The sequence below is a fragment of the Sinohyriopsis cumingii genome, chromosome 4 (genome assembly GCF_028554795.1).
Source record: "Sinohyriopsis cumingii isolate HCF-2022 chromosome 4, ASM2855479v2, whole genome shotgun sequence".
Taxonomy (NCBI): Eukaryota; Metazoa; Mollusca; class Bivalvia; order Unionida; family Unionidae; genus Sinohyriopsis; species Sinohyriopsis cumingii.
The window spans coordinates 54,458,822-54,530,910 of record NC_142964.1 but is presented as its reverse complement, the minus strand read 5'-3'; the positions used below and the strand labels follow the sequence as shown (position 1 = coordinate 54,530,910).

General features: G+C 37.2%; 2 protein-coding genes across 2 annotated transcripts; both read right to left on the bottom strand.

Annotated features, from left to right (window-relative positions):
* Positions 1-26,645: 26,645 nt before the first annotated feature.
* On the bottom strand, positions 26,646-27,200 carry LOC149801187 (uncharacterized). Its single transcript, XM_089956774.1, has one exon. It carries the CDS (start codon positions 27,198-27,200, stop codon positions 26,646-26,648), a length of 555 nt encoding a protein of 184 aa, XP_089812900.1.
* A 5,025-nt stretch (positions 27,201-32,225) lies between these two features.
* On the bottom strand, positions 32,226-71,885 carry LOC149801186 (prefoldin subunit 3-like). Its single transcript, XM_089955219.1, has 6 exons — positions 71,777-71,885; positions 56,309-56,430; positions 52,412-52,478; positions 50,723-50,821; positions 38,152-38,290; positions 32,226-32,986 (listed from the first exon to the last, which is right to left on the bottom strand). Exons 1-6 carry the CDS (start codon positions 71,846-71,848, stop codon positions 32,925-32,927), a joined length of 561 nt encoding a protein of 186 aa, XP_089811345.1. The 5' UTR covers positions 71,849-71,885; the 3' UTR covers positions 32,226-32,924.
* Positions 71,886-72,089: the final 204 nt, after the last annotated feature.

Sequence of the window (72,089 nt, the reverse complement as noted above, 5' to 3'; positions counted from 1 at the left end):
CTTTAAAATGAGATCTTTAAGTTGCTGATTCAGCAGTGGGAACGTCTATATTACCAAATAGCACTGTTTCTAGAAAACAATATTCAGCACTTGCTTTTTTTTAAAATTACAATCCCATTCTGATTAAAATCAGATCTCCGCTGTTATACATGAAGATTTGACAGCAACCGCTTAGGAGTCGTTTTCTAGTAACCTATGGTATAACCATAACCGCTAATTTTATCAGCCAATCAGATGAAGTTTTGTATCTTCACGTTTGGAGACTGAGCAGTGTGAATGAAGAGCATGGATGTGTACCGAACGATTTTATTCACTTTCAGATTTTTTTAAAGCTGCATTTCATTGGCTAATTCTAAGGTCATCAGAACATGACCCCTAAGCAGTCGTCGTCAGATCTTTACTAGGACAGCAGATATCTAATTTTAATCACATTGAATACAATCCACACCTTAGAATCCAGCACCGAACACCTAGGTGGCAAATGTGGTTAGAGAGTCAGCCTTGGATGGGGGAGGTCGCCGACCGAGTCATACTTGTGAAAAAAATGATACTAGCAGCTGCCTCGCTTGGCGCTCAACGTTAGTGTTAGGACTGGTCAGCCTATTGTCAGGATTGTGTGACTGGGTGTGATATAATGCTACTTGTCTGCAGCATGATGCCCATGTGCCAGACATCACTATGAATTGCCAAACTGCAGACCTTGTAACGAAATGACTCAAATTCTTAAAGCTAAGTTAAAAATCCGGAATCAAACAACAACAACAACAACACACACACACACACACACAGAGCAGCAGCAGCAGAGAGGGTGAACAGATCACTTTCCTGAAAGTCTATTTACGAAAAATAAAACCTAATAAAAAAAAATTGAAAAATACAAGCGTAATATCGTCAAACCGAAGCCTCTAACCAAAACCGAGAGTTTCTCTAATTGACTGGGTTAGTTTATTTTGTTACTCTATCTTTGTCGTTCGTGTTTTTCAAAATTTGTTTGTTTTGGTTATCCACCGTGACACTCATTTGTGGTCGCACCCTCTCTACTGCTGTAATGTGTAAGTAATTGAATCATTATTGATATAATCTCCCACCCAAATATTTTATCAAGACCTATACGATATATCGACCGAGGATCATGTTAATTTATCTTAATAAATCCGTGTGGAGTAGCTTGCGCTTTTGAAAAGAAGTTTTTGAACTTAATCATGTCCATATCCCCACTCCATTAAACACAACTAAAATATTGCAGTTATCTCTGATGAATTTTGGCAGAGTATATGTATCAACTCCATTAAACACAACTAAAATATTGCAGTTATATCTGATGACTTTAGGTATTTGTGTATACCGCTGAGTACCATATATAACATCGGTGTTTTTGTGTCTGCCTCGAGAAAATACCCAAGCTGGATTTGAGTGTTTGTCCAGTATTACATCATCGTATACTACGAGATTATTAATAAATCCATCCAGGTCATCTACAGATGGAGCTTCATCAATATCGGTGATAAAATTAATAATATCATTACCATCTTCGTCCAACAATTTTGCGTAATCATTAAACATTTTAAGCACCCCGTGGCATCTCTGATTATTTATGAATGGAGCCACTAAATATAATATATCCCACTTGAGCCATCTCATTATCGTCTTAGCCGATCAGGATGGACCTATTATTATCATTCTGATGAAATTCGGTAATGCTGATTTTTGTTTTACTGGTTCTTGTTTTCGTGTCGATGAGAAATCAATGATATCCATATTGTACAAATATAATAAACAATATGAATCTATATTGTGTTCGATGCAGAGCATCCACCCCCACAAGTGATTAACGACAACAAAAACAAAAAATAAAAATCGTGCACTTAAGGGTAAATGTATAAAATGTGGTACAAAAAATTATAAATTTATCTCTAATAATAAAATCGGTGGTATTATCGCTGCTTCAGTGGGAAAATTACCAGGAACTCCATGGGCTAAATACCCAGGAGAAAATCATCTTCCTGGATATAATTATTGCGGTCCTGGAACTCAACTTGACATTCGACTTGATAAACAAGATCAACCAAGACCTGGAGAGTATCCATTAAATGCGATTGCTCAAGCATGTCAAGTTCATGATGTAGCGTATAAAATAAGGATTTACAACAACGACATATTGTAGATGTGAAGTTGATTCACTCGTTAAATTCCATAAAAAATAAATCTTTCAGAGAGTCATTAGCTAATTGGTTGGTAAAATCTGCAATGAAAGGTAAACTAGTATCAATGTCTGGTAATTAATCAACCGAATATTATTATAATGGAATCGATTTACCAAAGCCCAAGAGGATATTGGAGGGGGAGGGCAGCAATTAGTAAACTTTCTGATGCAGCAAATGTTACACGTTATGTTGCTGCAAAATGGTTAGCGCACAGTCAATGTGGCAAATTTTATCTACCACCACCTAAACAAATTCAGTACTCACATTTTGATGTCGGCACTCCCAATGAAGTTCAAGGAGATATTTTATTTTTACCACACAATATTATTAAAATTGGTGGACGTCAATCACGTACATATAAATACGCGTTGACTGTCGTTGACGTTGCAAGTAGGTATAAAGAAGCTGAACCACTATTAACTAAAACAGCAGCTAAAGTTGTATCTGATTTTGAGCTAATTTATCAAAGAGGACCCTTGCGATGGCCACAGTTGTTACAGGTTGCTGCTAGCAAAGAATTTCTTAGTGTAGCATCATCTCTGATGAAAAAAACATAATGTCAAAATCAGACGAGGACATACTGCAATTCATCGTGATCAGGAAATTGTTGAACGATTTAATCGAACACTTGCTGAGTGGTTATTTGAATATGAGTATGTGGAGGAAATAATTCAGAAAGATATGAGATCTCGCGAATGGGTTGCAAGATTACCAAGTGTAATAGCTGCGTTAAATAATGAAATTACTTGTACAGTTTCTATGAAACCCATTAATGCAATTACCAAAAAAAAAAAAAAAAAAAAAAAACCACATGCCAATACAACGACATGACTTTTCAAAGCAACCAGTAATAGGTAATTTGACTGTGAGGTATTTATATGAACCCGGTTAACTTGAAGGTGGTAAAAAAAGAGCGACTGTTCCTATTTGGAGTATTACGACACATAAAATGTCCAGCGTGGTAAGATCCACGAGTAGACATGCAATCTACAGAACAGATTCAACTGCTCCTCAGCCTTGATTTCTACGTGAACAACTACAATTCCGGAAGACACAATTAACACCGCGTTCACTTTTGTAAACTAGCACCTCGACGTCGATTACACTCAAGACAATTCAGCATCACATTTTCGCGTGTATGACCAAAATTACTATTAATTCTGTTTACGGCAAATTGTCTTGGATTATTATTTGAATACTGCCACAGCATTACTGTTTTACAGCTTGCACAATGACTATTTTGCTGTTGTTTCAGCGTCATGATAAATTCAACATCGAGATTAAAGTCACGTTTATTTTTATTTTTTGTCACATTGTTTATAACTAATTTTTTTCTTACTACATTATTATCAACAACATTATCGCTATTACCAGCAGTTTCTGTATAATCTATAATAACCCTCCGCAGCTGACATTCTTCTGACTCGAGATACTACGAGATAAACTAAATTTGACCATTTGATAGGATCATCAACAATCCAAATATTAATATCACAGATAGCTAATCCTTGAGATGAATGAATTGTTATAGCATATCCTAGAGTCCATGGAGTTTTGTCGCTGACTCCGTCAGGCGTTAACGCGCTCTCAACAACACTGACAGGAACTAAAACAATATCATTTAACACAAAACTTTGTTTCTATGATGATCCTGGTATATCAACTTCAATATTCTGTCGTCGCGTATCTACTGGTCGATGACATAATGGTACAGGTAGATTTGAAAATGTTTGTTTATTAACATAAATAATAGTTGTTGAAGTGTATCAAGAACTATCTTTCTACTTGCAACTATCAAATCAGCTGGTCTCTAAAAATTCCCAAAATTGTTAACCGGAGTTTCTGAAATTATTTTACGCATTATTTCATACTGAATTTTATTTGGTTTTAGTCCGATATATTTCTTAAGCTCTCTTAATTCATTCCTGAATCAAGTGCTCTATGATCATCATTTATTTCTTCATACTAATCCACGAACTTTTTTTAAACCAATTATGCGGAGACAATCCAACAAAAGGTGGTTGTTGACCATAATTGACGCAAATTATTACAGCAGTATTTTTTGTCAACAACCAATCAAGAAATAGTTTTAGTGTTTCTAGCGGCACTGTACATATTTCATCCCAAATACTAATCCTTGGAGTATATCTTTCACCCATTTGTTCAGAAGTCCATGTATCTCCCTTCCATCGAAAGAAGCTATGATAAGTACAGGATTTCTCGTTCATTTCTCTGGCGAGTCTGTGTTATCATAGTTTCCATCACTGACATACTGATACAGTATCATTTTTACTTATTTCGTTAATAAAATCAAAAATATCGCCGTCATAAAATCCAACGGTTCGATTTCGTGGAAATATTGTTTTTAGCATTAGTCCACACATGCGCATTATGATCAATAATATTTATCGGAACTATTTTCGATTTATATTTCTATTCGTAGAAAATTCCTTCTGTTATTGTTTTTACTTTTATTGGGAATTTATCCTTTACTGATTCAGCCCATTCATCTATTATATACGTCTTAGATCCGTTAAACCATTTCCACGTATCGCGCTTGTAAAATGTTCCATTACTCGTTCGACTATACAATTTAGCCATGACGAAGTCAAGGACGAAAATCTAATTGGTTTTAGATCATGAACGCTGGGTTTATCATTCAACGGATATATTACATAACTGAGGTCACAGGATACGCTCTTTCATAATACGGTTTGCCAATACGAGTCAACATTCCGGGTTTGGAATTTTTATTTAATTTTACAGTATCTCCAACGCCGGGGTGTAATCGAACAGGGTCGCATTTGTCACTGATAATCCCGGTATCGTCTACTTCCTTAATAAACTTCACTTTGAAAAAATATATTTGATTGTCGAGATAATTAATAACCACCGCTCGTTGGTCGTTCATTGTAGCATTGATGACTTAGTTATTGCAGATAATTCTAAATGTTGACCACACATGAAATGTACCATCGTCGCGAAATTCTTCCTTCGGATCACGAATAATTTTAATTAACTTATTATTTGCTGGACTAGCTAAAGGTCGTCTTCATGGATCAGGGGTTGTTCTATTAAGATCGTATCTATATTTAGAAGGTTCAATTGCAGATAATCTTTCTAACTCCATATCATAATTAAGACAAATATATATTTAAATTCAGACATAATTAATACATAATAGCAGCAGGGAAGTTGAACAGACCAGAGTTTCCAGCCAAAATAAACCTTCCTACGAGAACTTTCTCCGTAGAAGCCTCAGAAAGCAGAAATAACGCCTTCTACGGAAGCTAATTTTCGTGCATTTCAGACCGGATGCATCTGTTGGTCGCGCCGGTGTGTTAGTAAATTATAGCGTCCAGGACAGGAAAAATAAAATTTAGGGAATATTTTTTGTGTTAATTTTTTTGTTGTCTTTGGGGCTGCTTTTTCATGAATAAATTTGATCAAGACCAATTCGATACCGACTGCGTGGATCGTGAAGATTTATCGTGATAAACCCGTGCGGTGTTGCCTGAGCGCGGCTGAAGAAATTTTTAAATTTATTTATGTCCATGTCACCGTTACACCAGGTCTGATGAATATTTCTCAGCGTGTGCGTGTCTACGCCATTGAATACCGATAAAATATTACAATTATCTCTAATCACCTTTGGAATCTGCGTATATCTCTGTGTTACATAAATCACATCGGTGTTCTTGTGTCTGCCACGCGAGAATATCCTAGCCGGGTTGGTCTGCTTGTCCAGCATAACATCATCGAATACAACGAGATTATTAACATCACCGTCTAAATTTTCCACGGATGGAGCTTCATTGATGTCTGTGATGAATTCGATTGTGCCTTCGTCGGTATTGTCACTAAATTCCTTTAGCACCTGATAACAGCGCTGATCGTCAACGGATGGTGCAACCAAATACAATTTATCCCATTTCAGCCATCGCATGATCAAATTTAGCAACAACTGCGTCTTACCAGATCCAGATGGGCCAATAATTATCATTCTTATCGAATTCGGTAATATCGCATTATGTTTCACCTGCTCGCGTCGCTTCGTGGCCGAAAAATCAATTACATTCATGTTACTAGAATACATGGATTTATATTGTGTTAAGTGCCGCACTCACACAGCAACGATAAATCCAACCGAAATCGTTACACGCAATAACAGAAACGCAATTGCAGGAGAATGCAAAGTTTGCAAGACACGCAAGTTTAGATTCGTAAAAAAAAAACTAGAAGAACCGGAGGAGACATTGCCGCCTCCATGAAAAATCTACCTGGGCTGCCCTGGGCGAAATATCCCGGAGAGAAGCATCTACCAGGGTACAATTACTGTGGACCCGGAACGAGGCTCGATATAAGACTCGACGATAATAACCAACCAAAGCAAGGTGAAGATCCGGTAAACGCCATCGATAACGCTTGTTACTACCACGATCTCGCGTATCGCAGCGGGGATTTACAACAAAGGCATCTCGCTGATATCAGGCTAATTCACGCACTAAACGCGATTCCTGACAAAAGTTTCAAAGAAAAATTGGCAACTTGGTTGATAAAAGGCGCAATGAAAGGTAAATTAGTACTCGGCGCTGGTAAATAATAATGGAGCAGATATATTATTCTCCGCGAGGATTCTGGCGAGGAAAATCAGCAATTGCCAAACTCGCTAAAGCCGCTAAAGTAAAACAATCCACCGCTGAATCGTGGTTATCGAAACAGGCAATTTGGCAAATATATCTTCCTCCGCCTAAGAAAATACCATATGCAAGTTTCACCGTCAGTGTCCCTAATGAGGTCCATCAGGCTGATCTTATGTTTCTTCCTTACGATACCGTTGACGGAGTCACATATAAATATGTCCTGACAGTCGTTGATATCGCTAGCAGGTATAAAGAAGCCGAGCCATTATCGAATAAAACAGCAACGGAGATCGCTAAGGCGTTTAGCGAAATTTATTCACGATCCCCGTTGACATGGCCAAATCTTCTTCAGGTTGATCCAGGTCGAGAATTTCTTGGCGCGGTTACTTCATTAATGAATAAAAATAATGTTAAAATCCGTCGCGGTATTGTAGGTGTTCATCACAATCAAGCTATCGTCGAAAGATTCAACAAAACGCTCGCAGAACGATTATTTGGATACCAATACGCGCGTGAATTTATTCAAGATAATCGATCTCACGATTGGGTATCAAGATTGCCTCATGTAATCAACGCGTTAAATAACGAAGTAACTCGAACAATAGCAATGAAACCTGCAATTGCAATTACAAAATCGAAAATACCTTTGAAGCGAGATTCCACGATTCAGCCTGTACTAGGTAGTGTCACAGTCAGGTATTTGTATAAGGAAGGCGAGGCTGAAGGAGGCAGAAAAAGAGCAACCGACCCAACCTGGAGCGTTACAACTCACAAAATATCCGCCGTAACAAGATCGTCAGGAAGACCAGCTATTTATATCCTAGATTCGTTAGCGCCTCAACGCGGATTTACCAAAGAAGAATTACAAATAGTGCCCGAAGATACTCAACTACCGCCAGCATCACTGATGTAATTTACTCGAATTCGTCCTAGTTGGGATAATTTTCTTACTCTCGACACGGCTAAATATACCAAATTTGACCAAGATATTCTGTCATCGACGATCCAAACTTGACCATCTACGGTCAATCCCTGCGACGAGTGTATCGTTGTTGCGTATCCTAGTTTCCATGGCGATTTTTCTGCATTTAACGCGTCATTAACAAGATTAATATCAACAAAGATAATATCATTTAGGACCAAAATCTTTTCCTCTCCGCATGGTAAAATAATATTAATATTTTGTTTTCTAGTATTGGCGGGCCTATAGCATAACGGTACCTGCAGCGTTGGAAATTTCTCACAATGCAGCTTGAATAACATTTCCTGGATAATATCACGAACAACTTTCCTACTAGCAACGATCAAATGATCGGGACGCCACAAATTTAGAAAATCGTTCATCGGAGTCTCGTCGATTATTCTCCTCATGACGTCACACTGAATCTTATTCGGTTGTAGTCGAATCAATTTCTTAAATTCGGTCAGTAAAATATCAGTCGATCTATAATCAGCGTCGATTTCCTCGTAATAATCAACAAAGTTTCTGAGCCATTCGTGAGGAGATTCACCATCAATAGGATCAGGCTGGCCGTGATCTCCGCACATTATCACAGCGGTATTTTTCCCTTCCAACCAAGCTAAGATCGATTTTAGCATATCTAGATTTACCGTGCAAATTTCATCAAATATTATAATCTTGTTGATATATTTATTTCCCATACGAGCCGAATCCCATGATCCACCGCTGTATTTGAAATAACTGTGATACGTGCAAGAATTAACTCCGCGCTGCTTTATTTCTCGCGCTAATCTATGTGTCGGAGTCAACACAATCATGTCAGAATTTGCAAATAAATTTATTGCTCGCGTTGTTTTACCGCTACCGCCAGGTCCATTTAGGTAAACGAATTTACTGCGTGAAGTTGGGTCAAATGCAGATGCGGCTTTGGAAAAATCTTCAAATTTATCTCGATGAAATTTATCACAATCTTCAACATCGGCATCTTCGCAATAATCTAGAATATCTTCGTTTTTTATCCTCCAAGTTCCCCATGAGCTACCATCGGTGATTAAATTTTCCAGCCTGTATTGGTATTTTTTATCGATATAAAATGAATCCGTCGCGACTCTTACCGCGATATCAGAAAATTTATTTATCATCGAGAGTAAATTTATACTTACATAAGCGAGCATCGACGACCGTAAATGCGTATATTGCGCTGATTCTCCTTCATGGTAGCTAATCACGGTACCTAACTTTGCTCCATCAATCATAATATTCTCTCTATTACAAAATATTCCTCGTGATACCGTATCGGCGATTATAAAATCCATCTCGGCGTCGTTGATAAATAATCTAGCGTGCCGGTGTTTATGATCAACAGATCCACCTTGAGTAAATTTACCAATTATTTTTCTTCCTATATCTTTTGCGTTGTCACAGTCCGTCGGCAACCACACATTAGTTTGTTTTCTGTAGGATATAATCGCCTCGCTCACTGTCAACGATACTAACATCGACGAATCTAGCATATATCTCAACAACACCGTAGGAACCCAACGGCGCTGAGAGAAATGCCTACCAAACCAAATATAGCAAATTTTATGCAAATTTTCAGCAAACTCGAATGACGTAACACAAGCGAATCCGGTTATGGCAAAATCAGATAACGGCCCGTTAATCGCTACTCTTGTCATCTCGCTGGTAGGATGGCCGAATTTAGCAAAATAATCTGCACAATCGCCATATCCGAGGAAACTTCCAGGATAACACGCGCTCATGTCAACGGAGATCATATCTTCGAAATAATACTTGGTATTCCACAATCTGCCATGGCCGTATTCGATACAACTAAGTTGAATATCAGCGAGAAATTCGTTCCTTGTAGGTTTCCACGAGTTTTTCTCTCTAGCGGCATGAGCGGCCACAGACGGAATTGTAAAGCAATTCGTTAGCAATTGATCGGGATTCGACGAATATTTCACCGCGAGTTTTTTCATCGACTCGTGTAATATCTCATCCCGGTAAATATCACCGCATGGCAAAATAAATTGATCGTATCTTTCTTCGCTCGAGAACAACCAAATCGATATTGGATCAGATGCGCTTAACTTTTTGATAAATCTAAACATGGCATCGGAATTGTCCTTTGCGGTGTCAACGGGATAAAATTTAACCACACGATCTCGTGGAAATATCATCACCGATTGCGACCACGCATGTGAGTTGCGATCGACAATCTCGATTGGTGCTCCTCGGGATTTATACGGTGATGAATATAATATTTCTCCCGATAACGTTTTCACTGTAATAGGAAATTTAAGTTTTTTGCTCAACGCAGCTACGTCATCCACAGATGCACCATCAGCGACAGTCTTTGCCCACGCGTTCATTTTATTCAACCTCAACTGGGTCAGACCAGATCCACGCCGAGCGTTTTTCATGTGCTCGATGACGCGCTCAGCCACGCAATTTATCATCGGTGATTCTTTCATCGCAGGTAGACTTTTCACATCCGGATTATTATTTAGCCGATAAATTCCATAAACAACTGCACTAGATGGATATGCCCTAGCGTAATAGGGGCCATCGATCCCCAGTAACAATCCGTGCTTAGAGTTTTTATCGAGAACAACATTTTTCTTACCGCCACGCACTGGATCTCGTTTATCACGAATAATCCAAGTATCATCGGGCATTTGTGCGATAAATTTTATTCCAAAGATAAATCGTTCTTCTTTGTGTTCGGTTTTTATGTGCTCGATTATTTTCTTCGCTCGTTCCAGATTCATCGTAGCATCAACAGAGTTCGTTTTCCAAGTCGACCAAGTGTGAATCGCTCCATCGTCGAAAAATTCTCTCTTGGCCCGATCAACTTCAGGTATAATATATTCTGCCTCATCAAGATCATATACATCCATGATTATATTTTAGACAAATGTTTAAATTATAATAATGCATTGCAAATGGATACTAATCGGTTCAACAAATTTCTGTGATAAATCCTGCAGAGGCGATTATTGCGGCGCTCATATACACGCGATTCGGCGTGGTAGTAAAGGACCACAACGTTGCTTAGTTTGTCAAGTTGGCACGCGAGGAAAAACTCGATTGTGTTTAGCCTGCGGAGGAAAAAATTATCGAGAATTGCGTCGGTATTATGAAAAAAGATCCTCGTCGGTTATAACATGTGAAGAAGATTATATTAATCGATTCAAGGCAAATAACGATTTAGACATATAATTATTATATATGAATCCAAAATCAGCAACTCCAGAAACAACAATGACATGCGAGTTTAAATCTCATCCTACGATCATGGGATACGAGGCATCATCGGATGGTATCGTCAGGCATATTAAAACAAAGAATCGTGTTGGTAAAGTTGATAGATTTGGATATCTCAGATTTACCATCAACAAAAACAAAAAGCGAAGATGTACAAGCTATTGTAATCACAGATTTGTATTCGAGGTTTTCAACGGACCAATAGAAATCGGTCTTGTTATCGATCATATCGATGGAAATAAAGCTAATAATAAATTATTTAATCTTCGAGCGGTAACTCAGAGTGAAAATTGCAGATCCGGCAATACCGGCGGACCGCGAATAGCTAAGGCGGTTAAATCAATAAATAAAGAAACAAGCGAGGAACTTGCATTTACATCGATGAGGGCCGCTGCAAGATACTTCGGTATTAATATAGTCTCGGTGTGGCGAGTGGCAGAAAAAATTCAAAATGCAACATTCTCATATCTATTTGGCGAGTGGATTGAGTTTTACTATATTCCGATAATTTCAGATTCAGAAAGTGAAATCGAAGATTTCTAAAAATTAATTGAATATTACAAAAATTTATATAATGAACGAAGAAAACGTAAACAACATCATCGAAGCCATCGATGACCTGAAAAATTAAAAAATAAATTTATCTTCGGATTTGGACACAGGTAAAATCCGGTCCGAGTTTGAGACGATTGTTCAGGGAAAGCTCGAATACAGATACACGCTACCGTCAGAATATAAGTTTATAAAGAAAATCCAGATTGCGATGTATCAATCGCTTGCGACTGTCAGCGATGATCAAATCGAGGATTTTGTTAAATTATCGACGCTGGTAGAAAAAGTTAGATCGAGATTATCCGACGAGTATGAGTCGAGAAAAATTACCAGCTCGCGTGTCAGGCAGCTAAAAAAGCTGGTCGATGAAAGCAGAATCAAGGAATCCTCGATTTCTGATTTTAGAGTCAAAGACTCTAGAGTCAAGGAATCCTTGATTTCTGATTCTAGAATTGGAATTGGAATAGAAGATTCTAAAGATTCTAAAGAATCTGAAGATTCTGAAGATTTCAGATATTATCAGAATTGGAATCGAAGATTTTGAAGATTCTGAAGATTTTATCATAAAAAAAAAACAAAAATTTCTGATTTTATTATTTTTTTTTTATTATTTTGCTGAAATTGTGCAATATTCTTAATTTTGACAGGTATTTACCCCAGCAGATTCACGAAATTATATAAATTGCACAATTTGACGGGTATTTACCTCAGCAGATTCACGAAATTATATAAATTACTCGATTTGACGGGTATTTACCCCATAAAAAACATAAAATTACGCAAATTTCTTAATTTTTCTGATTTTTATTAATTTTTTTTATTATTTACCGAAATAATTTATTTATTGAAATTGTGCAATTTTCTTAATTTTGACGGGTAAATACCCCATCAAAAACATAAAATTATATAAATTACTCAATTTGACGGGTATTTACCCCAACGGATTTACGAAATTATATAAATTACTCAATTTGACGGGTATTTACCCCATCAAAATTAAGAAATTTACTAATTTTGAAAAATTTCCTGGTTTTTATTTATTTTTTTGGCCATTTTTCTTTGGCGGACAGATTTACGATCTCACCAACAAATTGATACTCAGTGTTTCTCCGCGTATATCAAGCAAATGTCCATTTTGATCTGTTAGTTTGAAATTTATCCTCGACAATAATCGATTGTGGCATCGCAGGTAGAACGGATTTACTGGCTCTTTTATTATCAAAAAACCCGGAGATGCGCTAGGTGAAAACGAATATAAGATAAATCCCTGCTGTGCCTGCTCTGACACAGACGAATCAACGTTGTAGCTACCTTCGACGACATCCGCGTGAAGATAAATCGCGATAACCTCCGTTATGTTAACGATACCCGGCGAGATATGCCGCCCTTGCCCGGCAGGATCATTATTATGTTTGAGAATCGATTCTGATTGTATTTTTTTAGTCCACGCGGCATGTAATTTCGGAAATAAATCATCGATGGTATCAGTGACGGATTTTCTCATTTCATCAACATCATAATCGGGAAATTTGAAATTTGGTAGCGTTTCCTCGGTTAATCCAAATACTCTCATGAATTTTTGTTTTTCTCCTGAATTTCTGATCAACTCGAATTTGCTAATAGGAAGAACATAATCGGCAATTGATATATCGTCGATTATCGCCCGAATGAACATACCGTGATAATATTCAACATCATTCGCGAGTTGATTTAAAATCTTCACGCGTCCGATAATTTCGCTACATGAACCTGATTTATTTAAGATGCATTCATGAAAGGATTCCCGCAATAAATTTAATTGTAATTTATGTTCTTGAATAAATTCGTCGAGGGTTCTTCTTACCAAGATACCGTCTATGGGGGCTATTATCCTGTTAATATTGGTAGCGTCGAAGATTTTCACACCGGGGGGAATTTTAGGAAGAGGCAACCACGAGAGAATTCTTTCGTCCCTAAAAGTAAAAGCGAACATTACCAGGTTAAATTTGTAGCTGTTCATGAGATTGATGGCACTGTTGATTAGAGGCTTGTGTTTGATATTTCCGTACCATCCTTCGTCGGTGGTAAAATCTGATTTTTTTGGCTCCGGTAGTTCTGGAGGAGCTTCCTCGTGCCAACCTGGAATAATAAAATCAGATTTTTCTGGTTTTGCCAGAGGTGCGATTTCGGGCCAACCTAGAACTGTCCTAATCGATGACTGGTAAATATCAACGATATATGGCGATTTTACTTCGATTATCGACGACAACGTTGGATCGTGCGAGGATATTTTTATTCCTGGAGTAGCATCGCCGGTTATATTTGATATTCTACTGGTAAATTCCTTATCTAGTTCCTCAATTTCGTAACTGCCTGTTGGTATGCCAACGACTATCCAATCGGGAGTTCCATCGGGGCGGTTTTTATTGGCAAAAACAAGCGAATTATTCGACGATAATCTACCGAATGATTTCGACCTAACATTGGGCCAGCTATTATAGACGCGTAATTGTGACAGCGCAATTTCCTTGACGCTAATTGGTATTGGAAAATCGATACTAAATTCTGGCCTGGTTGAGCTTGCCGATATCAGCGTTGTTATCGGCGGTGTCGTGTTTGTCACGATTTGAGTTAGTTCGGACATTATTGATATTCATTTGTTCAATCTCGGAGTAGATATTTATCATTGCTGAAAATTCTAGATCGGATATAACGCCATCGTTGAGACTCTCAGAAAGCAACGATGATAATTTCGAATACGCCTCGTTGACCTGGGATAGTATACTCGTGTATAGAGACAATTTCTCATTCGTGCATGAGGATATTTTTTTTGCGATAATATTGAGAACACCGGCAATTGTTGTTGTCGACGAGATTATTATCGTTGCTACGATTGGCGCGATTGTTGTTACCGCGGATAAGATTATTGCCGCACCGGCGACTATTGCACTTACCGCGTACACAGCAACATCGATGGCAATTAATCTACGCTGGTATTTTTTTATTTTTGTTTGATATTCGTCGAGAAGTTTTTTTTAGCGAATCCTGCCATGAACGCGCCTGATTGTAACGGTAATCCGATGCGGTCATTTATTAATTAATTTCTAACCAATTGGAATCTCAATTCTTTTCACATCATCTCGTTCGAAAGTTGGGTTGGGTTGACCAACTGTGTTTATTCCGGATAAATATTCGAAAATTACAAAATAGGGAATTGGTTCTGTGACGGATCTATCTGGTGGTCCCAGAATAAATATTTGGTCACTATCTTCACTTAGCGAAATAATAAAAAATCCAGGGTAAAATTCATGGATTTTACTGCCACGTTCCATTATTATATTAAATTTTATCTCGGAGATCACATATATTCGATATATACCAGTAATTGGCACTTTAAAAATAAAACTATCAAACACGGGTGACCAAATAAAATTCCCTGTCCTAAACACAAATGGTATATGGCAAGGAAGATTTTTTGTTACCACTTGATCTGGCACATGAAAACGCGCCAATTTTGGAAGATTTAGTGGTGATATTTTTGTGTTAATATCGTCAACTTTTGTAGTTGCGTCGAGAAGTTTTCCCCCCATTTTTTGTATGTCAGGGCCGTAATAGGATTTATCGACCTTGTTGTCAATTTTTGTAGTTGCGTCGAGAAGTTTCGTGTTTAAATCTCGAATTTCTCCGCCGTACACTGATGTATCAAATTTTTGACGCGCTAATTCACGTACCACGTTAATTTCATCGTTGATTTTAGTAATATCCTCGTTGATTTTTTTCGTTTTCTCGCTGAGATCATCGTATGATGTTTTATCGCTTTTCTGACTCATTACGATATTTATTTCGGTAATATCGGCGAGAATATTAGTAATATCCTCGTTGATTTTTCTCACTTTATCGCTAAGATCGTCATGCGATGCTTGATCGACTTTTTTCTTTGCTAGTTCGTTTGCGGCGGAGGAAGTATCGCTGGATGTTTTTATATCATCCTCAAATTTTTTGCTAAATTTAGCTAAGGCATCGTCGAGTTTTTTAAGATCGTTATTTAGTCTGTTAAGTCATTTTGTCATTCTGTCCTGAAGATCATCGTGTAATGTTTTATCGGCCTTTAGAAGCAACGTTGCTGATAGTTCGTTGTCCACATCCGCGATATTGGCCTTCAGGGGTAACTTCGCTATAATATCGGCGATATCAGCGATGGATTTTGATACCGAATCTGACAGGCTAGTAAATTGATTAATGCGATCGTTATATTCGTCTCGCTTGATTATATCTATTATTTTCACGTTGCTTGTTTGTAATCTTCCTTCGCGGCTCTGAAAAACAGCAACTTCGCCAGGATCTACTTCTGACAGCGATAGAAGATTGTTAATATCATCCCTTGTGGCGAACTTTGATAGATCGACGTCGGATACTTCCTTCTTCCTGTAGAGGAATCTCCCGTAAATATCAACCATGATATTTATCTATGGCATATTCAAATACGATTTTATGATACGGACCGGATGATTTTGAAATTGCATCAAGGACATTAATTGATTCAGGACCGCATATCGGTGGATCCATTAACGTCTGCGTCGGAAGTGTCGAATACCAAATTGGAATATTTAACTTTGACACGTAATTGACGAATTCTTTTGGTGGAGCTAATCCGTACGAGTCAAAATAAACAACTTCACGAGGATTAATCGCGTAGGCGACCCAATGTGTGCCAGGACCGGTATTTGAATCGAGATTTATTATTCCTGTCTCGGTGGAATTTGGTTTTTCTGGTAGTTGATCCCGCATAAATACGCCTCTGAAAATTTTTATTTTTTTATTCTTTACTTCGTTGAATAAATCTAAATTTGAGGCTGGTCGGCTAATTTCAGACCGGATCCGTACGGGGGTCGTCTTAGATAAAGGCCGGATCCGTACATGGGAGGTCGTCTTAGATAGAGGCCGCTTCCCTTTTTTTACCGTATCGCCCTCCCATTACTTTATGCGCTAATTTAGCACCTGCGGCTCCAACCGCACCTAACCCTAACGCTTTTGCGCCTGCTATTAACGCGGGAATAGCGGCTAGTAGAGGGAAAAATCCACCCGTTTTGACCATGTCTCTGATGGCACCTATACTAAGATTCACATGAACGCCGGAATTCGCTGATTTTGCTTTGGTGAATCGTTCACGTTGATTTTTAGTTAGCGACAGTTTGTTAGGACCGCCCTGAATTTGATCATTTTTTAGGGTTAATTTCGTACCGCATCGCTTTGCTGTTGCTGTTTGGAGTTTTTTCATCTGACCCGGGGTCAGAGTTACGCTGACGTGTTCGTATGGCATATTAATAATCGTTTAATCTAAATTTAGAAATCTTAAAATCTTCGATTTTAAAGTTACATTTTCTCGACAGGAGCGTCGATGATTCTCATTCTGCCGCTGATTCCTTCCAAGATCATTGTTCTATCACTGAGAATAACCGCGACTGCTTTATATAAATTATTTCCCGTGCGAATTCTGGCTTTGAAATGGATATCGACGACGGATTGTTTTACCAGATCGAGATGCTCCAGGGAAAAATAGTAGATCGGATAAAGTTTATTAAAATCCAGCTGCGATATTTGCAATCCGGTATCGATATTTTGATCGCGACCCATGAAACTTAGCAAGCGATGATACGCGCGAGCTGTCGAATAATTTTCAAAATTAATTGATATTTCCTCTGATGGTTCTTGTTGGCCATTTACTCTCAGTGATACGTTTGTTGCGTGTATGCTATCAAATATCATGTGGCTGTACATTTGATGATATCTTCGCGTGTGCAAAAAAGCAATAAAGACATGCCTAGGTGCAGAGGTACCTTGCTGCGATGCAATACGCCAGGTAAAATCACCATCAATATCGGTATTTGTGGAATCTGTTGTTGTTGTCAGCCATGACATGACAGATTTACCGCCTTGGTTCATGAATGATAATAATTTTTCTTCCTCGATTATTGACGGGGTTATTGCTGGCATCCACAAAGTAAATTTGAGTAATTTTACCTGGCCGCCATTATTTGCGGCATCATTGGCATGTGGCAAATTAGTAGCAGGATCAATAGTACCTTGTCGCCAGATAGCATCATCGCTATTTCCTTTTCTGACAAATGTTACGGTGTGTTTTGCTCCGTAGATGGTTTTCCTGAAATGCCTGCAAAATCCAAATATATGGGATAACGGAATAGCACAAGAGAATCTTCTGCGATTTCCTTGTAGCATAGATTTTCGCGTGGTAAATCCAATGTTGTAATTATTATTGGATTTAATGATCATATCTTCGATAGCATTACTGGGAGTAGGAGGAGCGGCACGATCATTGGGCTGTCTGACGATAAACGGTTCATTTTCGTTATGATCGGAATTATCTTTGGCAAACATCATACTAGGGCCAGCTGATCTAGTAAAATCATCCGAGTATCTAGCTAGGCCTATTATCGTTGTTGCTAAATCAACATCATTAGTAATTGACTCAATCTCTCTTCCGTCGATCATGTAAGTAGCGTTCTTGAATAATGCCATAATGCCGTTGTTAACAAATCCGACTCTAAAATCTGCTCCATAGGCTGTATTATCCGTTTTAATAACTTCCCCAACAACTTCGATATACGCCTCAGATGGAAGAAAATATCTTGTTGTGTCGTGAACTTGATAGATGTATTCGGTTCAACTGCGTCATACGAGAAATACTGGAAATCTCGCACGGATGTGTCTCTGCCTACAGGCTCGTCCATGTCGAACACTTCATTTGACACTTGTGCGAACATTTATTAATAAGAATTTTATCTAAAACGAAGACCGCTACCCGATATGAAACTTGTATTTGCAACTTCCTGTGCTAGATTTGTGTTAGCAACTTCCTGTGCTAGCTCATTTATTTTTTTATTTGCCGCGTCGTTTATAGCTTTACTGATTTCGGGGGGCATTTCGCTGGTGCTAGGTAATTTGACAGGCTGTTTTTTTTTACGCATTAAATTTGATATTTTGCTTTTGACAGCATCGAAGCCTTTAGTGGCCAAATTACCAATACCAGAAACGTCGCCGATCTTTCCTATTGCTTTTGACGCGAATTGCTTAGCTGCGGGTCCGATTTTAGGGACTACTCGCGTGACGAAACTTTTAACGATGTCACCGAGTCCATTGCCGTGAATATATTTATATACAGGCAATCGAGAGTTAACTATGCGGACCTGTCTGGGTCTGCGCTGATGTTTGTGAACAATCATGTTATTTCAATTGTGTTGTTTTAATCGATGAGTTCGTCAACGAGTTCTTTGTAAATATAGGAGTCGATGACACCACCGCGGAATAATCGCTGACAAATATCTGAAGCCTCGTTGATTATTTCATGAGAGTTATTTCCGGCTCGTTTTCCTCCGATTAATACTTCGAGGCGAGACACGTCGTTGACAACGCTGTCAGGGCAAATGGTATATCCGCTTCCTGTCTTTGGGCTTAGTGATTTTTTTCTTTCTTCTCTTTCCTTATATTCTTCAACCTCCTTTAAAAAATTAAGATATCCGTGATCAAATTCATTTATGTGCTTTCTTAAACTAGCAAAATAAACCATCGCCGGCCATATTGCCGGTGAGAACTTATTAAATTTCTTTTTCAGATACACTGATCTATTTATCGGAGAAGGATCCGCAGCAACTATCAATCTAGCATAATCGTCTTTGAGAAAATCTATACCATCTTCTTTAAAATAATAATCGGCAGTTACATGAGTTTCAGGTGTTTTGTGTAAAGATGCAATTTCTTCCTTAGTAAATTTTCGGTCTTGGGGGGGGGTATTCTTCAGTTACCATTTGAACTTTTTCGTCACTAGGTTGATCTATTGGTTCCTGAGGTTGACTTCTTATTTTTGGTCTGGCCCCTAATTCTTGTGGTTGAATATCTTCTTCCAATTCCTGTGGTTGAATATCTTCTTCCTGTGGTTGAATATCTTCCTTTGGTCTTGCTTTTCCCTTCCGTGAAGATTTAGCTTTTTCTTCCTTCTCCTGTCGTCTTCTTTCTTTCGCTTGTTGCTTTTCTTCCTTCGCTCGTTGCTTTTCTTCCTTCGCTTGTTGCGCATTATAATTATATGTATCCTTTGCGGCTGTTAAAAATCTTCTGTAAAATGGATCCGTTTCTCTCGACTGTGGTTTTCCCGTGTAAACTTTATATAACATACTATACCAATCTTTACGGTTTTTGTATCTTCCTTTTCCTTTATCAGTCAGATATTCTCCTCGACCATCAAAATAATTTTCCGCAAATTGACCAAATTGATCTATATTACTATACAGCGTCGAGAGCGGTTGTGATATTATTTCCCATCCCGCCTCGGTGAAATTTTCTCTTAAATTCTCGATATTAAACTTCCCTTTTCCTACTCTAGGTTTTCCTACTCCAGGTTTTCCTTTACTTATTTTAAAACCAATTGCAGGTTGTTGCCCGCGTTGTTGTGCTAGTATTGCTAATCGCTCCGGTAATACTCGTGATTGTTCCTCAATACCTTTCAACATGGGAAAAATTCCACTTTTCATGATATCCTTGTCTCTTTTCTCACCATATACGACTCGCTCGGTTGTTTCGGTAACTGGTTTTAACCATTTTGACGATACCTCGGCAATTCCGAATTCTGTGTCTTCGTGTGCTCGGACATTTTTCTTATATAATTGTTTTGCCGGGATAAGTTTTTTTAGTGACGCTAATTGCTCTCGCGCTAATCTGGCAGAATGAGGCTCTCCAACTGTGCTGGTTTTCTGACTCATATTATATTCAAGTATATTATTTTAATGCGACGTAAAATTGGGAAAAGCAGCCCCAAAGACAACAAAAAAATTAACACAAAAAATATTCCCTAAATTTTATTTTTCCTGTCCTGGACGCTATAATTTACTAACACACCGGCGCGACCAACAGATGCATCCGGTCTGAAATGCACGAAAATTAGCTTCCGTAGAAGGCGTTATTTCTGCTTTCTGAGGCTTCTACGGAGAAAGTTCTCGTAGGAAGGTTTATTTTGGCTGGAAACTCTGGTCTGTTCAACTTCCCTGCTGCTCATAATGATTCAAATAAGAATAACTTTAAATGGCTTATAAGAGGTTCCACAACTCATTGTAACAAAAACTGCGTAAACGAATTCTGTGGACTTCACTTACAAAGTGTACAAAGAGGGAGTTTAGGACCAAAACTGTGTTTTAAGTTTGGTGTTGGTGTTAGAGGAGAAACGCAGTTGTGTGTGTAATGTGGTGGTAAAAGATACAGAGAGTTAAAACGATATTTTGACGAAAAAAAATGACAATAATCTCAAGGCCATAAAAAAATGCTGACGTTTATCAGGCCAGATTTTCAAAATAACTATTTAGACAAGTACTATTATTATACAAACTAGAGCAAAATGAGTTTGTAAAATATCCTATCATCAAGGATTATAAAGCATCTCAAGATGGTGTAATCAGGCACTGTCGACTAAAAGAACCATTCGGTAATATCACTAATACTGGTTATCTCAGATTTTCTGCTTGGGGAAGAAACATAATCTTTGTCACAAATTTGTATACGAGTGTTATCACGTAGTAATCGAAGACGGTCTTGTGATCTATCATATTGATTCAAATCCCCCCAAAAAACTTTTCTAATTATTTACGAGCTATTACACAGAGTCAGAATAACAAATCTGGTATTACTGGGAAGTATAATAAATTTCCAAGGGTCCTTAAATCCGTAAATACAGAAACTGGAGAAGAAATAAAATTTCAATCAATGAATGCGGCTGGCAAATGTTTTGATATTTGCATACCTTCAGTACAATCTGTCGCAGATAATATTACTAAATCAGCATTTTTGAAAAAATGCAAACAAAAATATTTCAGTATCTCCCAATTGTGTTAGAAACAAACAGGTGAAGGGAGATTAATCTGTCAGGCAAAGTTCTCACCGGTAGAGTAATCAAACAGTTACCCCTCTTGCTACTGCGTAATATTATATTTTTGTGTCATTATTCAGTACTAATACAATAATTTAAAAGTCTGCATGGTAATTAACATAACAGAGTTCAAGAAAATGTTTTACTTACCTCTGGTCCCTCGTGAGTACACTTCCATACTGACTGTGAGAGAGAAATTCTGGCTGTCTTTTATAGTCACGACAACTCCCACGCAGAATATTCCCGAAATGACGGAGATTCCAAGAAATAATGGTTAATTCCAGAATAACTCAATCATCTGATTTTCTAGAACATTCTGAAATATTCGCCTTCACAGAATGTTCTAGAAAATCAAGGGAGTTTCTAAACCTACTTAAATTCCAGAATCATTGAGTTTCTAAACCAACTTGAATTCCAGAATTCAGTCAAGTGATTTTCTAGAAAATTCTGCGTAGACTATAAAAGGCAGTCATCATTTTTACTCGCAGTCAGTCTGGAAGTGTATTCGGGAGTGAACAGAGGTAAGTGAAATATTTATTTAGTAATCTAGAGGTCCTGTTTGCGCCATACTACACCAATATATATCATCTTGGTTGAGGAATACAATTTAAATATATATTTATTATATAATTAACTACTAAAATATTATTGCTATTATTTCTGCAATTAAAAAATTAAAACACCACTGCATAAAAATATCTGAAGAACTAAATTCTAAACAAATTATTTGTGATCTTGAATCATTACACCAGCGGAAAATTGAAGATAGATATACACTATCAGCAGAATATATGTTTATTAAGCTCGTTCAACAAGCTATATTCGAATTCTTGGCGGTTGAGGGAGATTGTTGGATCATAAAAATGAAAGCAGTGTAAGTAATTGTCAAAGCGAGCATTTCAACTTTGTCTAGTGTGACGCATTGTGAAATGACAGGTTTATTTATGATAATATTTAATTATTTTTATTTGTGATAATATACACCCTGATTCAGATTTCTGAAAATATTTATTCTGATTCAAATTTATTTATGATAATATTTATTCTCCTTCATATTTTATCTGACAATATTTATTCTCAGATTTATTTCTGATATTGATTTTCAATCAGATATTTTTCTGATAATATGTTTTAATTTCTGATAATATTAACTCTCATTCAGATTTATGTCTGATAATAAATTCTTTTAATTTTTATTCTGATAATATTTATTCGGATTATAATATTTCTTTAAACTCTGATAATAATATTTATTCTGATTATGAAAATAATATTTATTATGATTCTGAAAATATTTTTTTAATGCTTTTAATAATATTTATTAATGATCCTGATTTTCTTAGAAATTCTGACGAAGTTAGGTCATAATTCGTCCTTTTATCATTGATTTTAGTCGATTTGTAGAAAATCCATTAAATTACAGATTTTTAAAGGGCCAAACCTCATGCGGTTCTTTAATTGATTCTAGGATTTATTGATAATTTTGTTAATTTTATTCATTTTTTAGTAGACATTTAATCAGAATCGGATTAAAAAGAAACATTACTTCAGACTGTTTCGTGAGAATTTATCAACAAATCATCAAAATCATTTAGAAACGCGTGTGAAGTTTGACCCTTCGAGAATCAGTAATTTAATGGTTTTGCAAAGATCATATAATAATAATAAGATTAATAATAATAACTCTGATAATAAGTTATTCTGATAATTATAATTATGTAATTTCTGTTTTTATTACGATTTTTATTATATTAAGTACAATTCACCCAAACAAATTATAAAATATGACTGATTTTCACAATTACGACTAGCATATACCCTATTAAATTTGAGAATCAGTGAAGAACCAGATTATAGTATTTATTTTGATATTTTTCTTAATCTAATATTTTTTAAATTCTGATATTAATATTTATTGTAATTTTTTTGTTTTCGAGATTTTTATTTTAAGTACATATAACCCATCAAATTATAAAATCTGACTGATTTTCATGATCTTAGGTAACATTCACCTGAAATAAGGACGAGACGAGAATCAGTAAAAAATAAATTTTGTTATAATATATTTATTTGCTCCTTTTGCAAAGTCAAGGATGAAATTATTATTATTATTATTATTATTATTATTATTATGTAATATTTTATTTTTAAGTTTGTTTTTGATGAGATTATTTTCAGGATTATTTACCCCATCAATTTAATGAAATTGTTTGAAAATCTGATTTAATCGGGTAATATACCCATCAATTTGAGGAAATTATTTGACAATCTGATTTAATTTGGGTAATATACCCATCAAATTATAAAATATGACTTCCTTGACTTTGTCAAGGTTGAGTATCAAATTATACAATCTGAACGAGAATCAGTAAAAAATAAATTGTTATATTTTTTTATTTCCCCTGATTAGGAATCAGGATTGAAAATCAATCACGAACGTGAAGTTCTATCATCTTACATACAAATTCAAATTCAGAATTTCTTATTGCAAATCAAGCAAGTGTCGGGATTGGTCAGTAAGTTTGAAATGTATCTTTGATAACAGCGGATTATGATATCGCAGATAAACTGGATTAATAGGCTCTTGTACAATCAAATATCCAGAAGGTACTCGAGGTTTCAATGTATACAGAATATATCCTTGCTGAGCCGGACTAGATTTTTCAAGATCAATTTGCTAGCTGCCATCAATTGCATCACATGCAAGATTAACTGTGATTGTTGATGTTATATTTACAATTCCTGGTCAAATATGATGGCCCCCACCGTACAGATCATTGTTATGTTTGAGAATACTTGCTGGTGGGCTTGATTTTCTCCATGACTTAACAATTTGTGGAAAATATTCATTGATAAGACCACTGACTGATTTCTTTAGCACGTTAACGTTACATCCTCGTATTAAACATGTTGATGATTCTGCTTCAGTTATTTTATAATGTTCAGCAATTAATTGGCTACGGGGTTTGCTAGGAAATATATATCGTCCAAAGATTACAGACTCAATACTAACTAAATTGACATATTCAAGGTCTGATGTAACTTGATTCAGATGTATTGTTTCAACGATTTGTTGTTTTATCTCGTTATTGTAGTATTGGATGATACTAGAAAATAAATTTCGTCGAGTACTAAATATAATTTGATGTTTATTTTTAATTCTTTCAGCACATACATTAATAAATTCCTCGTTAGGAGTTTCAGAAAATTTAAATAAATCTTCTGGTAGAACAGAAGGAACTCCAACAATATTTTTGGTAGTAGGTAAAAGTTTTGGTTGGCCAGAAACTTTTTCATCAAATCCACTATTCCATGGATATTGTTTTCGATATTATGGATCCTTTAAGAATATTTTCTTGTCTGTGAAGAATTCTTCACGTTTGGTTCTGGTGGTCCTTGATGAACAGGCAGAATATTTGGCCATCCTAACACACTTCTGATCGATGATTGATAAATATGCATAGCGTAATCTTGCGAATATATTTCTGTCATAGCTGATAATGTTGGCTCGTGATCAGTAATATCAATTTTGGATTCATTTTGCTATAGATTTATTTCTGCGATGAATTTTATCATTGATTTGTTCAATTTGATAACAGTCTGTGGGAATACCAACAACTTGCCAATCAGGAGTTCCATCTTGTTTATATTTATTTGAAATACAAGCGATTTCCTGGCAATCAAACGAATGATTTTTATCTGATACTTGGTCAGCTGTGATATACTCGTAATTATGCAAGTGCTATTTCTTTTGCTGGAATTGCATTTGGAAAGTTAACACTAAATTTAGGATTAGCTGAGCTTGCTGATATCATCGTTGTTCTTGACAGAATTGTATTAGAAACGATCTGCTGTAGTAATTCGTTCGGCGTTGACATTATTATTATTATTATTATTTAAATCAGGCGTAGATTCTATCACAGTCATTACTTCTTTGTAAATTTTACTCATTTCTGTGAACACGGCATCTGATATTATTCCATCACCGAGACTTGATGATATCAACGGAGATAATTTGGAATATGCTACCATCGCTCTGTGTGTGTGTATTTTGGATTTTTAACGTAGCTTTAACAATTTTGCAGCCGTATTGTTACGATGTCTGCAGTGTGTCAGTTTATAGTAATGTTTGGGGTGGTGGATCATGCCGCAGACATGTAGCATGATGTCCCACCCAGTCACAGTATGCAGACACCAGGTCTTAATGTTGAGCGTCTAGCGAGGCAGCTGTTAGTACCATTTGTATAAATCTTTGGTGTGACTCGGTCGAGGTTCGAACCCACGACCTTCTGCATCCGAGGCGGACGCTCTAACCACAAGGCCACCGGATTGGTCAGCATCGCTGTGTGTAATTTCATTATATACTCATGCAATTTCATGTTTGTACAAGTGCATTTTTTTTTGTGATGATACTAAGAACACCTGCAATTGTTGTTGCAGCTGAAATACAAATTGTTATCAGATCGTTTACCGCGCCATTAGACAAACACACTGACCTAGTGTGATGTCTATCACTTAACAGGCTAACTTTGGGAACTATTTACAAAATCAGCAAAGATACCTTGCTACAAATTACCCATGCCTCCGAATAAGTGTCCTCATACTACAACTGCAATGTATTTAGATTGTTTTTAAAGCTTCAGAATATATTCAACATTACTAAATATTATAAAAGAAAAATCATTGCGATTAAAGTTTTTTTTTTAAACATAAGCAAGCACTGTTGTCTAATTCAAGAGTTCTAAATGCAGTCACACACTGTAGATCCAGCCGAATATTTCAGATAAGTCTTATTTTAACTTAATGGTTTTCACTTTCAGCACTTTTTACTTTTTAAATTTAAACAACTGAAGTTTGCAGTGTCGCATATGAATTTTTTGGAATTCAAGTTTCTCTCTAAAATGCATGTTCTTTCCACCAGCTCGGGTGTCACCTTTGGCGTCCACTCTGGGTCGTTGGTAACGAGTGTTCCGATGCGATACTTTCCATAGGGTACGGCCATGGTAGATCCATAATTCTGGATGGATCATCGCGATTATTCTAGCTAGCATTGTCATGCTCATCGATATCATCATCACTTTTGATACATATCGTTGTTATCTCAGACTTTACAGGATTTCATTCTGTCTACATGAACCACTTGTGATTTGCCCCATATCCATACTGTGCATGGTGTCACGGTGTGTCACATCACCGAGTTGTTTAACAACCTGAAATGGTCCCTTCCACCAAGACTGCAATTTACTTGACATTCCTGTTTTCCTTTGTGGAGCGTAAGCCCAAACCAAATCATCTGCTTTGAACTGTTCCCATTTCAATCGACTGTCGTAGAGTCTCTTCTGGCGGTTCCTTGCAAATTGATGAGCTAAAAGCATTGTTTCCGAAAGGTTTTCAACCCATGTATTTCGAGAATATGCATCTGCTGGCCGTCCAAATTGAATATCGAGTGAAACGATCACTTTCTTACCAAGCATCAAGAAGTTTGGAGTGAAATTTTTATACTCTTGGACAGCTGCCTGATACGCCATTGTTAAATATGGCAAGTGTTCATCACAGTTATCCTGATGTTCATTTACATATGCAGAAAGCATCACAGTGAGCGTTCCGTTGAACCTTTCAACCATTCCATCGCTCTGTGGATGGTAAGCAGTTGTCCTGCACATTTCTTGGAAAATTTCAGATTTGAATTGTGTTCCTTTATCCGAATGAATATGACCAGTCACTCCCTATCTGCAGATTATCTCTTCAACAAGTACACTAGCTACCGCTATGGCCTTGACAAAGAGTTGGCTATAACATTCGAGCATACTGGGATATGGCGAACATGTGGCTTGGTTGATGACAACACCATTTCAGATAGTCTCACACCATGACGCAAATGTCTGATGACTGGGGCCATCCTTATTGTTGGAGATTAATCAGCTTCGTAGGATTCGGTTCCTCCTTGTCATTTGAGATAAGTCACCACCGTAGAGTTGTCAGACAGAATGAGAACTCCCTTGCTAAGCAAATATTCTTGACACCAGTAAAGGATTTTCACAATGGCCAGAATAATTTATACATATGTTGTTCCTGGGGAGAACATGCACAGCTGGTGTCCCAAAAAGATGGTATTAGGTTGGCTCCCCAGTCTTCCATACTTGCATTGGTACGGACTACAATCTCAAGCGGGTGGACATGTAATTAGGTTGCTCCCATTTCCGCTGATGGGGCCTAACTAGAGTGTTGATGGTGGGAGGATGGTTCAGTGGGCAAACCTGAGAACTCCATTCGTGCTAAGGAAATAGTAGCAATGCAGTAGAAGCTGACCTAGGACCATGAGGACTGCTTCCGCATTGAGGAAGCCTAGTAGGCGAAGGGATTCCTGCGCAGATAGAATTTCCTCGAAAGTGAGGTCCTATGATGGGTTGTCTGAGTGCTCGATTCTGAGGAAGACGAAATATGTTGCATGCTTACTGAACTCCATACCTAGGTGAACAAATCGCTGAGATGGTACTAGGCTGGATTTTCCCTGTCGATGAGAAGTCCAGATTGGAAATAAGGATTATTATGTCTTGTTTGAGCTAACTTATTGATGTTGCTGAAGGATGTCGGCCAGGTAACGATGTTGTTGCCATATAAATGGTCCAGAAATGCACCAGACGAGTGAAAAGCCATGGGCCAACGTTGAACCCCAATTGGAGAGCCCTGAAATGGTATACGATGTTGTAGGCAAATCGCATTAACATCCTGGGAGCCTTATGAACATGAAGGTATGCACAATCTAAGTCCACAGTGATGGCAAAGTCTGTCTCGTGGATAGCATTTAAAATGCATTGCGGCGTTTCCAGTGGGAACCAAGGGGCATGGATGAATAGACTGAGGGCGCTTAGGCCGATGACCAGATGTAGAGAGTCGTTTGCTGTTGGGACCAAGAAAAGGTGCGGAACAAATGATAGAACCCTCTTGTTACTATATCCGCCTCATATGCGAAAAAAAAATGACTTCTGATTTTTTTTATTTGAGCTTTGATGGGACAGCTTTCAGAAGTTCGTGTCCTATGACTGGCCTTTGGGTAAATTTAATGCTTTTGCATACTATTCCTATATCGATGCTGTGGTTGTGGCGAAGGAGGGAAATATGTCTCCTTGATGGCTTGTTTGCAGACATCATCCACTGGGACATTCAACAGAAGATTAGAGGATAAAGGCTGTGCCCTTAGCTTGGCTGTATAGTGGTCCTTCAGGCAAGTACAGGCAGAGGGTACTGAGTTGCATCCCACCAAATGGACTGGTAGCTGCAGTTACGACATTGACTAAAGTATGTTGAGGGGCTCCACTCAGTACTTGGGCCATTCTTGAGACCAACTCCCATGCATGCACTGAGGTTTTCAGAGTGGGCGATGATAAGCCTTGTTCCATTGGATGGAAGACAGCCTGAGAGAACAAGGTCCAACAACAAAGTCATGGCAGTGATATTGCTCATTAACTACAGAGTGTCAACAAAGGCCATCAGATCCATATGTATGGAGTGTGGCTGGGGTTCCGAATCAAAGACTGGGGGGGGGGAGGTAGAGCTGCTGACAAACTGGTGAAGTAGGTGAGTCAAAATGTCTTTAACTCTTCCGGACTGTGAAAGTAACTTAAGTCAGAATCTTCCGTTCCATCATAAGATCAACAGATGCTTGAGTTCGGGTCCAGGCTGTTGATGGAGTGGGAAGAGGATGTCAAACATTAGGGGTGGAAAAACGACCTCAACAGGTGCTTGGAAGGTTGAAACTTCCCATGCCATTGGATAGTGTAGAAGATATGACAGTAATAGATTAAAAGCAACATCATGCTGCTTGTGTGTGGTGAGGCAAAGGTCCCCTGTAACAATTGACACTAAGGTAGTGAATAGTGTCAAGGTCTGTTGCTCAGTAAACTCGTTGAACACCCTGAATTAGAAACCATGACTTCAAGAGACTTGCTGAGTACAGAGTTTCTTCTCGTGTCAGTGTTGAGAGATTGTGAAGTGACATCTGTTGATGCATGAGATAATTTTCATGTCATCGTGCCAAACAAGTGTCTCGAGAAGGTATGAGTTTGACGTACTGGTAGCTGGGCTGTTATTGATTGAGCCTGTAATAATATTTGACCTTCATGATCTCTAGTATATGGCCAATGCCGGTCCCAATGGAAATAGGAGATCCATGTAAAGAATATTGTTAGGATCATCAGTTGGGATGGTTTATGGTATATTTGATCCAAGTAACCTGTCCGTATGTCTGCTGAATGAGAAGGAACTTGGCAGTTTGTTAGCTGTCCCTAGCTATTCCGCAAGAGGAGTCAAGTCATACCCCAAGTAGGCAAGGTAGAGGGAGTTCCAAATGCTGAGCCCTTTGATGGTGTTGTAGGTGCTGGAGCTCTTCCAGATCATGTCAATGTCTGACACTTCGTGGCTGAAGGTTAAGTTGAATTATCTCCCTTGTCCCCATAAAGTTTCACACAGAGTTAAACTGTGAGCCTGCATGTTATGTTTGAATACCATGTGGGACAGAGCTATACCAAATTATGGTTACCTGGAAAAAGTGATAGCAGATGATCTCAATTACAATGCTAACTGTACGGAAGGTCAAGGATAGCCTGTACAGGTAGAATCATTGAAGCCTGGTATTCCAAGGTGAAAAATATTGTGGGAAATGAAGCTCACCAGTACATACCTGAAAAGATGGAATTATGCACATATCAATTGCTTCTTAAGAGCATAAAGACATGCACACATATAAATAATGTAGCCCGAAACTAACACATAGGGTACATGTGCGACTGAATGCTCAATAAATATTAAAGTTTTTGCAGATAAACAGGACTCAAGTGTCGCCTATAGATAGAAACATGTATGCGCAGGAGGTGAATGAATAAACCATGTATAGAGTGCTGACCTGCACTTGTCCGACCAGAGTGGAAGAAATACAGAAATATACACAAGTGGCTACATTACGCACAAAAAACCTTCACATAAAAGGGAACAAGAGGCACCATTATAAAGACATATACAGTAGGTGCAGCAATATCCATCACAAGGCAATACTTGTAGGGAAAAAGGATCAGAGACTGTGCGTACAATACATTAAAGTTGGCACCTGGATGCTACAAATGCCTTGGACAGAAACTCGCCAATATGTACCTGTTCATAATAGAATTACACATATATAGGAGTTATATGAGACTTGCATGTATAAAGTAAATATTGACTGAACTGAATGGGAGGTCGCCTAAGCTCCAAGTGCAAGTGCCTAAATGTATGACAATGACAAAGTGTTAGCAACTTGTAAAGGCAGAACTTTGTTGTGATAGAAAGAGAAAAAGATGGAAATATAGATGGAGGAAACTTTCCTTAAAAGTGAAAAACTCCTCCAACTTGTAGTGGTATATCTTTCATGTAGCTTCTGTTTTCTTCAAGGTCTCTCATGACGAGAGCATGCTTCCTGGCAAGAGCAGAAGTAGTAACTGATGTATTATTAGGTTTTGCCATAAAGTCTTATACGAAAGGTTAGATCACACTGCCCAATCACCACATAGACCAGCAGACAACTTTTACCTCCCTTTAGCTAACAGCAGAATCTGGGAAGGGCTGGATTTGTGATGTAGTAGTAGTTCTCCTATGGTGTTATGATTGGGTAATGTATTTGAAGAAGAAACCAAATTCTTTCAAGGTCTCATCAATATAAAGCTTTGTACCAATTTTGGTCAATATCCAACAATTTCTAGTATGGTTTTCTTGCAGAAACAAAACTGACCACTGATGGACAGGATTACTATATGGCTCTGCCATCTTCATTGAAAGGGTCTTATTAAACTAGGTCTTCTTTAGACAGACTGACATTTATATGCAACTGTTTGCTGTGGGAGTTTTGACTATTTCATTCTACACAGATACCAAAATAGATTGTGGATGTGAGTACCAATTTCATCTGCTTCTTAGATGAGAATAATACCTATAGATGATGATTGTTTTCATTATCATTCATAGATTCATTTCTTACTGATGTGATATTCTGAATATAAAACGGCAATAGTTTGAAATTTACAGTAAAGCCTTTATCTGTAAAAGTCTCACATTTCAAGCCCTTGTGGATAGAATATCAGTGAATGTATAATAGGTGCTTTCAAAATTGGTGTGTAAATTACATTTTCCTTTCTGAATTATTTGGTCCCAATATCAAGATTGCTTATGTGCAAATACCTATGCCATTGCCCCCCCCCCACAACAACAACCATTCTGCAAGACAACCTGTACAACAACAACGTTCTGAAAGACATCATTAACAGCCGTCAAATAATTTACAATTCGAAAGAATAAAAATCGATATCAAAATGAATGGGTTGTACCCTTTAAAAAATATCTACATATCTCTCGAGGCTACCAAAATTTTATGAACCTTTTCTGATTTGGTACCGCTGTACACAGACAATGCCAATGACAGCGGAATTTTAGCTATCATCGTGTTTAGAAACAAACATATTTCTTCGAACTAAAGAATGTAACTGCATTATCAAAGGAAAATAGTATAGTCCTTGGGATCTAATAATCTGCAACTTAAAAGGACTTCAGCCCCTGAAAAAAATACAGTATCTTAAAAAGACAAGTCCTCGTGACACAATACACTACCTTAAAAGGATAAACAATTAGGTAAGTGTCAGGATGGGGACAAGAAACAATATCTGTTGAATACCAAGTACCATTTAATGAAGTTTGAGATTTTTTATTTATTTTAACATGTTGCTTCAAATTTATCTTGCAATCAAGTCACATCATGATCTGTAATTCCCTTCATCAAGATATACTGCAAGAAATATTTGTCAAATTCATTTAAACTATTTGTAGTAAGTAATCATACATACTGATAAAAAATGAACTCACTACATTCATGTTTCATTTAAAGCTGACAAATTGCAAGCTGATACACAATTTATTTTCTTGTGATAGAAACCATTTACTAAAGCAAAAAAGAGGTAATAACATCATATTATCAGCCATATCACACTTAACAATCAAATTTAAAAAGAAATAAAAGAGAACTTGAAATGGGTTCAAAACAAGGAAATAAATACTGATGTCTAAAAGCTCTCAATCACAGAGCCATGTAATCAAAAAAGACTTGCCATGAATTTTCAAAAAACAGTTTTGAATTAACACTATTATTGAATCTTTTGTCTCATTAGCAGCACGATAAAGAAATGCAAGAAAAAATTGTTTTTGGTTTTATTTTCCTAAGGTGTGTTTGTGCACATTGGAGATTTTCTCCAAAAAATTAAACTACATGGAAATGAATTACAGCCTCCTGTTTGTGAGTTTTCTAAGTTGCTAAATGATGTTCAGTTTGTTCAGATTGACAAAGAACGTCTAAAGAGTGATGATCCCAGTTATGACTTTCCTTGCAATGCTTGTCGCCGTTTTACGTCCCAATTGTATACACGTGCCATATCTGATTCTATGTTAAGGAAAACCAACACACAAGTTTACACCATCCAACACATACTTATATATATTTCATATGTTTACACAATCAATGTCATTACAGATCACTGCCATCTCACCTCTGTCTGCATGGGTTTGAGTCTCGGGCTCGGCCAATGTGGGTAGGTGAGAAAGCTTGCTGGTAGCTTCTCGTGGGTCGGTGATTCTTTCCGGGGTTTTCCCGGGTTCTTCCTCCACCATTTATTCTGGCCACCATGTATAGCCAAGCTGGTGCTGAAAAATGGCATTAAACCCTACAACAACAACACAGTGATTGAACCTCTAGTCATGATAAAATCTGAACATCATGCAAAAGTAACAAAATTATACTCTGACTCTATATCACTGTAACACACTAACCAAATTATACTTTGACTCTGTATCACTGTAACACACTAACTAAATTATACTTTGACTCTATATCACTGTAAAACACTAAATGATACTTTGACTCTATATCACTGTAAATTATGCTTTGACTATATCACTGTAAATTATACTTTGACTCTATATCACTGCAAATTATACTTTGACTCTATATCACTGCAAATTATACTCTGACTCTATATCACTGCAAATTATACTTTGACTCTATATCAAAGTAAATTTTACTTTGACTCTATATCACTGTAACACACTAACAAAAGACTACATTATAAAACTTTGGTTCCTGAATTTGTAACAAAAACATACATAAAAACCTCTCTCTCTGATAAAAGTTGCTCTCCCTTTGGGTAAATTCACTTTTTTTTAAAAACCCAGAGGCCCAAGTGGACCTGTCATCACTCTCCTGTCTAACTGTAATAGCTAAATGCAACGGCAGTCTGCTGAAAATCTGGGTGAGAAGGATGCTTTCTACAGACATTTCATCCAATTCTGTTAATTACGTATGTTATGAAAACAGTTGTTTAAGAGTTTCTCTATTAAATCCATATTGATGCCATATCAGCAAAATATGTCCATTATTAAAATGTCTCTATGCCTGGATGACTTATGTCAAAGTTAATCAGATTCTGTTATGTAGTTGTTTGATATAAAGCTGTGCATTTTCTACTTATAGTAACAGAGACCATATTGGACCATAGAGTGAAATAATATCTCTAAATGTGAAACGACTTCAAGTTAGGATGCCTTCTGTCAAATTTGCTAAGATTCTGTAAAGCAGCCTTTTAGAATAGGTTACTCGATATTTTTCTATTTTTAGTATAGCAGCCATAACTGATGGCAGATTATTTTTAGCTGTACAGAAATACTGTTAGTAATGGCAGCCATATTTGATAACAATTAGAATCATCTGACCAAATCTGAAAACCTATAATGCTAGAAGGTTTTTTGGCCATATTTTATCAAGTTCTGTTGAGCAGTTTTTAAGTTGTTCTGAGGCTTTTCTAATTATTAATGGCAGCCATATCTGATGACAGATCAGCATCATTTGTACAAACTTGGATGCCATGGATCACTGCCATCTCACCTGTCTGTGTGAGTTTGAGTCTTGGGTTTGGCCAATGTGTGTAGGTGAGAATGCTTGCAAGTAGCTTCTTATGAGTTGGTTGTTCTTTCCTGGGTTCTCCCTCTACCATTTATACTGGTCACCATGGATAGCCTATCTTGTGCTGAAAAATGGCGTTAAACCCTACAATAACAACAAACTTGGATGCCAAAATTTGTGTCAAATTTAGTCAAATTCAATTAAGCCATGTTTGCGGGGTAATTGCTGAAAGGCTTTAGAATTATTAGTAATGGCAGATGGCAGTCATATTGAATGGTACATCAGCATCATTTAAACAGATTATAAGGACCTTTGTGACTGTAGGCTTTTTATCATAATCGGGTCTTACTCTCTTGGGTGAGAAATTTGCTTAAACGTCTCTGTTTTTAGTGGCCATACTGGACGATGAATCAGCATACACTTAACAAATTTTGAAAGGCTATGATGCCAAACTACTTCCTGTAAAATCAAGAGGTTTGTAAATAGCTATGGTGAATGGATGATGCACAACCATAAGCTTATGTGACCCTTACATCAACGTGACCCCCAAAAGGCCTGGAAAGAACTGACTGAATGATAGCTGGGAAGGTAAATTTTAAAATTCCTATTAAAAAGCTGGAAACACAATCCTTATAGAATAACAAGATTTTCAATATGGCTGTCAATGGCACCATATCAGAGATCAGCCCCCCACTCCTCCCGTTTTCATTTAGGATCAACTAGACATCAAAGATGTCTTTTGCTAAAAACCTCATGTTGATATGACCATCTTTTAAGGAGAAGCAATGATAACAAAATTCCAATATTTTTGGCCATAATGAAGGTTAATTCAGCAATGATAACAAAATTCCAATATTTTTGGCCATAATGAAGGTTAATTCAGCAATGATAACAAAATTCCAATATTTTTGGCCATAATGAAGGTTAATTCAGCAATGATAACAAAATTCCAATATTTTTGGCCATAATGAAGGTTAATTCAGCAATGATAACAAAATTCCAATATTTTTGGCCATAATGAAGGTTAATTCAGCAATGATAACAAAATTCCAATATTTTTGGCCATAATGAAGGTTAATTCAGCAATGATAACAAAATTCCAATATTTTTGGCCATAATGAAGGTTAATTCAGCAATGATAACAAAATTCCAAAATTTTTGGCCATAATGAAAGTTAATTCAGCATCGTTTTTATTGATTAAAGTCTTCAGGTGAATGTCAATATCACTTTCAGAATATAAAAAACCCAGCATTAACCATATTTTTAAAATGGCTGCCATAGTGGTTATATTTGATCCGAGATCAGCATCCTTTTCATTTAGGACTAAATGGACACAGGAGAGTCTCTGTGAAAATCCATGTTGAAATGACAACCTATTCAGAAGGAGTAACAATAACAAGATTTTCAAGATGGCCAAGATGGTGACCATATCAGATGTCCAAGAAGCATCATTTTCATTTAGGACCAGTGATAACAAACCTGTGCAAATGGGCAGATCGGCAAATGATGGACAGCTGGAAAGACAATGGATAAACAAAAGGAACCTATTCCATAAACTCTTCTGATCCATCACCAGTGAAGCTAAAAATTACAATGTTTCCTGTCAGCATGTGAAAATTCGGGAAATGAAATTTTACTTATCATGTGGAAAGGAAAATAATTTTATCTCTGATTACCTTGAACATGGACTCATCTTTACCCATGGATAAGGTTCACATGAGGTTTTAGAAAGTTATTTTGCAGAAACCACCTTGTCTACAGATGAAAGGATGGACATTGATAAATGCCCTGTAGGGTCAAGGAAATACAAACTGGGAGGCATGAAGAGATCTTGTTATTTCCAAATTCATGTTATAATGAACGGTATTATATTGGGGTTTCCTGTTTCAATATGGAAGTTAGAATAAAGCATATTGTATTGCAGGTTTACCCTGAAACTGCAAGTAAATCTATGAATTATCAAAATCAGATTTCATCTTTATGGATCATAGCTGAAGGCAGATCATAATTATGTACCATAGTGGAAGGCAGATCATCTTTATGGACCATAGTGGAAGGCAGATCATCTTTATGGACCATAGTGGAAGGCAAATCATCTTTATGGATCATAGTGGAAGGCAGATCATCTTTACAGACCATAGTTGAAGGCAGATCATAATTATGGACCATAGTTGAAGGCAGATCATCTTTATGGACCACAGTGGAAGGCAGATCATCTATATGGACCATAGTGGAACAATATATTGAATGATTTTTTAGTTATGTTGGTTACAGTGTGAAAATATTAAGGTAATTGTGAAGAGCTCTGACCAAACAAAACCTATAATAGGCACTATTGGGAAAAGTGAAAACATTTACATTGTAACAGAATAATCTGAATGGTTTTAAGGATCTGCTGATGAAAAAGGGCAACAACTCCATCTAAATTGTACCAGAAAAGGCAAAACCTTAAACAGGCACATTGATTTGTGATAGGCAACTAACCTACAAAATGGCATCCAACCATGTGTTAGGGATGATGAACTATGTTGGTTACAAGCAACAACCCAAGTGAAGATATTAGTTTAACTATAACTATAAAAACACTATATAAAAAAATGTAGTTAATGTGAAAAACTAAAAAAGCATCTGGATCTGTGACACAATGCAAACAACAAACCTGCAGTAAAATATGTTGAATGGGTTCTGAGCTGAAGTAGTGGTGATGTAATATTGATGATCAAGGGGCAATAACTCCACAAAAGTGAACTTTAAAAGAAGAAACACTTAAAAGGCACAAAACTCGCAACCAGCTACAAAATGGCATCCAGTTACTAGTTGCAAGGCTATCCTTGTTGCAAAAAGTGTAAACAAATTACAGCTGGCTACCACAAAAAACACTGCAACGAGGTATTTCTGACCATACTGTGTTAAGTACCATAGCATACTGCAATTATAATATGGACCAATAATTTAATATTTTGGAACAGGGGCTTGACACCTAATTTCCATCTGTCAATAGCAGGAAAAATTACAGCAAATTAACACCATATTATATCTATTATGTTATTTGACAAAATTATTATCTTGAGATAAAACAAATTATCTCAGCTCAAAACAAAATCATAGTCCCCCATATAAAAATTTTGATAGGGTCAGTACCTTATGGTTGATGAATATGCTATGTGCATGTTAATAGTTGTACAAGTTGGAATCTAAAAACTTTAACTAAAGTGGGTTGATTAAGCTTACACTAAAACTGATACCTTGTGAAAGACATTGTGCTGTCATTAGAAAGTTTGTTGATAAGTGAAAAAGTACTAAAATACATACCACCGGGGAAAGAAAGAAAGTGGTGAACCAGTATACTAGAAACACCACACACTTCTAGAACAGATGTATTGATGAACAGACAAAAACTTTTTAGTACTACAAGACTACCACATCTTCCTATAATACCACAAAACACCAGTGCAAATAGAAATTCAAAGCAAATCTAAGGGACTTTTAATATAAGGGAAACCAGCACTCTCACCTGTCCGTTATAGACAGGTTTCACTATATCTTAAGATAAAGAAGTTTAAATGGGAGAAAGTGTTATGGACCCAAGTTGACACTTTTTATACTGAGGTAAATACCAGAGGCCTAAAGCCATAAAGGATACTAACTTCACATGTTGTTGTCTGGTCTCTGATGTAGCTAAGGTCATCATCCACTTGTTGCAAACTCTTGTTAGCAGCATCTAGATTCTTGGATAGCAAGCTATCGGCATCATTCAGATTGTATTCTAACATCACATTTGCCTGTGAAAAGAGATCAATGGAAAAGGTGTCTGTTTTAGATTACATTCAATTCATTTATATCCCACTGCTGACATGAAAGGAACAAGACTTGTTTTAAAGTTATCTAAAACAAACCGAAGAAAACCCCAAAAGTCCTGGGCCTGCATGTCAAACCCACAAAAATAGCTTTGATGACAAATGTAACTTTGACTCCAAGGTCAAAGGGCAAGAAGAAGCATGGTGAATTGTCTTCACTTCCTAATGATTCATGAAGTTTGGAAAATACAAGGAAGTGAAAAAAATTCAAGTTAACCTTATCACAAATTTTCTTTGCAACCTTTACCCCAATGTGAATGGGGGTAAGTGTGATCATTCATCCCATGCAAGAAGAAAATCTTTGGTTGTGGAAACATATGCAAATGAGAAAAGGTTTATAAAAATCCTTGAAGCAAATCTTCTACGACTGTTAAGAGAGTTTGCTGTATAATGAATAGTCCCATCTTCATAATTATTACAAGAATGTATCATGGCGCTTAGGAAATATTAGCAAATCAAGAAACTGTTACCAATATCTTAACACAAATTTCCTGTGACTGAGACCCTCTTTTCAAGATGAAAAGGGCGAATGAGCATGTTACCAATGAATGGTCTATGCCAAGTATGACGAGACTCTACTAAGAGGTCAATGAAATACATTCAAAATGGAAGACTTTAATCAAAATGTAATAAACTGTTGCCAACACTGGAAATATGACTGCAATGTGTCACTTCCCACTAGCATGTGTTCCAAAAGATCACAGAATCAAACTGACATCAAAATAGAATGTACAAATCAACCAAAATTAGACTATTATGTGCCTGGTGACTAGGGTTGGGTATTGAATTAAAAATCATATTGCAGTATATTAAAATATTATTGCAATATATTGATTTATGAAAGAATTACAGATTACTGTTAATTTATTGAAATAAAATGAATGTAAACTGCAAAAAAGTAAAATTCTTTAATTACATAATTAAAATACAGTAGAGAAAATGAATAAAATGCAGTACAGTAGTTGCAATCTAACACAGAAATAAAGAGTTACAATTTAAGTCTTTTGTCTGAACAGTTCACAGTTTGTGGTTTACTTTTTGATAAACACAGATGCATAAAACTGCCGATTGGTCTTTTCATCATCACTTTACTCATGTAGTTCAAACTGAACTGCTTTGAAAATCACATGATGGAACTTACTTCATATTGTTTTTAGAAGATAAGAGCATCATACATGATTTGGTTTTAGGGCTGAACGTTGTGCATTTATTGGATCTCCTACAGTGGAGAACACCCTCTCAGAAGGGACACTTGTTGCTGGGATGCACAATATGGACTCAGCTAATCTAGGAAATCTCTGCTTGTGATTTTTCCACCACTGAAGAGGACTTGAATTTAAGGGAATCGATGGAAATACTCTATAGTTCTTAAGCTCTTCTTCTCGTTCTTCCATTTGTGTTTTTGAAGTCTCAACACCAGTTATGTAGACATCACCAAGAAGTTCTTACATGCCAAAACAACAGGTACCTTTATCACTCTGATCAATGTCGGACTTGAGCTTCTTGCAAACTGGATGAGTATCCTTAGCAGCCGAATTGACAGACAAAGATAACTGCTCGGGTAGCTGTGGCAAAGGTGGCAATTCTGACAACTATCACCCACAGATGAGTGATTAGTGTTATGTTCAGCCTTCATTCTAATAATGATTTCTGAAGCATTCTGCACAATTCTGGTGAAGATTTCATACCTTCGTGCATCAGTGAGGAATGGTAAGGCTTTAAAATGTCGGTCCAAGGCAGTAGCAATGGTGAGAGTTTCTCCTTGGTTGGTGTATCTATCCTGAAGATCATCAGCCACAGCCATTTTCATCTGGTCTTTTACTAGACAGTCATCATCACTATGTTGGAAAATGCAGACAATAAGTTTGTGATGAAGAGGCTTGATAACATAAGTGGTTGGAACTGACTCAGCACAAAGAGTGGTCGTCACTAAATTAAGACATTTTAGACAAACAATTACCTAATCTGCCAGGCAAATGTCATCATCTGACAACGTGCTCAAATCTCTCTCTTTTATTTTAGCAAGATCTTATGATCTCAAAATGGCAATTACTGCACACTGCATTCCAAGAAAACTTGAAATCATGTAATAAATACTGTTCCATGTAGTGGGAACATCAGCTATGAGCTTATGATTTGGTAGGACCAGCAATTCAACCTGGCTTCTCAGTTTAGCTGCTGCAATTGTACTTCGGTGAAAGAATCCAACTATTCAACGAATCCTGAGGAGAATTTCCATGCGTCTGATCTTCAGATCAAGAGTATGTAAAAGGTCTCTAAACTCCAGCGAATCCACAATTTTGTATGGACACAAGTCCTTTATGATAAATCTGCACATCTTGTCAGATATCAGTAAAGCATGGGATAATTATTTTTCCCCAATGAGCCCTGGTACGGTTCACTGGGTTGGCTGCAACATTTTAGCTTCAGTAAGATTTCACATGATGAACTTCCATTAGCAGACATCGATGATCTATTGTCTGTCATCTTGTAACTACCACTTTCTGACGATGGTGGTTATTCAGATGATAGGCGACATTTGTGGTTCCACTGGAATACTTAACATGAGCCTCACACAGTCTGCACACATCAATTGCATCATCATTTCTCCCATCCCTTTTACTCTTTCTTAACGCAAAATGAGTCCATATGGCTGACATTGTTTTTTTAATTTTTCACCAGGTCGTACTCAGCCATGCTTGAAATACCTGTAGCTCAAGGTCAATGTTAATTGGTCTTCAATATCAGCAAGGTGTTTATTTATTGACAATGAGAAAATTAAGCTTCAAAGGGGATGAAGATTCACAGACATGTAACTTCCGATTGACCATGCTGCAACTTCCCAGGAAATGAAACAGAAATGTTACTGAAGCATATTACTGGAGGTAAAGGTATGGAAATTGTAAATCAGAAACTATTATAAGTAGTGAAATATTGCTAATATTAATTTTAAAAAATAAGAGTTTGGTTGCAACTTTTTATCAAAATTTATGTCAATATCATACTATATCGATATAAGAAAGTTATATCACAATTATTATATCGTTGGTTTAATACCACAATATACCGGTATTCACTCTACATGATGTTCATCGACCTCACCAAGGCCTTTGACTTGGTCAGCAGGAAGGGCCTTTTTGAACTTCTGAGTAAGATCGGTTGCCCCCCAAAACTCCTCAGCATGATAATCTCTTTCCATGCAGATATGAAGGGAACAGTCCTGTATGATGGATCCTCCTCAACCTCCTTCCCAATTAACAGTGGTGTGAAGCAGGGCTGCGTGCTGGTACCAACACTTTTTGGGATCTTCTTCTCCCTGTTCCTGTCCTACGCCTTCGACACGTCCACGGATGGCATATATCTACACACCAGGTCCGACGGGAGGCTGTTCAACCTGGCACGACTGCGCTCAAAGACCAAAGTGAGAGCTGTGCTCATCAGGGAGATGCTTTTTGCAGATGATGCAGCTCTTGTGGCCCACACCGAGGAAGCCCTCCAGAGACTGGGAGACCGTTTTGCTGTTGCCTGTACGCAGTTTGGTCTCATCATCAGCTTGGAAAAAACAAATGTCAGCGTGCAAGATACCACCATTGCCCCTTCAATCAAAATCAACAGTGTCACCCTGGAAGCAGTCAACAACTTTACCTACCTAGGGTCAACCATCAGCAACACTCTCTCGATTGATATGGAGCTGGACAGAAGGCTTGGAAAGGCAAATACCATCATGGCTCGATTAACAAAGAGGGTGTGGGAAAACAACGCGCTTACAGAGCACACCAAGGTCCGAGTCTACCAGGCCTGCGTTCTCAGCACCCTTCTATATGGAAGTGAGACCTGGAGTACCTACATGAGGCAAGAACGCCGGCTCAACTCCTTCTATATACGGTGCCTAAAACGCATCCTGAAAATCAGCTGGCAAGACCGTGTTCCACACAGCGAGATCCTGCAGCATGCAAGTACTCCCGGCATGTACTCCCTGCTAATTAAACGCCGCCTTCGATGGCTGGGTCACGTTCGACGCATGGAGTATGGAAGGCTGCCAAAGGACATCTTATATGGACAGCTGGCCACTGGCATGAGAAGAGCTGGACGCCCCTCACTCCGTTTCAAAGATGTGTGCAAGAGGGACATGAAGGCATACAACATTTCACCCGATGGCTGGGAAGAGCTGGCCGAGGACCGAGGCACCTGGAGACTGATGGTAAACAATGGCATATCAGTCGCTGATGCAAGGAGAGGCCAGTTGGCGGCAGAGAAACGTAAGAGAAAGAAGAACGCAGCAGCAACCACAGTAACGCAGACTTCCCAGTATGTCTGCACCAACTGCAGTAGGGACTGTCACTCACGTATAGGCCTGCACAGCCACAGCAGACGATGCCAACAGAGACAGACAACACCCCAAGGGCGCTATTCGCATGGTCTTTCGAGACCGAGTCGCCAATGATGATACCGGTATTCAATATTGTCATGCACCCCTACTAGTGACCTTGAAAATAAAGTCACAGTCACTAAAATATAATTAGGGCTTGTGACCCTCTCAGTGTACCTAAATGCCTGATAATTAAACTAGTTTGGGAATCAAGATCATGGCAAACTCTTCTTACATATTGTTTATAATGCGAGAAACCAAATTCAGCCTCAGACACAGTTCGTTTATGTCAGATATGTTGAAATTATTGTAAATTTGTGTTTTCAATTCTGTATAAATCTGTTTTTGCAAAATGCACTGTCATCCAAGAAAAATGAACAGACAATCACACTGTACTGTATTTACTGTATATGTTGGGACACCGTATTTGTTGGGACACCATAAATTTATTTTAAAAGTAATTTTTTGGTGCACCGTATGTTCTGGGATAAATAGTTTTTTTCTGAGTCGCAAATTGTGGGACACCTTTTAAATCATTTGAAAATTACATGTTGGAAAATGCACTCAAACATAAATTTCATTAAAGAAAACTTCAAAAAAAAAAAACGCTATGAGTGTTGTTTGTTTACACTTTTCTTCCTAGATGCAAATTTGCTAAGAACAATTTGCCATTCGTGCTCGTTAGATGACTTATTTTGGCAAAATAATGAGCACAGTATAAACTATTCACTGTAATTACGTAAAAATATATTCAGAGAAAGAGAGAGATACCGGTAGATAGTGACGGTACAGAGTTATTGATAAACATACTAATTCTGAAACCAAACATCTTTTATTTACACAGCAGTGATATCTGACATAATCCAAGTACTGCTGAACAAACTTGAATGCCACTAATATATTTAATTTAAATCCTTCAATCTGTCCACATTCTTAATTGCCCACTCAATCTCCTCACGCCCAAATCCATCAAATTCGTCCTCTTCACTGTTGCTGCCATCACATTCAGTATCTCTTATGATATTGTCCTCATATACATTCAAGTTATTGTTAATACCACAAACTTTAAATGATTTTTGGATCAGAACTGGCTTGTCCCGAAGCGATTTGAATGCTTTCACAATCCAGTCCACAACTGTTTGTTTATCTGCATTCTTAATATGAGATGTGTTGTCATCTTCCTTGGAAAGGCCCTCTCCAGCTTTACAAAAAAAAAATTGTCCAGTTTTTCCTCATGTCGGACTTGATCGGTGTATTTACACTGACATCTAGTGACTGTAGCTTGGAGGTGTATCCACCCAGAATAACTGCAGGCACCGTGTTACCCCTTCTCAAAGCCTGTTTTACAGCATATGTAATATGTGTCCGGAATGAATCCATCACTAAAAAAGATCATTCCTTTCCTGTATATTTGAGACATATCTCTTTAATCCACTGCAGCATCACCTCCTCATGAAACCCAACCCTTCTCCTATACATGTACAATCCATCCTTTCAGTGCCTGAATATCTATTAGCTCCCTCACACCACAAAAAAATTATCATTGACGGCAACACATCTCCTGCAGCGGAAACTGCAAGCACTAAGTCTAGATACTTTTTATCTGCACCAGTCGTGCGAATTCTCACACTTTTAACACCTTTATTTTCGACAGTTTGTCCGGGAATAAGATCAAAGTACATAGGAATTTCATCCATGTTAATTATCATCTTGTCTTTGAAATCGTCTTCTTCTCTTCTTGCCTTTAAGAATTTGTGGAATAATTATATTTTCTCCTTCAAATCTTCTGGGACACGCTGGGCCATCGTTGTCCGTGAATGAAGCACGAGGTTGTGTCACTTTAAAACTGTTGCCCAGTTCCTACTGGCTTGAAACTCAATTTCTGGATGTTCACTTGATACAAATTCCTTGGCATAAGTGCATATAGTGTCCACACTAACATGGATCTGCAGATCGCGTTGGATGAGAACCCACTTTGCAATTTTTCCATCTAACTCATTGCCATATGGTACTAGTCTCCCACTCCTTGCTAAATGTCCCCATTCATTCAGCTGCTGAGAAAAATCTATTTTTGTCTAATTTGCAATGGTTGATTTGGGGATTTTTAAATGTCCTGCTGTTACTCGAATTCCATGCAATTTTGAGTAATTTACAACTTCCTCTTTTTGCTTTAATGTAAAATGCTTGTAATGCCCTCGCTTGACATTATCATTTTCGTAGGCATCATCTCCTTCCTGACTGGGGTCTCCAATTTCATGTCTTTTTTGCAGCTGGTTCATTTCCTTTACATCACACCTCTCCTCAATAGTACACTTTTTTGGTCGACCTACAGGCCTCTTAGGTGAAGCTTTAGGCAACGGATTTTCTTTCCATGCACGAGGCAAGGCCTCTTCACTACTTGAATATAACACTACAAACTTATCCATAATAGCAGAGATCTATAATGTGGTTTATTTTTATTCCCCTTTATATATGCTATGTACATGATAACAATGACTGCGAGGAATCAATTTTTGTGTTAATGTCCGAGAAGTTATAGTTTCAAAGTGTTCCATTGTTTCTATTTATTTTCAAAATCTTAGTGAAAACCAATAGAAAGAAATCAAAGATGGCTTCCCATATCAGCTGACTTGGTATACATATGTATAGTTATTAAAAAATCTTCACACTAAAAGGAATCCAAAGTCTGCTTCCGGGGTTGGCTTGTTTTGTAATAAATTAACCTTGTATTTGATATCCTAGTGGTAAGTTCAAACAATGAGTTTATTACAAGGTGTGTTTATTCAACACCTGGGCTTTCATTTATATGCCATCTGTAGTCATAACTGATACAAATGGGTTTTGAGTTCTTCAATGTAAATAGGATACACAGTATTAACTTGCTTTAATAATACTTTTTGTAACCCATGGAATCAAAAAGATTGTTATTTGTACTCACATTGAATGTATTTCTAATAATGATTTTGGTTTGTGAGATAATTGTCACATTGTTACCCTGGATATAACACACTCTTTGTTATTTTGTACCTCACACCATGTCATGCATGAATGGCAGGTGCTTCCGAGCAATCGGGTTGATAATTCTCATTCTCTCATTCGTATGTGATTTTGCAGGATCCAGTTTTCATTCTCATGACATTTAAACCATAGAGGACAGCCAAGCATGATTCGCTTCTCAATATTCACATCAATGACAATATGTTGTTTTGTCTGACGAAAGCGATAACACTATGCATGCGTGCGCTACTTATATGGAGTTCGTGGATATATTTTTCCTTTAATAAATGCTAATGTCGACCAAAAAAGGGAATAGATGATAACAGTACAAGGTTAGTTTCTTCCATTTTATTATCAAATGAACATTTTATTTATCTATTTTACTGTAACATGCAGTGTGGCCGGTTGCGGGGGGGGGCGCCTTGGCATTGTATTTACAGAGTAGCTGCCCCATATCTCGCAAGGTCTCACAAGAATTTCATCGAGCTCAGCAAGATACTGTCCAGACATTTAACCATAATCCTTGCTGCACTAGAAAGTGATCTCAGATGAAAACGGCATGCACTCAGAATCACTAACCAAAGAAGTGAAAGAAGCAGATTAACTGTGGATCTAACTTTAAATGGAGAAAATGACTGGAATACAGCACATCCATTGGGATTGGGATTGCAAAGACTGCAAAAGCGAATAATCCTTTCGTGACAGGGTTTAAGAATTTTAAACAATCTCATGTTTGCCACAAGATATTTGGAGAACACATCATCACCCAAAGCATTCTTTCAAAACAACGAAATCTTGCTTGCAGAGACAAATGCATTATTTGGATTACAAAGTGGGGGGGGGTCATTGCAGATTGTGTTGGTTTGTCACTGTGCTGCAGTAAGAGAAAGATTTAAATGTTTAACTTACTAAAAAGAAGATGAATAAGTAGCCTTTTCATTTTTTGGATAAATTTGTTCTAGAATGAAGTACAATAAAACTGATGACAGTACACATTTTATGGCAGGCAGTAAATTAACTGCCATTTGGTTCAAAATATTTATTTGGGTTTTGGTATTGGCTTATATATATGTAATGTGTTGGTCTATAATATTGCTACAAAAAGATTATAAAGAGACTAAAGAAGACTGTAAACAGTATGAATTTAAACTTAAAGGAAAATGAACTAATAAAACTAGTCTTTGTATGGACAGTGCATTTGTTTGTTAATTGTGAGTGTTGGTTTATTTGCATTTTTAGAGAGAGAGAGAGAGAGTTGTGCAAGTTGCAATTTCCCCCAGATTTTTCATCTGACCCCCAGTTCTGATACCACTTGGGGATACACTGTCAAGATATGTTAATTTACTTAATTTAAGGGTAAAATGGCAGTCTTAGGGGGGAGAAGGTCTTGCTCAATGTGTAACATCTGTGATTAAAATGCTAACAGGAATTTAATTAATAAGTTGCTCTTTTCAATCCAAGAAAAAGAGAACGGACCAAAGCTACAATTAAATATTTCACATAAAATATTATCCTGGTTCCAAATTTTCAAGAAATGCTAAACCCAATTCTGCAAGAACAGGACTAACAATAAAAACATTGCACACATTTAATAATAAATACATGCTGGGAACAGTTTTCCAACTTAATATACAATCAGCTATGATAGTTACCACCTTAAACCATAAAAAAAACTTGAAGAAATCAACAAATTAATGATAAATTTATACTGTGAATTCTTTAAATAGGAAATTATGCTGACTGTTTGAGAAGAAAATAAATGAACAAAAATAATAATAAATTAATGGTACTCATTGCATGGTATTTGCTCAAGAACCAACTCTGAAAGGCAAACCTGCTTTAGAGACCACCTGTGTAAAAAGGCCTGAATACACTGCGAAATTTTATCAAGGAGTTGCTGGGACTTCTCACCAAGTCTGATAATTGAAAATCTGGTCTTGAAACAAATCTTGATGACAGTATGATGATCCAATGGATATTTCTTTATATACAAGAATCTAATTATAACCAGATGCATAGAGAACTAGGCTAATTGATATAGGTTTCAGTGAGATGGCAGATAAAACTATCACTAATTGATGTAGGTTTCAGTGAGATGGCAGATAAAACTTCACTAATTGATGTAGGTTTCAGTGAGATGGCAGATAAAACTATCACTAATTGATGTAGGTTTCAGTGAGATGGCAGATAAAACTATCACTAATTGATGTAGGTTTCATTGAGATGGCAGATAAAACTTCACTAATTGATGTAGGTTTCAGTGAGATGGCAGATAAAACTATCACTAACTGATGTAGGTTTCAGTGAGATGGCAGGTAAAACTATCACTAACTGATGTAGGTTTCCTTGAGATGGCAGATAAAACTATCACTAATTGATGTAGGTTTCACTGAGATGGCAAATAAAACTTCACTAATTGATGTAGGTTTCAGTGAGATGGCAGATAAAACTATCACTAATTGATGTAGGTTTCATTGAGATGGCAGATAAAACTTCACTAATTGACATAGGTTTCAGTGAGATGGCAGATAAAACTATCACTAATTGATGTAGGTTTCATTGAGATGGCAGATAAAACTTCACTAATTGATGTAGGTTTCAGTGAGATGGCAGACAAAACTATCACTAATTGATGTAGGTTTCAGTGAGATGGCAGATAAAACTATCACTAATTGATGTAGGCTTCATTGAGATGGCAGATAAAACTATCACTAATTGATGTAGGTTTCAGTGAGATGGCAGATAAAACTATCACTAATTGATGTAGGTTTCATTGAGATGGCAGATAAAACTATCACTAACTGATGTAGGTTTCAGTGAGATGGCAGTTAAAGCTATCACTAATTGATGTAGGTTTCATTGAGATGGCAGATAAAACTATCACTAATTGATGTAGGTTTCAGTGAGATGGCAGTTAAAACTATCACTAATTGATGTAGGTTTCATTGAGATGGCAGATAAAACTATCAATAATTGATGTAGGTTTCAGTGAGATGGCAGATAAAACTATCACTAATTGATGTAGGTTTCATTGAGATGGCAGATAAAACTTCACTAATTGATGTAGGTTTCAGTGAGATGGCAGATAAAACTTCACTAATTGATGTAGGTTTCAGTGAGATGGCAGATAAAACTATCACTAATTGATGTAGGTTTCAGTGAGATGGCAGATAAAACTATCACTAATTGATGTAGGTTTCATTGAGATGGCAGATAAAACTTCACTAATTGATGTAGGTTTCAGTGAGATGGCAGATAAAACTATCACTAACTGATGTAGGTTTCAGTGAGATGGCAGGTAAAACTATCACTAACTGATGTAGGTTTCCTTGAGATGGCAGATAAAACTATCACTAATTGATGTAGGTTTCACTGAGATGGCAAATAAAACTTCACTAATTGATGTAGGTTTCAGTGAGATGGCAGATAAAACTATCACTAATTGATGTAGGTTTCATTGAGATGGCAGATAAAACTTCACTAATTGACATAGGTTTCAGTGAGATGGCAGATAAAACTATCACTAATTGATGTAGGTTTCATTGAGATGGCAGATAAAACTTCACTAATTGATGTAGGTTTCAGTGAGATGGCAGACAAAACTATCACTAATTGATGTAGGTTTCAGTGAGATGGCAGATAAAACTATCACTAATTGATGTAGGCTTCATTGAGATGGCAGATAAAACTATCACTAATTGATGTAGGTTTCAGTGAGATGGCAGATAAAACTATCACTAATTGATGTAGGTTTCATTGAGATGGCAGATAAAACTATCACTAACTGATGTAGGTTTCAGTGAGATGGCAGTTAAAGCTATCACTAATTGATGTAGGTTTCATTGAGATGGCAGATAAAACTATCACTAATTGATGTAGGTTTCAGTGAGATGGCAGTTAAAACTATCACTAATTGATGTAGGTTTCATTGAGATGGCAGATAAAACTATCAATAATTGATGTAGGTTTCAGTGAGATGGCAGATAAAACTATCACTAATTGATGTAGGTTTCATTGAGATGGCAGATAAAACTTCACTAATTGATGTAGGTTTCAGTGAGATGGCAGATAAAACTATCACTAACTGATGTAGGTTTCAGTGAGATGGCAGGTAAAACTATCACTAACTGATGTAGGTTTCCTTGAGATGGCAGATAAAACTATCACTAATTGATGTAGGTTTCACTGAGATGGCAAATAAAACTTCACTAATTGATGTAGGTTTCAGTGAGATGGCAGATAAAACTATCACTAATTGATGTAGGTTTCATTGAGATGGCAGATAAAACTTCACTAATTGACATAGGTTTCAGTGAGATGGCAGATAAAACTATCACTAATTGATGTAGGTTTCATTGAGATGGCAGATAAAACTTCACTAATTGATGTAGGTTTCAGTGAGATGGCAGATAAAACTATCACTAATTGATGTATGTTTCAGTGAGATGGCAGATAAAACTATCACTAATTGATGTAGGCTTCACTGAGATGGCAGATAAAACTATCACTAATTGATGTAGGTTTCAGTGAGATGGCAGATAAAACTATCACTAATTGATGTAGGTTTCATTGAGATGGCAGATAAAACTATCACTAACTGATGTAGGTTTTAGTGAGATGGCAGATAAAACTATCACTAATTGATGTAGGTTTCATTGAGATGGCAGATAAAACTATCACTAACTGATGTAGGTTTCATTGAGATGGCAGTTAAAGCTATCACTAATTGATGTAGGTTTCATTGAGATGGCAGATAAAACTATCAATAATTGATGTAGGTTTCAGTGAGATGGCAGATAAAACTATCACTAACTGACATAGGTTTCAGTGAGATGGCAGACAAAACTATCACTAATTGATGTAGGTTTCATTGAGATGGCAGATAAAACTATCACTAACTGACAAATGTTTCAGAGAGATGGCAGATGAAACTATGGCCAATTAGTGTGGATTTTATTGAGAAAAGTGACCGTTAGATGTGTGATACTTACACCTAGCCATAAACACACTTTATCTGTAGGAGGAATTTTAGCCTTGGCATGAACCTGGTCTGACAGCAGAAATCTGGTCTCCATTGCATCCAATGATTCCTGTTAGGATGAGAGAGAAAAGAAACTGCGATAAAATTCCCAAGGTAAATACAAAACTGACTTTCTTTCTCTGAATGACAATATGACAGGACAGTATGAAAACCAAGCCCACCTAAGACCATTAATTTAAAATCATGTTTTTAGCAGAGGCAAATACTGAAAGTTATAATTATTTTCTGTGAATAAAATAAAGGTCTACTGTTTTTGTGTTCATTTTACTGACACTGTAAAAAAAATATTTTTTTAAAATGCCATAATTTGGTTTTCAATGTATGAGTATATTTGCATCTTATGTAAATCTACTTGTGTAAATTACAAATATATTTACCTCAACTTATTTCCACATGACTGCAGTAAACATCTTTTAGTATTTTGGTGCAGTACTGGGATAGAAGTGGCACCTTCCATAAAAGCAGTTTACTCTTTCTGACAACAACATCCAAGCAATATCCATGAAACTAAAATGCTGGACATGTGGCATTTTGTGATGAAGATGATGTTAGCGCAGATCAATAGAAGTACAACTGCCAAGCATATGACTGACAGACATGTGACATTTTGTGATGAAGATGCTGTTAGCGCAGATCAATAGAATTACAACTGCCAAGCATATGACTGACAGACATGTGACATTTTGTGATGAAGATGCTAGATCCATAGAAGTACAAGCATATGACTGACAGACATGTGGCATTTTGTGATGAAGATACTGGATCCATAGAAGTACAAGCATATGACTGACAGACAAGTGGCATTTTGTAATGAAGATGCTGGATCCATGTAAGTACAAGCATATGATTGACAGACAAGTGGCATTTTGTGATGAAGATGCTGGATCCATAGAAGTACAAGCATTTGACCGACAGACAAGTGGCATTTTGTGATGAAGATTCTGGATACATAGAAGTACAAGCATATGACTGACAGACAAGTGACATTTTCCATAAAAGCATTTTACTCTTTCTGACAAAATATGTCCAAACAGTATCCAAGATGAACCAACATCCTAGACAGATGACATTTTGTGATGAAGATGCTACTGCTGGCATGTATTCATGCAAATGCTGAGCACATCACAAATACCAGACAGGAGCAAATTTAATGGCTTGCCATAATGATTCCCCATGATTATATCTTAATGTACCCCATGCAAAAAAGTGACCCACAATTTTAAAGTATAAGTTTAAATTTATACAGCATGCATATTCTTCCAATGATGGTACATGCAATGGAATGTCAATAAATATTTAAAGATGTCAAAATAACTGACATTAGTGTAAGTTAATTTCAGACTACATCTCAGATAAGCTGATGCACCTAAGGGAGGCAACTGTGATTAATACCTGCCTTATGCAACCTACAGCCCACATTTGGCTTGTGACCTGTTTTTATGTGGCTACATTTATACCATATGTGAACATTTAAAATCACCCCAGTCTAAGAGGAAGCTTTACATGCCTTATTAGTACTGTAAATTGTGGATAATGACAGTCTATTAATGATATGGCAATGTAAAGATGGCTGAATGGATAGATAGAAGGCATCACAATATCCCCAATTCTTTTAAGTAACAATGAAAAATAGACATACCTTTCTAGATTGGAGATGTTTTACAATATCTAATGATGTTTTAATATCTGGAATCTGTGCCTTTAATCTGAAATGGAGAAAGGATGACAATGCAAAATTAACAGCTGCTGTAAGTCAATAATAAAAACTGCATACAAAATCAGTGGATAGAAGATCCATTATCTGTTTGCCAGATCTAATAAAATGGTGAAACAAGACAAGAATACTGGACAACAACTGTGCAACAAAGTCATCCAAATGTGCTCTCATTTATCATTAATGCTCCAGAACCGTGATACTCCTGATATCCATCACAAAAATATAAATATTGCCTTAATGCTTATCTGTATACAATTTCTGTGTGTGTGTGTGTGCAAGATTTGGTTTTTTTAAACAATTTTTCAGTCATAAAATTTGCAATGTCTACAGTGTGGCAGTTAATAGTGATGTCTAGCATTGAGGCATCATGCCACAGACATGTAGCATGTTGTCACACCCAGTCACAATATCCTGACACCAGGCCGACCAGTCCTATCACTAACCTCTTACTAATTCTGATAGTAAAAGGGACATTTGTACAATATATTCCATTTTTTTATGTTTAATGCTCACCTGAGTGTGAAAAGCATTGACAAACAGGCTGAAAATTCCTTAAGCCAGAGAACTGGAAGCCCCCATTTTTTTGACCAAACCCAATAATTTTCACCTTCACAAAGTCAAGAAAACTCTGTCTCACTTTAATAAAACAGGTATGATAAACCATGCAGATGTTGTTGTTGCTGTTGTTGGCTGAACACCACTTTTAAGCACACTGTTGGCAATACGAAGCGGCCAGTATAATTAGTGCAGAAAAGACAACTGGAAGCAATGGTAAAAATCACCAACCCATGGGAAGCTACTCACAAGCTTTCTCACACACCCACATTGGCCAAGCCAGAGACTTGAATCCATGTGAACAGAGGTCAGATGGCAGTGACCAATGGTCCAGAAAAATAATTCCAACTGAATTGGACACGATTATAGATTATCCAATTCCCATACTGAAAGGGTAATAGCACTGCCGAAAAAGGAAAACCAAATGCCTAAAGCTCTCTCTCTCTCTCTCCCCAATATTGCAACCAAATATGCAATGAAGGAAAACCACATTTTGATATCAGATACAAGAGACAGCAATATTTCTGAGGAGTATTTTTGACCCGAACTGATGCAAACAGTATCCATAAAATGGATGATAGCTACTAATTGTGTCCATAAAATGAATGATGGTTGCAAAAGGTGTCCATAAAATGAATGACTATTACTAATGGTGTCCATAAAATAATAATAATAATAATAATAATGAGGACTTTGTATAGCGCCTAATCTTTAGAAGCTCTAAGCACTTTACAACATTAGACAACACCTATAAGATAAAAAACATAATAATATTATTACAAAAACAAACAAAATAAAATTAGAAAAACATTAAAAAATAAAAAACATGCTGAGAATATTTCAGGTAGGAAACATTGTTAGGTCTTAAGTTTGTTCTTGCAGTCGAAATAAGTGAGTTTTGAGAGCCCTCTTGAATGTGATCACTGTATCTTTGTGTCTAAGTTCAGTGGGCAATTCATTCCACGTTGCTGGGTCCTGGTATGCAAAAGAACGCTGTCCATATGACTTTGTTTTCATAGTGGGAATAATGAGTATACGATTGTCAGAAGAGAAGCGTAAGTATCTTGTTGGTGTGTACACATGGGTGAGGTCGGATAGGTATGTTGGACTAGAGTCCGACAGAGAAACATAGCACAGAGAACAAATTTTACTTTTGATTCTGGATCGAATGGATAGCCAGTGTAGGGTACAGAGCAGTGGGGAGGTGTGCTCTGATCGTGGTACTCTAAGTATAATCCAGGCAGCTGTGTTTTGAACTTTTTGAAGTTTCTGGAGTAGATATTTAGACGAACCAGACAGAATTGAGTTACAATAGTCCAGTCTTCAAAGTACTAATGAACACACAAGTATTTCAGTGGCATCAACTGAAAGATATTTGCGAATTGAGCTGATGCATCTCAGCTCAAGATATGCAGCCTTGCATATGTTCATGACATGTTGGTGCAATGTGAGAGTACTGTCCAGAGTAACACCTAGGTTTTGTACTGATTGTGTGAATTTAATGTTGGCGTTGCTGATATTTATTGTTTGAGGTAAAGGATGTGAATGAGAAAGTCTTTTTGTTGTGATCAGAATGGCCTCAGTTTTATCATCATTCATCTGCAGCTTGTTACAAGTCATCCATGATTTCACATCAGAAATGCACCTCTCTACACCTTGGATGGTAGCATCAACTTCAGTCGGGTGGCTAGATTTGTATATTTGGGTGATGGCTACTAAATGTGTCCATAAAATGGATGATGGCTGCAAAAGGTGTCCATAAAATGAATGACTGCTACTAATGGTGTCCATAAAATGGATGATGGCTGCAAAAGGTGTCCATAAAATGAATGACTGCTACTAATGGTGTCCATAAAATGGATGATGGCTGCAAAAGGTGTCCATAAAATGAATGACTGCTACTAATGGCATCCATAAAATGAATGACTGCTACTAAAGGTGTCCATAAAATGGATGATGGCTACTAAATGTGTCCATAAAATGGATGATGGCTACTAAATGTGTCTATAAAACTGATGATGGCTACTGCATACCTTCCATCTCAATGAAAAGATAGAATTTTTACTTTACAGAGGAGGGTAGCTTCCATCTTGGAAATGTAAGCTATGGAATAGCAACAGGTAATGTTATTAACAATATTTTGTTGAAAATTCTTTTCTTTGGATGCAGGTTTGTATATATATATATATATATATATATATATATATATATATATATATATATATATATATATATATCAGTACAACTTAAAATACTACCATAGATGTGAAAATGAACACTAATCATGATATTAGGAAAACAATAGGTTACAGCAACCTAATGAAGAGGGGCTTCCTAGCATATCTTGAAAAGTCTTCTTGTAATTTTGTTTTTTTTCTGCACGTTCATTTTTTCTTTTTGCAATTTCATGTTTTCTTTTACTGTTCATAAAAATGAAAACATGATAAATACAAGCAATTTTTTAATGCCAACCTTTTCATATTATTTGCTAATGTATTCAATTTTGGAAATAGACTCTCTTTCTCGTTGTTATACAGATGTACTAAACCTGAGCCTAGATACAACATCTGATGTCTTCCATCAATATCACGTTGATAACTCCCAGCATGGTTAAACTTACATTGTACTCAGATTATTGTACTAAGGTCTAATGACGGGAGGATCTGAGGACTTCATGCTTTGTTATATTCTAATTAGAAATTATACTCCTTTATTCTTGGTATCACACCATAGCAATATTTACCATCATTTCCCATGTATAATACAGACCAAAATATGTTAATGCATAATGGACTCCTGAGTCAGGGACTACATCGCACAGTTAAAATGAAAATGAGAACAAACACCATAGATGCATACATGTTAATGCAAAATGGGCTCTGCTATCAGGGTCTGTACTGCATTCTTGAGATGCAGAACACCCAGATTGGTTTCTGAATAATGGACCCCATGATCATGGACTACAGTGTTCACTTCAAATTAAAAGCAGACCAAAAGTAATGAGGGAGATCAGTTGTTGTGTGAAGGAACCATGGACCAGGGTAAAAATTTCTGACGTGAGAAGTAGAACAAACAGCACTGACTAAGATCTATTATTGTACAAAGGACCAAATCAGGGTTTACATCTGAAATGAGATGCACTGTAAATTTTATAGGGGCATCCTAATATAAGCAAATACAGATGACTCTGGCATGTTATGGTAAGCAAATACTGATGACTCTGGCATGTTATGGTATGGCACATAGCCACAACTGATGGAGTACCTGGCTTTCTTAGTATTCAGGTTGTATTCCATGAACTTGTATTTATTATGTTGTTCATCTATCTTCTTCAAGACCGTTTCAGCTGGTTCCTCCATCTGCTTCATAAAACTGTCCACATCTTCCTACAAAAGTCATTTTAAACAACTAGTAATAGAGATCATCACAATATTTACAGAACTTATTTTTCACAATGATGTTAACACTGAATCGACAGGATACATTCTGCAAATAAAAATATAAAAATGTATAAACTAAACTAAATGTTTTGTTTTGTTTAGTTTTTGATGTTTTGCACAACAGCAACGCAAGTAGGTATTTAGTGGAAAGGCACATGGAAGCAAATTGATTAGCCCAAGGGCACACCATGGTAACTTTGTCATGAATCCTGAATATTAAACTTTTCATGTAGTAGGAGATATTTCAAGAAAACACATAAAAAACATCCATTCACTGGGATGATGGGAACCCTGTCAATATTCATAATTTTATGTGTCGAGATTAATACACGAGGTAAATTTTCATGTTCCACGTACTTCATTATATACAAAGATTACTGCATCAATCTCTTCATTCATGCATTATTCTTTAACTTGTTTGCCAATCTTTTGCACTGTTTTACTATATATAAAACATTTGACACTCATAAAAAATTGCTCCTGGTGGAACTTATGATCATAAAATAAACCAAAATAATCATTTGAAAAACTAATAAACTTACCAAAAATGTTCAACTTCACTTCAATAATTTCACAATATTTATAGTCACATGAATTTGTTCTCCAATACTATCGATGCTGAAGTTATTTCATGTGCATGTCAGTGTTCACATCGTAATTAAGTCATAATAATTTGTCAGTATTTCAGCAAATATATTATACTTCTCTCTTTTCATAACAAATCTGTAAATTAATCACCCAAGTACATCAACTATATACAAATAATCCCAATCATTCACTTGTCTTTTTCTCCAATGGACAAAACCTGTTGATATGCCAGTTGAGCTCTTTTTGCAGCTTTGGCAAAGATTTATTTAGCCTTCCTTTTTGTCACCAGTGACTTTTTTGGCTCAATGTGCAATTGTTTCTTTTCCTTCTCAATGAGAGCCTTTTTCATTTCAAGCTGGTGCTTGTATTGGTGACAGGCAGTGGGCATATTCTTACAGAGGGCTACATATGTTCTCTCATGCAAGAAATCTTTCTTCTTATAGTAATTAACTGCACTTTTTCCAGATGCCTTCTGAGCTTCGATTTTTCTGCATGCAGCTTCTTTTTTAGGTGCTGTTCCAAACTCTTCCAACTGCGATTACCGTAATTTAGATCTTTCTTGCAGACTGACCAACTAAATTTCCATCAACATTTTGCTCCAGCCATTCCCACTGCCATAGGTTTTTTAAACCCTTATCTAAACTTTTTGTGTCATACTCTCTGCTTCTTCTTTCCATTGCCATCAGTTTCCATTACACAAAGATTCACTGGATGAATTTAAACCTTTGACCAATCAGAAAACTCTTTACAAGAGTCATGTGCTAACTAATATATGGAACAAATAATTTACAAGTGTCGTTGCAGAATGGGACTGGCAGACCATTTTTAAAAAACCAAATCAGAGATGATATAAAAAATGGACTATATTAAGAAAATTCTGATTCAAGTCAAGAGAAAAGTGGAATTCCGCTTTAAAATGGAGAAAAATCATGTCTGAAGTAGACAAACTTTTAAAAATTCTTTCTCAGAGTAAGATTTATAAGTGAAAGCGAGGCCATACATGGAGTACGTGACAAATAACATCAATTAGGTTTTTCCAGAGGATTGACCCACATCCGGGCATCTGTTTTACATCGTAGCTAGATTTATTACTGATGTTTAGAGAAAGAATAGTCATTACTTGCCTCAACACTGGAGATGTCCAGCTGTTTTATGTTGTGACCAGTTATTTAGGGTAATTAGTTTGTTTTCTTCAAATTATTTGGATTCCATGAGATTATTTTCCCTGGAAATTATTGTGCTCTAAATTAGTTCTTGGACAAAGAGAGTTACCAAAATTTACCCAGAATTCAAAGACTGGAATATTTTTTATTTTCTGTGATTCAACAAAGAACTGTTGCCACATCAATACAACACTGACCACATCGTATGTCATCACCTTCCATTTTGGATTTCATCCGGATTCAAACTTAGTTTCATTAGGACTTTTTATTACTAGGCCTTCTATTTTTTAATTCTTGGATTATTTTTGGATTTGATTCATAAAATCATAACTTCCTTTTCTCCATTTTACCTTGTTTTTCTAGAGAAATAAATTATTTGTTAAATTTTACAAAGCTTATAGTTTTCAATCTTTTCTTGTTACTTTTGTAAGAGCCTAAACAGGTAAGACTATATGAGTTCTTTAAGAGATTTCTCCATTGTTAAATCGATTCCCTTACTGTGATAATTGTAATAAGCTCCTCGTTATGTCCTAAATACTCAATGCATTATAACTTATATAAAATACTAATCACTCACTAAAGTCCTTTGTTCAATATCTTATAAGTCATTTAATACACGGTAGCTGTGGCCAGGGTTTGCCAAAGTTAACATAAAGTCCTTTGGACTTTATTTACTTTGTGAGTGATTAGGAAAAATTTACACATTGATAAATACCCAACCATGATCATTTAATCCTATAATAAATTTGTGAGAACCTTGCATGATAATTTTCATGGAACAAATTTTTGGGAGATTTTAAAACAATATGCTGGTTTTTTCTTTATTTTTATATATGCTTATAAAAAGAGTCAATTATGTGCCCGATTTCCTTGACTGCACTTTAAATAAAACTTAATGTTCTACAAAATGCATTACAAATTTACAGTTTGACGTTTTCATCTAGAAATGACCTTTAATGATATCGTTCTATGGATAGGGTCATATACCATATCATAAATCCACAAATAAAGCATGGATTATTGGGACAGGTGTTTGGCAAACCACAGCTATCACGTAGTAATGACTCATAAATATAACACAGTGAACAACATGGAAGAGGTACAACAGGAGAACAACAACTGTTTAACGGTTTGTCTATGAAAAACTAACTCTTAAGAACTAATGCATCTGTACTACAAATATTCAGAAGGGTACAAACAAGACTTCACCCTTCTCCCAATTCAAATGTCATCTCCTCTTATTTTTGGCTCGGACTTGCAAGAAGACGAAAGAGGCCTCACTCACATGGCTGGCATCTGCCTAACAGCCAATTGTAAGAAAATGAAAGAGGCCTCACTCATGTGGCTGGCATCTGCCTAACAGCCAATTGTAAGAAGACGAAAGAGGCTTCACTCACGTGGCTGGCATCTGCCTAACAGCCAATTGTAAGAAGATGAAAGAGGCCTCACTCATGTGGCTGGCATCTGCCTAACAGCCAATTGTAAGAAGATGAAAGAGGCCTCACTCACATGGCTGGCATCTGTCTAACAGCCAATTGTAAGAGCTGTAAGCCAGGAAATTTCAGACTTTACTAGTTAATGTCTGAAAAGAACACAAACTACAATACAAAAATAAACAAACTTGGACTCTCCAGGATTACTGGGAAAAGTCTAGGCTATGGGTTGAGTACTGGATAAAGTCTAGGCTATGGGTAGAGTACTGGATAAAGTCTAAGCTATGGGTAGAGTACTGGATAAAGTCTAGACTATGGGTTGAGTATTGGATAAAGTCTGGGCTATGGGTTGAGTATTGGATAAAGTCTAGGCTATGGGTAGAGTGTTGGATAAAGTCTAGGCTAGGAGTAGAGTGTTGGATAAAGTCTAGGCTATGGGTAGAGTGTTGGATAAAGTCCAGGCTATGGGTAGAGTGTTGGATAAAGTCTAGGCTAGGGGTAGAGTGTTGGATAAAGTCTAGGCTATGGGTAGAGTGTTGGATAAAGTCTAGGCTATGGGTTGAGTATTGGATCAAGTCTAGGCTCTGGGTTGAGTATTGGATAAAGTCTAGGCTATGGATAGAGTGTTGGATAAAGTCTAGGCTAGGGGTAGAGTACTGGGTAAAGTCTAGACTATGGGCTGAGCATTGGATAAAGTCTGGGCTATGGGTAGAGTACTGGATAAAGTCTAGACTATGGGCTGAGTATTGGATCAAGTCTACGCTCTGGGTTGAGTATTGGATAAAGTCTAGGCTATGGGTAGAGTGTTCGATAAAGTCTAGGCTAGGGGTACAGTGTTGGATAAAGTCTAGGCTAGGGGTAGAGTGTTGAATAAAGTCTAGGCTATGGGTTGAGTATTGGATAATGTCTAGGCTATCTAGGCTATGGGTTGAGTATTGGATAATGTCTAGGCTATGGGTAGAGTCTAGGCTATGGGTTGAGTATTGGATAATGTCTAGGCTATGGGTTGAGTATTGGATAATGTCTAGGCTATGGGTTGAGTGTTGGATAAAGTCTAGGCTATGGGTTTAGTATTGGATAAAGCCTAGGATACGGGTAGAGTGTTGGATAAAGCCTAGGCTATGGGTAGAGTGTTGGATAAAGTCTAGGCTATGGGTAGAGAATTGGATAATGTCTAGGCTATGGGAAGAGTATTGGATAATGTCTAGGCTATGGGTAGAGTATTGGATGAAGTCTAGGCTATGGGTAGAGTATTGGATAATGTCTAGGCTATGGGTAGAGTGTTGGATAAAGTCTAGACTATGGGTAGAGTATTGGATAATGTCTAGGCTATGGGTTGAGTACTGGATAAAATCTAGGCTATGGGTTGAGTATTGGATAAAGTCTAGGCTATGGGTAGAGTGTTGGATAAAGTCTAGGCTAGGGGTAGAGTGTTGGATAAAGTCTAGGCTATGGGTTGAGTATTGGATCAAGTCTAGGCTCTGGGTTGAGTATTGGATAAAGTCTAGGCTATGGGTAGAGTGTTGGATAAAGTCCAGGCTATGGGTAGAGTGTTGGATAAAGTCTAGGCTAGGGGTAGAGTGTTGGATAAAGTCTAGGCTATGGGTTGAGTATTGGATAATGTCTAGGCTATCTAGGCTATGGGTTGAGTATTGGATAATGTCTAGGCTATGGGTAGAGTCTAGGCTATGGGTTGAGTATTGGATAATGTCTAGGCTATGGGTTGAGTATTGGATAATGTCTAGGCTATGGGTTGAGTGTTGGATAAAGTCTAGGCTATGGGTTTAGTATTGGATAAAGCCTAGGATACGGGTAGAGTGTTGGATAAAGCCTAGGCTATGGGTAGAGTGTTGGATAAAGTCTAGGCTATGGGTAGAGAATTGGATAATGTCTAGGCTATGGGAAGAGTATTGGATAATGTCTAGGCTATGGGTAGAGTATTGGATGAAGTCTAGGCTATGGGTAGAGTATTGGATAATGTCTAGGCTATGGGTAGAGTGTTGGATAAAGTCTAGACTATGGGTAGAGTATTGGATAATGTCTAGGCTATGGGTTGAGTACTGGATAAAATCTAGGCTATGGGTTGAGTATTGGATAAAGTCTAGGCTATGGGTAGAGTGTTGGATAAAGTCTAGGCTAGGGGTAGAGTGTTGGATAAAGTCTAGGCTATGGGTTGAGTATTGGATCAAGTCTAGGCTCTGGGTTGAGTATTGGATAAAGTCTAGGCTATGGGTAGAGTGTTGGATAAAGTCCAGGCTATGGGTAGAGTGTTGGATAAAGTCTAGGCTAGGGGTAGAGTGTTGGATAAAGTCTAGGCTATGGGTTGAGTATTGGATCAAGTCTAGGCTCTGGGTTGAGTATTGGATAAAGTCTAGGCTATGGGTAGAGTGTTGGATAAAGTCTAGGCTAGGGGTAGAGTACTGGATAAAGTCTAGACTATGGGCTGAGTATTGGATCAAGTCTAGGCTCTGGGTTGAGTATTGGATAAAGTCTAGGCTATGGGTAGAGTGTTGGATAAAGTCTAGGCAAGGGGTAGAGTGTTGGATAAAGTCTAGGCTAGGGGTAGAGTGTTGAATAAAGTCTAGGCTATGGGTTGAGTATTGGATAATGTCTAGGCTATCTAGGCTATGGGTTGAGTATTGGATAATGTCTAGGCTATGGGTAGAGTCTAGGCTATGGGTTGAGTATTGGATAATGTCTAGGCTATGGGTTGAGTATTGGATAATGTCTAGGCTATGGGTTGAGTGTTGGATAAAGTCTAGGCTATGGGTTTAGTATTGGATAAAGCCTAGGCTATGGGTAGAGTGTTGGATAAAGTCTAGGCTATGGGTAGAGTGTTGGATAAAGTCTAGGCTATGGGTAGAGAATTGGATAATGTCTAGGCTATGGGTAGAGTATTGGATAATGTCTAGGCTATGGGTAGAGTATTGGATAAAGTCTAGGCTATGGGTAGAGTATTGGATAATGTCTAGGCTATGGGTAGAGTGTTGGATAAAGTCTAGGCTATGGGTAGAGTATTGGATAATGTCTAGGCTATGGGTTGAGTAATGGATAAAATCGAGGCTATGGGTTGAGTATTGGATAAAGTCTAGGCTATGGGTAGAGTGTTGGATAAAGTCTAGGCTATGGGTAGAGAATTGGATAATGTCTAGGCTATGGGCTGAGTACTGGATAAAATCTAGGCTATGGGTTGAGTATTGGATAAAGTCTAGGCTATGGGTTGAGTATTGGATCAAGTCTAGGCTATGGGTAGAGTATTGGATAAAGTCAAGGCTATGGGTAGAGTATTGGATAATGTCTAGGCTATGGGTAGAGTGTTGGATCAAGTCTAGGCTATGGGTTGAGTATTGGATCAAGTCTAGGCTCTGGGTTGAGTATTGGATCAAGTCTAGGCTATGGGTAGAGTGTTGAATAAAGTCTAGGCTACGGGTAGAGTACTGGATAAAGTCTAGACTATGGGTTGAGTATTGGATAAAGTCTGGGCTATGGGTTGAGTATTGGATAATGTCTAGGCTCTGGGTTGAGTATTGGATAAAGTCTAGGCTATGGGTACAGTGTCTAGGCTATGGGTTGAGTATTGGATAATGTCTAGGCTATGGGTAGAGCCTAGGCTATGGGTTGAGTATTGGATAATGTCTAGGCTATGGGTAGAGTCTAGGCTATGGGTTGAGTATTGGATAATGTCTAGGCTATGGGTTGAGTATTGGATAATGTCTAGGCTATGGGTTGAGTATTGGATAATGTCTAGGCTATGGGTTGAGTGTTGGATAAAGTCTAGGCTATGGGTTTAGTATTGGATAAAGTCTAGGCTATGGGTAGAGTGTTGGATAAAGTCTAGGCTATGCATAGAGTGTTGGATAAAGTCTAGGCTATGGGTAGAGAATTGGATAATGTCTAGGCTATGGGCTGAGTACTGGATAAAATCTAGGCTATGGGTTGAGTATTGGATAAAGTCTAGGCTATGAGTTGAGTGTTGGATAAAGTCTAGGCTATGGGTAGAGTATTGGATAATGTCTAGGCTATGGGTAGAGTATTGGATAAAGTCTAGGCTATGGGTAGAGTATTGGATAATGTCTAGGCTATGGGTAGAGTGTTGGATAAAGTCTAGGCTACGGGTAGAGTATTGGATAATGTCTAGGCTATGGGTTGAGTACTGGATAAAATCTAGGCTATGGGTTGAGTATTGGATAAAGTCTAGGCTATGGGTAGAGTGTTGGATAAAGTCTAGGCTATGGGTAGAGAATTGGATAATGTCTAGGCTATGGGCTGAGTACTGGATAAAATCTAGGTTATGGGTTGAGTATTGGATCAAGTCTAGGCTATGGGTAGAGTATTGGATAAAGTCTAGGCTATGGGTAGAGCATTGGATAATGTCTAGGCTATGGGTAGAGTGTTGGATAAAGTCTAGGCTATGGGTAGACTGTTGGATAAAGTCTAGGCTATGGGTAGAGAATTGGATAATGTCTAGGCTATGGGCTGAGTACTGGATAAAATCTAGGCTATGGGTTGAGTATTGGATAAAGTCTAGGCTATGGGTTGAGTGTTGGATAAAGTCTAGGCTTTGGGAGAGTATTGGATAATGTCTAGGCTATGGGTAGAGTATTGGATAAAGTCTAGGCTATGGGTAGAGTGTTGGATAAAGTCTAGGCTATGGGTAGAGAATTGGATAATGTCTAGGCTATGGGTTGAGTATTGGATAATGTCTAGGCTATGGGTTGAGTGTTGGATAAAGTCTAGGCTATGGGTTTAGTATTGGATAAAGTCCAGCCTATGGGTAGAGTGTTGGATAAGTCTAGGCTATGGGTAGAGTGTTGGATAAAGTCTAGGCTATGGGTAGAGAATTGGATAATGTCTAGGCTATGGGCTGAGTACTGGATAAAATCTAGGCTATGGGTTGAGTATTGGATAAAGTCTAGGCTATGGGTTGAGTGTTGGATAAAGTCTAGGCTATGGGGAGAGTGTTGGATCAAGTCTAGGCTATGAGTAGAGTATTGGATAAAGACTAGGCTATGGGTAGAGTATTGGATAATGTCTAGGCCTTGGGTAGAGTGTTGGATAAAGTCTAGGCTATGGGTAGAGTATTGGATAATGTCTAGGCTATGGGTTGAGTACTGGATAAAGTCTAGGCTATGGGCTGAGTATTGGATAATGTCTAGGCTATGGGTAGAGTGTTGGATAAAGTCTAGGCTATGTGTAGAGTATTGGATAATGTCTAGGCTATGGGCTGAGTGTTGGATAAAGTCTAGGCTATGGGTAGAGTGTTGGATAAAGTCTAGGCTATGGGTTGAGTATTGGATCAAGTCTAGGCTCTGGGTTGAGTGTTGGATAATGTCTAGGCTATGGGTAGAGTGTTGGATAAAGTCTAGGCTATGGGTAGAGTGTTGGATAAAGTCCAGGCTATGGGTAGAGTGTTGGATAAAGTCTAGGCTATGGGTAGAGTGTTGGATAATGTCTAGGCTATGGGTAGAGTGTTGGATAAAGTCTAGGCTATGGGTAGAGTGTTGGATAAAGTCCAGGCTATGGGTAGAGTGTTGGATAAAGTCGAGGCTATGGGTAGAGTATTGGATAATGTCTAGGCTAGGGGTAGAGTATTGGATAAAGTCCAGGCTATGGGTAGAGTATTGGACAATGTCTAGGCTAGGGGTAGAGTATTGGATAAAGTCCAGGCTATGGGTAGAGTGCTGGATAAAGTCCAGGCTAGGGGTAAAGTATTGGATGATGTCTAGGCTAGGGGTAGAGTGTTGGATAAAGTCCAAGCTATGGGTAGAGTATTGGACAATGTCTAGGCTATGGGTAGAGTATTGGATAATGTCTAGGCTATGGATTGAGTATTGAATAATGTCTAGGCTATGGGTAGAGTGTTGGATAATGTCTAGGCTATCGGTAGAGTATTGGATAATGTCTAGGCTATGGGTTGAGTATTGGATAATGTCTAGGCTATGGGTAGAGTGTTGGATAATGTCTAGGCTATGGGTAGAGTATTGGATAATGTGTAGGCTATGGGTAGAGTGTTGGATAATGTCTAGGCTATGGGTGGAGTGTTGGATAATGTCTAGGCTATGGTTAGAGTATTGGACAAAGTCTAGGCTATGGGGAGTACTGGATAAAGTCTAGGCTATGGGTAGAGTATTGGATAAAGTCTAGGCTATGGGTAGAGTATTGGATAATGTCTAGGCTATGGGTTGAGTGTTGGATAATGTCTAGGCTATGGGTAGAGTGTTGGATAATGTCTAGGCTATGGGTAGAGTATTGGATAATGTGTAGGCTATGGGTAGAGTGTTGGATAATGTCTAGGCTATGGGTGGAGTGTTGGATAATGTCTAGGCTATGGTTAGAGTATTGGATAAAGTCTAGGCTATGGGGAGTACTGGATAAAGTCTAGGCTATGGGTTGAGTAGTGGATAATGTCTAGGCTATGGGTTGAGTATTGGATAATGTCTAGGCTATGGGTAGAGTATTGGATAAAGTCTAGGCTATGGGGAGTACTGGATAAAGTCTAGGCTATGGGTAGAGTATTGGATAAAGTCTAGGCTATGGGTAGAGTATTGGATAATGTCTAGGCTATGGGTTGAGTATTGGATAATGTCTAGGCTATGGGTAGAGTGTTGGATAATGTCTAGGCTATGGGTAGAGTATTGGATAATGTCTAGGCTATGGGTAGAGTATTGGATAAGTCTAGGCTATGGGGAGTACTGGATAATGTCTAGGCTATGGGTAGAGTATTGGATAAAGTCTAGGCTATGGGTAGAGTATTGGATAATGTCTAGGCTATGGGTTGAGTATTGGATAATGTCTAGGCTATGGGTAGAGTGTTGGATAATGTCTAGGCTATGGGTAGAGTATTGGATAATGTCTAGGCTATGGGTAGAGTGTTGGATAATGTCTACGCTATGGGTAGAGTATTGGATAATGTCTAGGCTATGGGTAGAGTGTTGGATAATGTCTAGGCTATGGGTAGAGTATTGGATAATGTCTAGGCTATGGGTAGAGTGTTGGATAATGTCTAGGCTATGGGTAGAGTGTTGGATAATGTCTAGGCTATGGGTAGAGTATTGGATAAAGTCTAGGCTATGGGGAGCACTGCATAAAGTCTAGGCTATGGGAACCAATAGTATTGCTACTGTTCAGAATGTACAACATACACCAAATCTATAATTTGTTGAAGTGCTTTATTCAAAGCCATGTCCAGATTTTAAGGTTGACCCATTTACAGCACATGAAACAAGCAAAGATATGTTACTTGCACCAGAAAGGTTACGGCTATAAAATTAAACATGCCCATGTCAATCATAAGACCCTGATTGTTAATAAATCAAACATCCCCATGACCCTGATTGCTCTAACCTTTACACGTTGAACACAGATCAGAATAAAATACCTGAATGTCTTTTCAACACTGCATAAAAGTGGTCAAAGCTGGGAAACCTTTCTCTGAATTTGAATTTGAGTGGTATACATTTCTGACAAATTTACATGAATTTGAGTGGCAAACACTTATGACAAATTTACATGAATTTGAGTGGTATACACTTCTGACAAATGAACATAAATTCACAAAGTAGTCATCTGAGCTTCCAGTTTGCATTTAATTTTTAAATTTCATTAATGCAAATCCACAGTAGCAAATATGTGCATGTGAAATGAAGCTGTTTGACCAGTCCTTGGCTTAAGTGGACCTATGTAGTATAGGGTCATACTGATTCTGGTACAATGAGAAAAAGTGAAATTTTCAGGTTATGAAAACTATTGTTTCAAGGTGTTTCCCAGTTTAACAAAATAAAAAAGATGTGAGGTTTAACTCTTATGTATATGTGTTCAAAGTGTTACAACTCCCAAAGTTATGGAACCACACAAAGTTATGGAACCACAAAAAGTTTTCAATGCTTATCAAAGATAAACTACTGCTATCCAAAAGTAATGACTAACCCACGCGAATATAGTGTCTGCAAAATAAACTCATTCGGAAGTGTCTGCAAAATAAACTCATTCAGTAGTGTCTGCAAAATAAACTCATTCAGTAGTGTCTGCAAAATAAACTCATTTGGTAGTGTCTGCAAAATAAACTCATTCGGTAGTGTCTGTAAAATAAACTCATTTGGTAGTGTCTGCAAAATAAACTCATTCAGTAGTGTCTGCAAAACAAACTCATTCGGTAGGGTCTGCGGTAGCATCATTTGGTTTGAAACTAGATCAAGAGGACTGTTAGATATTCCTGGTGACAATCAAGTTAGAAATTATAAACGGATGAATGTAAAAACTATTTCTTTGTCTATTTTCTTTATATCCATGATGCTTTTCATTGTTAAAATCAGAGGTTGGGACAAACTGCCAGGAAGGGTAAGCAAATACAATAGTATTCACAACCCTCCCATTTGTTTGTACCCCCTATAGATTTTAAAAAAATAATTAAAAAACAAAGCAAGAATGTAAACAATGGACAAGACTTTGTCATTTTATTCATCAATTTATAATTTCAAACCTAACTGTTGCTAGCGAGTCCTTACTGGCATTTCAAACAAAACAGAAGTTCTTGATGTAAACAAACAGAAAAGACTGCTCACTGGCCTTTTCTGGATTCTAGGACTGTCCATTTCAATAAAAACTGTGTAGCCTGCATGCAATATTTGCAATGTCTAGTGTTATAATTTCTATAAAAAATTTGAATAAATAAAGGGCAATTTCCATATATATGTAGAGATGCAACTCAAAAATTTACAGAATTATTTAGATTATCAAAGTCAGTGAACTACACATATGTTGCTTAAAAACAGACTTGCCCACGCAAATTTGGTGACCTAATCCAAGTTTCCTCCGACTCTTCCCAACCCATTTTTGATATTTGAACATTTATGTTGGGGTGTAGGGTCAAAATCATTTGCCTATCAAAAAGTTGGAATTCGTCGACACCATGTGGTGTTGGCATAGGGTAGTCACTTACTAGCTGGCCTAGCAAACTTGAACTGCCCTTCAGCGAGATATACCTGCATGAAATTCATAGGAATATGATTCATTTTCTCATAAAGTGTGAGATAACATTCGTTATGTCTTTAATCCACTGACAGATGAGACAAAACTACAACACTCATGAAATTTGAGCTGGAAGTTGCCATTTGCATTCCTAGTCACATTTCTTCACAAATCTCGCAACCTACATGTCAATGACATCAGAGATCTAACAGTCACGTGATATCAATAATAAATCATTTCCAGTGTTGCTGTAGAAAAAAAATCAAAAAATAAATATTATATTTAAAGAAACATGAAAGAACATAAACTTCTGAAAACAATGACTAGAAGTCTGTAGATTTTGCAGCAACTTGAAGAAAACTAGATTCACCAAGCAGAGAACACATGTAAATGTGGCAGTCATATGATAACAAAACATTGCTGACATATGCTCAGTACTTGATGAATCTGGTTTTCTCCACCTTGTTGAAATACTGATAGGTTTCTAGTCATTGTCCTCTGAAATGTTGAGAATTAAGTGTGAATTATAGTTATTTGCAAAGATAACATGACTTTTATTTAATATTTTCACATTTAATGTATAACTTTAGAAATGATTTGGTAATTTCTGAGAAAATAAATCATATTCCTATTGATTTCATGCATGTATATCTTGACAAAAGGTCTTTCATGTTTGTTAACCTGGTTAATAAGCAGCTACCCTATTCCAACACCGTATGGTGACAGCAAATTCCAACTTTTTGACTGGCAAATGACTCTGACCCTACACCCCAAAAAAAAAAATGTCCAAATATCATAAATAGGGTTGGAAGGGTCAGAGGAAACTCAGATTAATGGTGTCTGTGGTACAGTTCCCTATCCATCTATAAATATGTTGACGCAATCACACTTGACTATTAAGCAATGGGTGCACAGGTCTCTGAAACACTTAATCACGCATATTTGGACACAACTTTTTTTTATCTGGGATGCAGAAAACCAACAGGCAGGAGTCCTCCATATGCATGTAATAGGTGGGCAGCAAAATTCAAAGACTTGCCAGTCCTGCTTAAGCCACCTGCTTAGTGGGAAAATGTGTTGGTCAATTAGCTGTGCTGATATTTACAATGACAGAATTCAGTGGCTGAAAGATCCCTTGATGTACATGTTGCCATCATAAGAGTAAATCAAAAGAACATGATGCAATAGCTGGGTGGCAAGTTCAAAGACTTTGACTGGTGGCTGGGTGGAAATGTGCTAATATTTACAGTGCTTGAATTCAGAGGCAGAAAGATCCAGTGATGCACATGTTGTCATTATAAGTAAAAAGTACATCAAATAAACAACTTTAGCTTTCACTGTTGTGCTCCAAGTGTAGCTCAGTAAGTAGTGCACCTTGCAATCAAGACATGCTGAGACTTGGACAAAATGCCATTCACAAATTTGGATAAGTATTTTTGGAAGATTGTAATGAGATTCAGAAGATTACTAAAGTTACTATGACTGACAGTTTGAATGGAACAGTAGCCAAGTGTAAAAAAGTGTGTGATGCGTGGCTTAGCGTTAGGAATAAATTCCTTGGATTGACATAATTCAGTCTCACTTTGATGGACAAACAAGAGCTATATGTCAGTGTTATAAAGAATGTAGAAATATAACTCTAAGGCAACCAACAGTTCTTCTAATCTGCAAAGTTTTCTGAGAGGGGGCTGCAACTTTTGCTGGTGGAACTCCTATTTTTATCAAACTAGGATACCTGGACTTTGAGTTTTAAAATCCTAGTGAGACCTCTGGGGTGGCATGTGGTCAAAGTGAAAATAAAGACGGTAGCAATAGGACAGATAAAAGGGTAATGATAGGAAAGGCAGAAATAAATAAAAGAGTGTCAGTGTATGCTTTTCTCCCCTTATACTCGGGCCAATCCAGCTACCGTAGCGGCAACAAGATAATGAACCTCAACTGGCATCCTGAGAATCACTAGGTCTTACTTGTAGCTGGCAAGTTTGATTCGAAACGCCAAGTTGACAGTATTTGGGACACAATGGTGACAATCAGGTTAGAAAATATAAATTGATGAATGAAATGATTAACTAAGGTCTGACTATACATTCCCGTTTATTTGTACCCCGCTACCGATTTCAATAAAGGAAACTTTTAATGTGATAAAAAGTGCAAGGAACTTAGTCAATTCATTCATTGATTTATAGTTTCTAACCTGACTGTGATAAGAGTGGTTCTAACACCGTGATCGTCTGCACGTTTCATGCTTAACGGAAGTTTTCAATGTAATAGATGGACATGCTCGGATCCATTTCCAGTTACTGGACAAGTCCATTTTCAGCAAAGGGGTGTGTGCACGACACATACATGTTGTCTGTTTCCGATATTTACAATGTTGAATAAAATGACAACAACAAAATTTACCTTTCATGTGGATTTAACAAGCAGTTTAAATTGTATGTTCATGTGTGCAAAGGCCAAGGGACATAATTCCAAACTCAATGTTCTGGTAATTTATGGAATTTTCCAGCAGTTACCGAATAGGAAGAACTACGTCATTATGTTGTCAGATGGAAATAACTAACCCATAGTGTGCACAATATGGCGCCGTGTTAGTATGGAAAGTCCGTTAAACATGAAAGGTGACGAGAATGCCAGTGTTATTGCCATTCTGGTCACAGTCAGGTTAGAAATTATAAATCAATAGTTATGTGCACATTTTATCACATTAAACGTTTTCTTTATTTAAATCGGTAGGGGGGTACAAACAAACGGGGGTATATAATGAGACTATAGTTTTATGTATTATGCCTTTTGTTCTTAAAATCAGTAGGTAGGTACAAACAAACAGAAGGCCTACGAATACTATAGACCAATAACTTAAGTAGTAGTGAGCGGCCCAGTAGTCCGCCTGTACAAGTTGACACTCCATAATGGATCATGTCTTCATACGGTTGTTCTCCACAACCAGTCATGACGGAAAGAAGAAAAAAAGGCGGAGAACAACTTGTTGGTTTGGAGAAAACTATAGTAACCGTTCAATCCATACTAACGAAATAAGGATAGTCTTCAGAATCTGAGGTTATTTAACACAGTTTGAACTAGGTTCATACGGCGACACTACATTTTAACATGAAAAATTTAAATTTCAATGATGCATACTATAAATTCTGCCTGCGGTATGCCTGTCTGAGACTTCACGTCCGAGACACTCGTGTTTTCCTCAGATGCCATGTTGATTTTAATATTTCAGACTGGTAGCGCACATGCTTACACTAACTTGTGCAAAAGCAAGAGGCACAAAAATGAAAACGGAATATGATGGATAAATAAAAAGAAGAAACAAAACCGGACACATTTGTACTTTTCCAGAGAACGAGAAATAAATCATCGTATCACGATTAATAGGCGAATTTTACATCTAGATTTTGTAAGTGGTCCTTTATATGGCTGAGGTGTGAACCCAGACTTTATC

What these genes read in the sequence shown, in the direction of transcription:
- LOC149801187 (XM_089956774.1), bottom strand. Translation starts at nt 27,200, where the DNA reads ATGTGCAGGACAACTGCTTACCATCCACAGAGCGATGGAATGGTTGAA.
- LOC149801186 (XM_089955219.1), bottom strand. Translation starts at nt 71,848, where the DNA reads ATGGCATCTGAGGAAAACACGAGTGTCTCGGACGTGAAGTCTCAGACA. An exon ending in TACCGCAGGCAGAATTTATA is followed by an intron (nt 56,431 to 71,776) that starts GTATGCATCATT and finishes TGACTTTTGTAG; the next exon opens with GAAGATGTGGACAGTTTTAT. An exon ending in AAGTGTGTTTATGGCTAGGT is followed by an intron (nt 38,291 to 50,722) that starts GTAAGTATCACA and finishes CTCTTTTCACAG; the next exon opens with GCAAATGTGATGTTAGAATA.